This window comes from Lithobates pipiens, unplaced genomic scaffold, assembly GCF_037356315.1.
Source record: "Lithobates pipiens isolate NorthernLeopardFrog02 unplaced genomic scaffold, aLitPip1_a1.2 Scaffold_11, whole genome shotgun sequence".
NCBI classification, from domain to species: domain Eukaryota; kingdom Metazoa; phylum Chordata; class Amphibia; order Anura; family Ranidae; genus Lithobates; species Lithobates pipiens.
This window is the reverse complement of record NW_027507696.1, coordinates 2,740,748-2,812,836: the sequence shown is the minus strand read 5'-3', so window position 1 is coordinate 2,812,836 and position 72,089 is coordinate 2,740,748. Positions and strand designations below refer to the sequence as shown.

The 72,089-nt window shown below is 45.7% G+C and overlaps 1 protein-coding gene across 2 annotated transcripts; it reads right to left on the bottom strand.

The window, feature by feature from the left end:
* Positions 1-26,961: 26,961 nt before the first annotated feature.
* On the bottom strand, positions 26,962-65,211 carry LOC143959497 (uncharacterized). Of its 2 annotated transcripts, none has more exons than XR_013270240.1 (2): positions 65,082-65,211; positions 26,962-28,808 (listed from the first exon to the last, which is right to left on the bottom strand). XR_013270240.1 is itself a non-coding variant. In XM_077468177.1 (2 exons), exons 1-2 carry the CDS (start codon positions 31,169-31,171, stop codon positions 28,018-28,020), a joined length of 846 nt encoding a protein of 281 aa, XP_077324303.1. In that variant the 5' UTR covers positions 31,172-31,198; the 3' UTR covers positions 26,962-28,017. The 2 variants fall into 2 exon arrangements, 1 of the variants encoding a protein (XP_077324303.1); XM_077468177.1 differs by lacking the exon at positions 65,082-65,211 and adding an exon at positions 31,117-31,198.
* Between the last annotated feature and the right edge of the window lie 6,878 nt (positions 65,212-72,089).

Here is a 72,089-nt window from a genome sequence, read left to right as displayed (position 1 = left end):
GCCAATATTTGGCCAATCTTATTAGGGAGGCCCAGAAAAAGTGTCCAGTCTCAGGAATGGTAAGCTGATTTGCAGTTGGTGCTGCTGATGTCTAGGTAGGCCTAGGGGACATATACTGCAAATTTTCCATGAGCCAGAGCTAATGGTAGGGACCCTATCCCTCCCCCCCCCCCCACCTCTCTTCTATCCCCTGCCTTCCCCCCCACCTGGTACTTCGCCGTCACACTACACTTATACCGGCACCCGCTCAGCTGTCTGGATTTCTCTCCTCTACGTTGGTTTATTTTACTAAGGCCTTTCTTGGAAGCCCCGATGATGATGATGTTAACAGCACAAAGCCGTAATTGGGCCATATTAAATCGAGGAAGCGATATGTTTTCGTAAAACCGCAGGAAAAGGTGCCGGGGGAGGCTGAGGAACAGATCGGCATACAGAGAAGCTTTTCCAGCACTGCTCCAATCTAAAACCTGGAGAGTCTCTACCATCCCCGGGAGAGCCTGGCGTCCAAATCTCTTTAGCAGCTGGCGAGAGCCGCGAGGCAGCAGGTGACAGGAGCTGGGTGGAGGCCTCCCTTCCTAGTGGCACCTCCAGACTACCAGGCCTCCAAAGCTGGGCAGAAGTAAATTATTCTGTCCTTCACTTATTCTAAGTGGAAAAACAGAGCAGGTGGTAAAATTTTAACTTAGTTACCGTCAAATTATGCATCGCTGCAGAAAATCGTAGGATTGCATTTTTTTTTTTTTGCTTCCCAAACACTGGCAACTTCACTGTTTCAAGTTTTAGTGGATAGGAGACTGAATGTAAAATAAAATCTCATTGCATATTTTAAAAGGTGGTTAAAAAGCCAGTCCACCCAAAATTCATATTTTATTTATCGGTGGATGCTGGAGACCCAAAGTAACAAAAACCGGTAAATGCACATAAAAGTTAAATATTTAAAAAAAAGTTAAATAGTTTTTCCTTTCCATAAAATGTTTTCTATTCATATGCAATGTGTCTCTGAACTTGCTGTAAAATGTTACTACTTCAGTAGGAGTCTATTCTCTAGCACAGCCCCCTCTCTTTATAGCAAACGCTTCAGGGGATGCTGTCCAACTAGAGGTACAAGCCTTCTATTGAGAGAACATATACATATAATGATTACATCAACAATTCATTTATGACCATATATAATATACATACTTCTTCAATCTTTATTACATAACAACTTCAATCTATACATGTGCATGTCTATTATTGGGCCAACACTCCTTACCTTTATCTCTTGAAATATTGGTCAAATCACTAAAGAGTCACAGGTGTCTATCTGTGTCCAGAGAACCATGGGCTAAAGGCAGGGCTGGACTGGGACAGAAATTTGGCCCTGGACTTCATCCAGACTGGCCCACTTACATTTTGAGTGTCCCATCATCACCCCCTTACATCAGAGTGTCCCATCATCACCCCCTTACATCAGAGTGTCCCATCAGCACCCCCTTACATCAGAGTGTCCCATCAGCACCCCCTTACATCAGAGTGTCCCATCAGCAGCCCCCTTACATCAGAGTGTCCCATCAGCAGCCCCTTACATCAGAGTGTCCCATCAGCACCCCCTTACATCAGAGTGTCCCATCAGCACCCCCTTACATCAGAGTGTCCCATCAGCACCCCCTTACATCAGAGTGTCCCATCAGCAGCCCCCTTACATCAGAGTGTCCCATCAGCAGCCCCCTTACATCAGAGTGTCCCATCAGCAGCCCCCTTACATCAGAGTGTCCCATCATCACCCCCTTACATCAGAGTGTCCCATCATCACCCCCTTACATCAGAGTGTCCCATCAGCAGCCTCCTTACATCAGAGTGTCCCATCAGCAGCCTCCTTACATCAGAGTGGCCCACTGAGCCATCGGCCCACCGGGAAACTCCCTGTAGTCCCAATGGCCAGTACATGCCTGGCTAAAAGGTGATTATATGGGGCATTTAAGGACAGACTAAACATAGCCAAAGTTCAGTAACCGGAACTGATAGTCAGCCAAGCCAAAAGTCAGGGGTCAACGTAGTGGAACAGCAAGCAGGATCTGGAGCCAGACGGGATGTCAGCAAAGTAAGTCTTGAACAGAATTGTAGGAGATTGTTTCTGGGATGTTGATCAAGGCGAAGGCTGGACGGCTTAAGTAGGCAGGACTGATGAGCAAGATATCATCAACAGCTGAGGAACTGTTGAGAAATAGGAGCTGGCAATTAGCCGACAGCTGAGCGGCCAGCTCAGAGAAGGAAGGGCTGAGCCCAGCCTTGCCAGTGAGTTGGGATTGTCCACCACCAAATCTGCGGTGGAAGGGTCAGCTACTTCAAGAGTCGTTTGTACAATGAGAACGACCTACTCAGAGCTTTCACCCAAAGTATCATATGTTAGTCTTTTGGGCAGGTGAATAACCCTTCTCTCTCGCTGTTCTTTAGATTCTGGGGTTACAGGCACACTGGTCTCTTCTTCTTCCTGCATATCAGCTTCTGCTTCCTCAATGAAGGATGGAAAGTCTTAGGGGTCTGTTGTCAGCAGGGAAGATTGAGGGTCTTCCAACTCTTCAAAAGGAGGACTTTGAGGTACAAACTCAGGAGCCTCTGGCCTGAGAGTCACCTTGGGAGGAGAAAAAAAAAAAAAAGGGGGGGGGGGTGGCAGGCCCTGACATTTGAGACGGCCACAGACAATCTTTCTCTTCATCCTCTCTGTTTTCATCTTCAGGAAGGTGTACAAAATGAGATCTAGTCACTGGCTGGGATCTGTGAGAGGCCGTGGGTGTGGACTGTAAATCTGGCTGTGGTGGCACGTGAACTTCTTCTGACAGAGGCAATAGTTTTAATTCGATGCCAAGTCTTCAGCGGGCCTGTGCTTCCCTCTGGCCGGATTTGATATACTGTAATGCTTGCAAACGACATAGGGCTGTGACTTCCAGTGGTCAGTCAACTTGTGCTTTCCAGGGACATCCAGGTTTCTCAGCAGTACCTTGTTATCCGGCTGTAGGTCCTGCACTTGTACCCTGGGGTCAAAGTTTATTTGGTTTCTCTGTCCTCGGGCATATGAGGCAGCTTGAGCATTATCATAGGCGATCTTCAGACGTCTCTGCAGGCGATCCACATACCCTCTGTGGGAAGTTGCTGAGGGATGTGCCAAAGGCCAAGTCTACTGGCAGCCAGGCCTACGGTCCGAACATCAAACTATAGGGAGAGTAACCTGTGGCATCATTGGCAGTGCTGTTATAAGCATGCACAATAGCAACTATATGCTTGCTCCAGTACTGCTTTTGTTCTGAACTTAGAATTCCGAGCATATCCAAGAGGGTTTGGTTGAATCTCTCTGGTTGAGGATCTCCTTGAGAATGATACGGGGTGGTTTTAGACTTTATGATGCCCAACAGGTCTAAAAGTCTCTTGATGAGACTACTGTCAAAATCTCTCCCTTGATCAGAGTGGATGCATTGGGACAGACCATAGTGCACACAGAATTACTCAGCGAAGATCTTGGCCACCTTGGATGCTTGTTGGTCCCTCTTGGAAAACGCCTGGGCATACCCAGGGGAATGGTCAGTCACTACCAGGATATTTCCCTGCCTGCTCAGATCAGGCTCCAAGCACAGAATGTCAATGCACACCAGCTCCATGGGTCCATGACTCTGAAGATGGCCCGGCCCATTGGGGCAACTCGGTGAGGCAAAGTCTTCCTTTGGATACATCTGATGCAGGAGTGGCAATAGTCCTCAACTTCAGCCTGCATGCAGGGCCAGTAGAACTGGTCGCTCACCAGTTGAAAAGTCCTCTTGGGCCCTAGGTGGCCATGGTTGTCATGTAGGGCAGTTAATACTGTCTCCCTATGTTTTTCAGGTAGGAATAGCTGCCATTTTTCTTCAGAATCATCAGAGGGACCCCTTCGGTAGACCAACCCTCTGTGCACCTGAAACTGATCCCACTCTTAGTGCAGCAGATGGGTTTCCTTCGGGGAGTCAGTGAAGAGCAAGTCAGGGCATTGGCTCGCCAAGGCCTTCAATGCCAAGCTACAGGGAGGGTCCTCCAACTGGTCTTTCTTTGAAAGCTTGGGCAGACCTTCATAGGGTTGCCACATAATACCTTTAATCCAGGACACATATGAAATACACAGGTTCTGAGGCTGATTTAATGCACATAAGGCACCAAGTGAGTTTAATTGCCACATTAATCAGCCACAGAACCTGTGTAATTAATGTGTTTCCTGGATTAAAGGGATGATGTGGCAACCCCAGACCTTCATCCCGACTTGGGTGACATTGCAATAATATCTGGGGACACCAGCGGCTGACACTCCAACCTCTTCGGTCCTGGATCCTACTCCAGGTTGATGTTCTGCTCCTTGACATAAGGCTTGTACCCCTTCAGGTGTCAGCTGGGCCTATTCTTCTGGAGGGTCTCTGGAACAATGGGGCCTTCTTAACAAAGCATCCGCTTCTTGTTTCCAGACCCCGGTCGATACTTCAGGCTGAAAATAAACCCTGATAGAGCAGCCAACCATCTGTGACCCGTGGCGTCCTCCAACTTGGTGGTAGTGAGGATGTAGGTGAGAGGATTGCTGATCATGAACTCCGCTCCATACAGGTAATCCCTCAGCTTATCCACCACCGCCCACTTGAAGGCCAGGAACTCAAGTTTGTGCATGGGGTAGTTCTCGGCGGGGGCCAAGTTCCGACTCATGTAGGCAACAGGCCGTAGATGGCCGTCATGCTCTTGATATAGCACCCCACCCAACCCATCTCGACTGGCATCAAAGTGTAGCTCGTATGGCTTGGTTGGATCTGCATAGGTTGTTAGGCTTTACTTCAGCTGCCTAAAACCTCTTCACAATTCAGAGTCCATTGCTCCTGAATGGAGTCTCTGGGTTTTCTGGGCCCTCCATCTGGTCTGACAGGCTTCGCCAGATCAGGGTCAGCGTCTTAGCAAATCCCTCGACAAATCTTCTGTAATAAGAGCAGAATCCCAGAAATTACCTAAGCTCAGTCGCGTTGGTAGGCCTTGGCCAGTTGTTCGGTGGCCATTTCATCAGCAGACACAATCAGCAGGCTGATAAAACTGGCACTTTTCCAGAGACAGCTTCAACCCCCTCATCATGGAGTCTCTTCAGGACCTTCCGAAGACGCTCTTCGTGCTCTTCCAGGGTCTTGCAGAAAACGATGATGTCGTCTAAGTACACCAACACCTCGATCAGTTTCATATCACTCACGGTCTTCTCAATTAGCCTTTAGAAGGTAGCTGGGGCACCAGACAGGCCTTGATACATATGGTCAAGTCCAAAGATCCCCTTCGGGGTAATGAAAATGGTCTTCTCCTGATCCTCAGAGTGTATGGGGATTTGGTAATACCCAGTCTTCAAATCCAGCATGCTGAACCACTTCGCTCCTGACAGGCTCTTCAAGGCATCTTTTATCCTTGGGGTGGTATATTGGTCAGGCAGGGGCGGTCTGACCATTCGAGGGCCCCATGCTACTAAGGGGCCCCATCAGTGTTGCCAGCCTCAGTAAAACCAGGGACAGTATGTAAAAATCTGTGTTTTTTTAAAAATCCCAAGATTATAGCTGCCCCACCTCTTCAGTACCTTTTCAGTGTGTGTATGTGTATTCTGTGTGTGTATACTGTGTGTGTGTATACTGTCTGTGTGTGTATACTGTCTGTGTGTGTGTATACTGTCTGTGTGTGTGTATACTGTCTGTGTGTGTGTATACTGTCTGTGTGTGTGTATACTGTCTGTGTGTGTGTATACTGTCTGTGTGTGTGTATACTGTCTGTGTGTGTGTATACTGTGTGGCCCCATAATCTATTGCCTGGGGTTCCCATAATCTCCTATTGCCCAGGGGCCCCATGAGTTGTCAGTCTGCCCCTGTGGTCAGGAACCACTTCTTCCGTACCACCACTATTGGGGAAGCGCATAGACTCTGGGACTCTCGGATGATACCTGCCCTCTTCAACTCTGCCAGTTGTTCACACAGATCCTCCAAGAGCCCTAAAGGAATCTATCAAACTCTTTCCCTGAACGGCTAATGCACTCAAAGAGATGAATCCGGTATAGGGCACTTTTGCACACCCCACATCAAATTCACTCTTGAAGAATGCAGCCTGCCATCTCAGGAGCTGAGTCTTGGCCCTTTCTTTCCATTCAGGCAAAAGGGGAGTATTCTTCAGATAGAACTCCTCCACAGAGATTCTATCCTTTGCTCCCCCCACCAAATCAGACTGGGGTGGCCAGATTCACTTGTCCCAGCAACATCTGAGACGGCATCTTCACTGGCAAGGCTGTTATGTTGCGGACACTAACCAAGATCTTCCCGTGACTTCTTTGCAACCCTTTGGTTGAAATCACCTCGGGAATTATTTCCCCTCCCATGTCTTCTCTCTGTCCGTCCAATTCAAGGACAATGAAAGGGCCTGGTTGCTTTCAATTTAGCTTGACAGATGCTCATAAATAGGCCACTTTACTAGGCTGTAACACCTCTCACACTGGTCCAAGTGCCAGGTCTTTCCCACTGCTTCAGCTGGAGCCTTCTGTTTTTGTACCAGGTGCTGGTAGACTTGTCTCAGCATGGGGTGCACACTTGTAGTTGAAATGCCGGCTCCAGAGCAAGAGGTGTTAACAGCCTTCTGACTAGATCGGTATTGGTCCCTATGATGAGAGAACTCTTACTGGCCCCTGGTGGGCGAGGACAGACCACTGCCTGAGTGTCAAAAGTCTCGGCTTTCCCAGCCATGAAGGGATTGAAGGTCAGCTTGACCGGTAGATAGCCATCATAGGGGAAGTTCTGAGTCCCAATGCCCCATATCTGCACCTCTTCAAACTTCTGCAAAGACAGGTGCTTGAGGTACCTGTCATAGAAGTCTCTGTAGAGAAGGGTCACTTAACCTCCAGTATCCAGAAGGGCCTTGGTGTAGACTCCCTTTACTTGGATGGGAACAACAGGAGAAGGTCCCACCAGCTTGTCAGGGAGCATAGAGGAAGTGGTGGCCCTGGCTTGTTCGGTGGTTTGTATCCGTGCTCCTGTCTACAGGGATTCTGATCACGCTTAAGTCTGCAATAAGTTCTGGGAGTCTGGTGTGCATTGACTCTCCGACATCAGGCAGCATGTGTCAAAGGAAACGGGACACTGGGTTGCTTGGAGGCAACAACAGAGGGCCCTCTGCAAAGGTTTGGACTTTCACTGCTGTCTCTTCGTGTCATTGGTTTTGAGCCAGCTACTGTAGATGGGCTCCGAAGTTTCCCTCTGGCTTCTGGCATTCAGGCTTCACCGGGTTTGGACACGCCTGTCGATTAATGCCCCACATAATTTCAGCATACCTCGGTATGCTCAATGGCACTCCTCACTGGTACATGTAAAAATGCTCATTATCGGCTCCGATATAGACACTAAAATGGATATCCGTGCATCGCTACCAAATATCCATAATATCCCTGTAATTATGGGTAATCAAACATTAAAATCACTTGATCTTACTGGATCTAATGAATATCAATTAGCCGGGGTGATTTTTGGCCAGAAAATGTAATAAGAGGGGGTCCCCCCTCATTAATCATTTAATAAGTCTCCAATTATGTGAGATTTAACCTCATCCTTATGTACCACCACCTAATATCTCCAACGTTAAAATCACTTGATCATACTGGATTTAACGAATATCTATTAGCCTGAATGATTTTTGACCAGAAAATTGCATGTGGGGTGCCAGCCTGTCCTTATGTACCACCTAATATCTCTATTTTGATGTGGAATATCTCTGAAAGGATTTGAGATCTAACGTTAAAACCATTTGATCTTACTGGATCGAATGAATATCTATTAGCCTGAATGATTTTTGGCCAGAAAACTGCATGTGGGGGGGGGGGGGGGGGGGCATATGTCCATATGTACGTCCATATGTACCACCTAATATCTCTATTTTTATGTGGAATATCTCTGAAATGATGTGAGATCTAATGTCAAAACCAATAGATCTTACCGGATCTAATGAATATCTATTAGCTTGAATGATTTTTGGCCAGATAATTGCATGTGAGGGGGCCAACAGTCCATATGTACCACCTAATATCTCTATTTTTATGTGGAATATCTCTGAAATTATGCGAGATCTAATGTTAAAAGAGTGCAGCTGTGCATAGCAACCAATCAGCCTCCATGTATTTCTTTTTTCAAAGCCTAATTGAACAAACGGAAGTTAGAAGCTGATTGGCTACCATGCACTAGACATGGGCGCTGTCAATAAATTTGTTTCGTTCTGTTCCGTTACGGTTCGTATTAAAATTAATTCGTACTTCGTAAGGCAAAAATATACATCAATATGACAGTCGATGCTGATGGAAGTTTTTTTTTTTTTTCCGAAATACAAAATTCCGCTGAAGAATTTCCTATCCGAAATACGAATTTTCCTTAGATGAGGGGCTCCCACCATCCCTGTGCTGTGCTGACTTCCTCCTGGGGATTCAAAAGTTCGTATTTCGTACAAAATTCCGAACGTACGAATTTTGGGAAATTCGTACGAAACGAATCGCACATGTCTATCATGCACAACTGCACTCTCCAAATTTAGTAAACCAACCCCATTGTTTCTGTTGGCCAAGAGCATTGTGGCTGTTTCACATCATTAGAGAGACATAGAGTCTTTTTTTTTTCCATCAAACTGATTTCTTCTGGAAGATTTGAAATGGGAGGATCTATAATACACAATTAAAGGAGAAGTCCAGTCCGAGCTTGTTTGGCTGGGCTTTTCCAAAGGGTCATGGGAGTGCAATTTGTTTTGTACTCCTGTGACCCGTTTTCAGCAGAGAGTGGTCTGAAGTCCGCTCTCCGCTGACGTCACCAGGATCAGTCCAGGCACCGCGTGATCCCGACAATGAAGTCTGGATCCACCAGGAGCCTGGACTGATGCCTGTCTCAGGCTCTCAGCGAGCCGCTGAAAGGCTGAGATGGTGCTTCCCGTCCCACCACAGCTAGGGTGACCACATTTCCAAACTGCCATTCAGGGACACCACACCCCCGCCCACCCCCCCCCCCCCAAAGGGCGCACGCCCTCGCGCCAGCCAAAAAAAAGCTGATTTTTGATACTTTTTTTGCCAATTTTTGGAAAAACAGAAGCAAACAGTGGTCACCATTTTAGACAGGTGGTATACATTCTCTACATATATATTTTGTATTGCCCCCACTTGTCAGCCTCATTTTATTGCCCTCACTTGTCAGCTTCATTTTTTATTGCCCTTACTTGTCAGCCTCATTTTTTTTATTGCCCCCACACTTGTCAGCCTCATTTTTTATTGCCCCCCCCCCCAGGGCAGGGCTCCCCTTTGCCAGCCTCATTAAATTACTGTACTGTCCCCTGCCCCAGTGCCCCGACTTGTCATCTGACCTGCTCCAATCAGGTTCCATTTGCTCACCTTTTAAGGGCAGCACTGGGTAAAGGCCTCGCTCCCCTCGGCCTTGCTCTGAGACTCTGCGAATGTGACATCACTGGTTGCTAGACACCAGGCGGGGTGGCCCTAGCAACCAGATTAGCAATCTTCTATTAGGGTGGCTATGTGTCCTCATTTCATTCCGGGGACACTGTATTGTCCTGGAATGAAGGTGCCCGGGACACAAATGTGAATTGCGGGACAATCCTGGCCACCCTGGGACACGTGGGCACCCTAACCACAGCTCAGCACTCCAGTGAGCATGGAGGAGCAGAGAGAAGAGCTGCTAATTCTCAGTGTAGAGACGCCGAGGGACAGATGCAGCATCAGTCTGATGCTGTATCCACCTAGGTAATTATAAAAGGGGAACCCCCCCCCCCATACTTCTCTTTTAAGTAAGTGAGAACAAGCGCCAAACTTGTTGAAATCAGAGGGTCAGCATGACAGCCAGGCAACAAGTATTTTCAGATGTACAGCTCAGCAATGACAACCTCCACATTTCTTTGTCAGATTCCCTTTAGGATAAAGCGCGATGAATGTAGTTTGGAGACTGGTGTGTACACAAGAGACAAGGGCACGCGGGGGAAGTGTTCTGTGCCAATCACGGCCTGTGGCACTGTTCGGGAGCCAAAGAAGGGAGAGAGAGCAGAGACAGCGACAGAGTGAGGGGGCCAGGAAGGAGCGGCCGAGCAGATGAGCGCTTTCTGGCAGTGAAAATACATTTTCATTTCAAGAGGTTTTTTTCTTTACATTTTTTTTTTCCTTTTCTCTAAACAACCTGCGACGAGCGATGACGCAGGTTGGGAACAGCCCTGGGGGCACAGCTCACCCCCCACCCCGCTCAGCGCAGCGTAGCTTACGACTCAGGAAGAGGCCATGAGGGCTCAGCCTGATTCAGACTGCTGTTTAGACTGGTAATTTTATCTCCATCACGGCTACGAGCGGGTGGAATGACAGGGAGCAGCCAAGAGGGACTGCATGGCAGATTACTATCTATCCTGTACTCTGTAACCGTTTCATTCTTGGCTGCCCTGCCACAGACAAGTAGAGGCCATCCTTTACTTCAGACGCGTCCTGCTTTTTTTTTTTTTTAGAGGGAGTCTGTCCCCAGCAGAAAAAGAGCACTTAGGGCCCATTCACTGCACATAACTGCTCGTTTTTTGACTGCATGTTTACATGCATTTGAAGCACGACTGACACGTATTGTGCTCCGTTTAGCCCTGTATTTGCAGGGCAGTTTTCTATACGTTTTTGGGCTCGGCTTTCTTGGCTTAAAAGGAGTGTGGTGCATTTTAAGCATGTTTGTAGTGCATTACCTGCATTAGTGGTTTCAGAGAATTGCAGCATGCTGTGCTTTTTTTTTTTTAACCACTTGCCGCCCGCCCTATAGGCAATTGACGGCTGCAAAGTGGTTTCATAATCCTGACCGGACGTCATATGACGTGATCAGGATTATGAGCCGCTGCGCGGCCCCGTGGGCGCGCATCGCGGCAATCGTTGTTGCAGGGTGTCAGTCTGACACCCGGCAACTACGATCTCGGTAAAGAGTCTCCGACGGAGACTCTTTACCACGTGATCAGCCATGTCCAATCACGGCTGATCACAGTGTAAATGGGAAGAGCCGGTGATCGGCTTTCCCTTACTCGCGTCTGTCAGACGCGAGTAGAGGAGAGTCGATCGGCTGCTCCTCTGACAGGGGGGGTCTGTGCTGATCGATTATCAGCACAGCCCCCCCCCCCCCCCCCCCGGAGGATGCCCACACTGGACCACCAGGGACACCACCAGACCACCAGGGAAAAGGTAATCCTCCCTAGACCACCAGGGATGCCAGTCTGCACAATGGATGCCAATCAGTGCCCATAATGGATGCCAATAAGTGCCCACAATGGGCATCACTGATTGGCATGCATTATTGTTTGGCACTGATTGGCATCCATTACTATAGTATAACACCAATGCCGCCTATGAGTGCCCACCTGTGCCGCCTATGAGTGCCCACCCGTGCCCATCTGTGCCGCCTATCCATGCCCATCTGTGCCGCCTATCCATGCCCATCCGTGCCAGCTATCAGTGCCAATTTGTGCCACCTATCAGTGTCCGTCCGTGTCGCCCATCAGTGCCGCCTATCAGTGCCGCCTATCAGTGTCCATCAATGCCACCTCATCAGTGCCACTTCATTGGTGCCACATTGGTGCCCATCAGTGCCGCCTTATCAGTGCCCATCAGTGTAGCCCCATCAGTGCCCATCAGCGAAGGAGAAAACATACTTATTTACAAAGTTTTGAAACTGAAACAAAAAAAACATTTTTTTTAAAAAAAAATCGGTATTTTTTTATTTGTAGCGCAAAAAATAAAAACCGTAGAGGTGATCAAATACCACCAAAAGAAATCTCTATTTGTGGGGAAAAAAATGATAAAAAATTTCATTTGGGTACAGTGTAGCATGACCGCGCAATTGTCATTCAAAGTGTGACAGCGCTGAAAGCTCAAAATTGGTCTGGGCAGGAAGGTGTTTAAGCGCCCGGTATTGAAGTGGTTAAATGCGCTCAACTGCACTGCAATGATGTGAACTTTGCCCGTAGGATTACCTTGATTGTGGGCTGTCCATCAGGGCCAGTTAATCACAGCTTTTGTTACAGATAACACCCGCCCGTTAACTGAACAATACCAGGCGATTGCACTAAATAGCGTGCTTTTTATCTGGGGGCTGTGGAATGTTTTAATGATGCGTTTCTAAATAGCAGCTGTATTAAAAAAGGCTTTAAACTTAAAACCCCCACAGATATAAAACCATCTACAAAATGAATGAATATATCGTAAGATAAATCTATCCACCAATAGACAAAACAGCGCGTATTACTCCGCTTGCAATAAAAAAAATGTTGTTATAGTGCAGTCTTCTATTTTAGATTTAACATACATGTATACGATAGTCACAAATAAATCATTAGGGTGCAATTCATTCATAAGAACTGTCCTTGCATCCGATTTGTGGTTTCGCTACAATGTTCATCAGCTCTCTCTCTCAATGGTTAAGCCACACAAGTGCAAAAGTTCTCTGCCACAGTTCATCAGATGTGTACTATGTGGCCCTTTCTATCAAGAATACACCTCCACGCGTGCGACAACGTGCCCGCAAATCGCACCGGGGGATGTGTGCAAAACAGAAAACCCCCTTTGGTATCATTCTTACCGGACACAACTGGTTTCGCAGGCCTTTAGAGATCACTCTTGTCCGGTTCCTAAAGCCGGGTCCCATCCACATCATGGACTCCAGGTGTTCAAAACGGGTTCAATTAGATGAGTTCGGTATGTGGTGAAAATCGCCAGTCCTGGAGTCTCATAAATGTCTTCCCTTTGCAGCCTGGGGCACTGGTGTGATCTTACAGGGATCCAGAGAAAGCTGGGAACCAGGAGGCAGGAAACAAGAAGCAGCTGGTTGTGACTTCACAGGAACAGGAAATGACATATTTTGAACACCTGGAGTCTATGATGTGGATGGGACCCGGCTTTAGGAACCGACAAGAGTGATCTCCAAAGGCCTGTGAAACCAGTTGTATCCGGTAAGAACAATGCCAAAGGGGGTTTTCTGTTTTGCACATATCCCCCAGTGCGATTTGTGGGCACATTATCGCACGCGTGGAGGTGTATTCTCGATAGAAAGGGCTACATAGTACACATCTAATGAACTGTGGCAGAGAACTTTTGCACTTGTGTGGCTTAAAGCGGAGGTCCACCCTAAAGTGGACCTTCCGCTCATCGGAACCCTCCCCCCCTCCGGCGCCACAATTGGCACCTTTCAGGGGGGAGGGGGGTGCAGATACCTGTACAGTACAGGTATCTGCACCCACTTCCGGGATAGCTCTCTGCGGAAAGGGGCGTAGATTACGCCCCTTTCCGCAAGTGCCCGCCCCTTTCCGCAAGTGCCCCGCTGCCTGCTGGGAAACACACAGATCCCAGAGGCAGCGGGGACCGTCCTTATTGCGCAGCGCGAAAGGCTCCATTTCCTGATTCCCATACCCAAGATGGCGGCGGCAGCACCCGAGAGACGATCTAGAGATCGGCTTCGGGTGCCGACATCGCGGGCGCGCTGGACAGGTAAGTGTCACTATTTTAAAAGTCAGCAGCTGCAGTATTTGTCCCGGCGGACTCCCGCTTTAACCATTGAGAGAGAGCTGATGAACATTGTAGCGAAACCACAAATCGGATGCAAGGACAGTTCTTATGAATGAATTGCACGCTAATGATTTATTTGTGACTATCGTATACATATATGTTAAATCTAAAATAGAAGACTGCACCATAACAACATTTTTTTTATTGCAAGCGGAGTAATACGCGCTGTTTTGTCTATTGGTGGATAGATTTATCTTACGATATATTCATTCATTTTGTAGATGGTTTTATGTCTATCAGGGCCGCTGTTAGAAATCATGCGGCCCCATACAGCCTACCTGACGGGGCCCCCTTGACCCCGCCCACAACCCACCCTGGCTCCGCCCACAACCCCACCCCCTCATTCCGCCCCTGCCTCCACGCCTGTCAGGGTGGGGTGGTGTTTGGAGGCAGGAGCTGGAACATGTAACATTTATAGCGCTGCATCTGAATGGGAGAGATGTCAGTGTTGTGCCCTTTCAGTTTGTGTCTTCATACACCATCGACTTGTGTGCATTTACATCAGGCTACCTCTGATCTGTCACATTTAGGTCTGGAAATATAGAAAAGGATATTCTTTTCCAATTTATTTTTTTATTTTTTTTTCCCTACCTGAATGGACACGGAGGAAGGTGGATCTAAATGCACAAAAGTCAGTTCATACCTGTAAACCAACATGGAGCTTTCAATCAGGTCTGCATGAAAAAGGACCTAATTGCAAAGCTTGGGTGAAAGGTTATCAAAGGGGAGTGGTTTGGGGGTGGTAAAAATGCAGCTTGGCTGTGTGTTTTTACTGCCCCTCCCCCCCCCATCACATGTGTAAAAGTAGCATCTCACTATGTGCTCATGATGTATGGCTCTGTCAGTGTAACATGACTGTGTGGTGCTGACTTTGTTATGGCTGTACTGAGTTATAGTCTGTAACACACAGTGCAGCCATATATCAGGAAAGTCAGCACCACACAGCCATGTTACACTGACAGAGCCATACAGCACCTACTGTGCCCTGATCATCATAATGATAATAACCATGAGCACACAGAGTCTGGGGATTGCACATTCTACAATAGTGTGACCTGTCAGTGTGTCTGTGCAGGGGACTGCTTGCCTGTGCACCACTGCCGTTGTCCAGATTACTCCTGCTGCTCTGTCTGTCTCAGCCGTCCCAGTGATAAGTCCCTCAAGCTGCAGCACGTACTGAATGAAGGGAGCCGTATAACAGTAATATCCATCCGCCGGAGAAGCATTCAGTGAGCAGGAAGAACTTTAGTTTGTGCAGGTATACTAAGAACAGCATGCGATTGTATCCCTGCACCCGAAAATGGGAAAAAAAGTCCCTCTTCTGCTTTCACCTCCTGGGCCCCTCTGGTAACCTGATGGGGCCCAGGAAATGAATATATATTCCTTATATACCCTAGTAATCAAGTGGGTGCGGGTTAATATAGTTATTTAGCTTTTGTTTTTATTTTTTTTAGCTAGAGGTTAAAAGCTGCTCGGGCCCCCCTGCTGGCCAGGCCCGGTACAACAGGGCTGGTTGTACTGCCCTATCAGCGGCCCTGCTGTCTATGTAGTTGGAGTGCAGTTCAAAATGCATCCAACTGTGTTTGGTGGGAAAGGGCCCTTAGTCATGAAATAGCCTATTGTATATTCCTATTGTACACTATACTGGACTCAAGCTTGTCTCTTAGCCCTTGTACACACGATCAGACATTCCAACAACAAAATCCGTCGGATTTTGTCCAACGGATTTTGTCCGAAACCGGTGTTGCATACACACGGTCGGACAAAGTTGTCGGAAACTCCGATCGTACGCAACGTGATGACGTTATTTCGTTACGACTGGACTACGTTCAGGCTAGTAGCCAATAGCTTTGGTCTAGGAATTTGATCTGAGCATGCGTGGCACTTTGTCCGATCGGAAATTCTCTACACACAATCGGACAAAGTCCGATCGGATCATGTTGTCGGAGTGTTTTATAGCCCAGCTCTAAAACTTTGTCCGCCGGATATTCAGACGGAAACAGTCCGATGGAGCCCACACACTGTCGGATTATCTGACAACACGGTCCGATCGCACATTTTCCATCGGAATGTCCGACCGTGTGTACAAGGGCTTAGAGTACTGTAACAAACATAGTACAGAAAATTATTAGATATGTCTTCAGCAAACTTTGAATCTTGCGTTCAACCGCAGATCATATCATATACTGTATACAACATCTTGGGGGCTCGCAGGACCCCCTTATCAGGTATGTGTGGTAGGTGCAATAAAAGGTAAACATTTAAAGGTAGCATCCATCTTATTCTAAGGCAGTGTTTCTCAATTCCAGTCCTCATGGCCCACTAGCAGGTCATGTTTTCAGGCTTTCCATTATTTTGCACAGGTGATTTGATCAGTTTCACTGCCTTAGTAATTACCCCAGCTGTTTCATCTGAGGGAAATCCTGAAAACATGTCCTTTCGGGCGCCTTCAGCCGTTCTCGGCAGCTTTCGGCCGCGAGAACGGCCGAAGGCGGCTGAAAGCCGCCGATAGAGGCTGAAGGCAGCTGAAAGCCGCCTTGAAGAGCCGAAGGAGGCTGAAAGCCGCCCAGAGGCTCAGGATTGCGGGGGGATCGGACCGCAACCACCCCGGAGATGTGTAAATCGGCTCCATTGAGATCCAGTCACACTCTCCTGCCATGTAAATTGGATGAGGGGAAAGCTGCATCCAATTCGCATATGTGTGAACCCGGCCTTAAGCACGCACAAAAATAAATCCTGGAAATGTACCGTATTTATCGGCGTATAACACGCACTATTTTCCCCTTAGAAGCAGAGGAAAATCGCGGGTGCGTGTTATACGCCGATAAATACGGTACATTTCCAGGATTTATTTTTGTGTGTGCTTAAGGCCGGGTTCACACATACGCGAATTGGATGCGGCTTTCCCCCTCATCCAATTTACATGGCGGGATAGTGTGACTGGCTCTCAATTGAGCCGATTTACACATCTCCGGGGTGGCTGCGGTCTGCATTTAGAAAAGGTCCTGGGCGTCTTTGGTTTTGATTCAGGTGTGAATTCAGGCAAAAATTCGGACCCAATTCGCACCTGAATCAGTGAACAAGGACACCCCCAACCCAATGCTGTGAACCGCGGCCGCAGCATATATCAACCCAGCCTTAAAGAGGAAGTAAACCCTGATGAGTTTACTTCCTCTTTCATTCCCTGCAAAGGCAAAGCATAATGGACCACTATGCATCGCATCGCATCGCATCGCATAGTAGTCCATTATGTGTCACTTACCTGACACAGGAGAAAGCAAAGTCACCGCTGTCCCCTGTAGTCCGCCGCTTCCATCCTGCTTGTGGCGTCTCGCAGCTCCGCCGCTGTCATTCGGCGGAGCCGCGATGACGTCACTCCCGCGCATGCGCACGGGAGCCGACACACGCGGCAGATCCATTGTTGGAAATGCCACGCTCAGTGCGCATGCGCCGTAGACAGCGGTGCCTGTCTTCAGGCAAATATCTCCTAAACCGTATAGGTTTAGGAGATATTTCTTGGACCTACAGGTAAGCCTTAATCTAGGCTTACCTGTAGGTCAAAGTGGTTTGTAAGGGTTTACAACCACTTTAAACAGTAATGTATATGTTTTTATAACATAGTACTGTTTTTAATGTTCTGGGTGGTTTCAATTGACATACGACATGCATTTCACATTTTACAGGAACCAAATTGCTAAACAAATATTGGGATACTTTCTTTTGTGCACACTAGTACATTACTAGGGTGGGGGAGTCATGTGCAAAATATTGTTTTCTTTTTCTTTATTTTTTTTGCAGGAATTGTTCCTGCCTGTATTTTACCAAGCTATTAGTCACAAAAAAAAAAAAAATTATACGGATGACATGGAGGAAAAAAAGTTACCAACGTTTAATATGAGACTTCGAAAATGCCAAATTGACTTCAGCGTGACGCGGTTAAATAATATCAGGGTTTTTATTAGACCAGTTTTCTTAAATAGTGAAATGGCAAAGTATATTGTCGCTGACAGGTGACTGTGTGCTGTTATGTGTGATTATTTCCCAGAAAAATTGTGATTTATCATATAACCGTTCCTTGCGGGTCTGTCACGCACGGCACGTACTGCACCTGGCTGACTCACATTGCAGATTGCGAGCCTTGCCTGCTGCTCAGCTCTTTATTAGTCTGGATCTGGAAATGGGCTTTGGATTTCAAAATCTACACCAGCCTCATAAATTACTGGATAAATGGTACTAATGGGCAAGCAGACAGTCTGCTGGGTGGACTTGTAGAGATCTTTGATTTACTACAGTCAAGCCTCTTCTATAGCATTCTAACCAAGCTTTCCTTAGCGGGGCCACCTAGTGTTGAAGAAAATGTACTATCATATTTTTAAAGCAAATGCAACTTTTTTTTTTTTTTTTTAGTGCACGTCATGCTAAATAAACGAAAAAAAAAAAAAAATCATATGCAGCGCATCTCTGCAATACATGCATGTACCAAAGAGAAAAAAAAAATATATAAGTATTTGTTACACGAATATTAATAAAAGGCAGCATGTAAATCAGTCAGCTACTCTACATGGATGATCAATGAATTGCTGTGGCGATACAGAGGGTCTGGAGATGGGTAAAACCCATGGTGGAGAAGTCCAACGGTGTGACCCGAATTGTGAAGGCTCAGTATGCCAGAAAGACAAATACAGTTCTATATTCTACACTGCAAGACAGGGCCCATTCACACTATGCAGACATCATCGCTCGTGTGAACGAGGCTTTATTTCTGAAATGCCTTTTATAAATGTCACTGTACAACTCACCATTAATGGGCTCCTGTGCCCATTAAGGACAATTAAAGACACATGTACAGAGCTGAATTAACCTGCTCTGTACCATGTGATTGCTATAATGACCAATCAGTATAGTATTCACATTGGTAAGTCCACCTATTCCTCTTACAACCAAGGAAGGAGAAACTAATGAATGAATCATTAAATTAGTCCCCGTTGGGCAACAGCAGCAGCTATGGGTTTGTTTTAACCCTTTCACCCCTCTTCTCCTGTATATGTAATCTCTGTACTGTCTCTGCAGTGACCTTCCTTAGACACCTGGCACTTCCCTGAGACAGAGGCATGGTCATGACAAGTCTGCCTGCTCTTCTGCCACCAGGACAAGGCACCTGTACTGTGCTGAGGGGATGCTCCTGGAAATGGTGTAGGACTGATGTCTGCCAATGACGTCAGGGAGAAAGCAACAAGTACGCCCCACAGAAATATTTACTTTATGGGGGGGGGGGGACGGAGCATCGCCATCTCTCAGCATTTGACGCACCCACAAATTGGGCTTTGATATGGGAAGGAGCCTAGGAGCTGGAAGGTAGAACCTGCAGAAGGACATTTCTGTAGCATCAGTAGAGAATCATTGCAGAGGCAAATAGAGGTAATAATAGTTGAATGCACTGCAACGTACTTCGGTCAGGGGTCTGCAAACTACGGCCCCATAGCTAGACCACTATAGAATTTTATCTAGGCCGCAGCTAGGGGCTTCTCATTGTCAGCCCACTGTGCTCTCACACAGGTCTCACTTCAGGTCAGGCCTGATGTAAAGGGGGGACTCTGATTTATGGGACGGGGGAACTCTGATAGGGACTCGGATGTGAGGGAGGACTCGAATGGGGACGCTGATGTAAATGGAACACTGATGGGGACTGTTATGTAAGGGGAACTCTTAGCCCTTGTACACACGGTGGGACATTCGTACCGAAAATGTCCGATCGGACTGTATTGTTGGATAATCCGACCGTGTGTGGGCTCCATCGGACTGTTTCCGTCGGAATATCCGACCGACAAAGTTTTAGAGCTGGGCTATAAAATTTTCCGACAACATGATCCGATCGAGTTAGTAGAGAATTCCGATCGGACAAAGTGCCGCGCATGCTCAGATCAAATTACAAGACCAAAGCTATTGGCTACTAGCCTGAACGTAGTCCCGTCGTAACTAAATAACGCCATCGCGTTCTGAACGATCGGATTTTCCGACAACTTTGTCCGACCGTGTGTATGCAACACCAGTTTCGGACAAAATCCGTCGGACAAAATCCGACGAATTTTGTTGTCGGAATGTCCGGCCGTGTGTACAAGGGCTTATGGGATAAGGGAAGACTCTGATGTAAGTAGGGACTCTAATGTGGTAAGAGAGGTCTCCGATGGGGCACTGGATGTCAGGGACACACTGATCAGACAGGTGCCGACTACATTTTATTTTAATGCGCCTTTTTTTAATGACTGAAGTTTATTTGGAATTTCTTTACTTCTTTTTACTGAAATTCTTTTTCTGCGGTTCTGAATCATATCATGCTGATCACAAAAAAAATAATTTAAAAATGTAACGATTTTTTTTTTTTTTCCGCCTAATATTTCTAATATTTGTAAAATATACTACTGGACTCTCATACTGAAAAGTTTGAAGGACAGTTAGGACCATCATGAGAGTTTTTTTTTCTTTTAGATATGGTGTGGAGAAGGTTTGGTATCAAGAAAATAACAGCCAATTGAGGGAGAGACAGCTATATGAAATGAGTCGTGATACATCTTATGATTCTCCTACGTGAGTGTATACCATATAGTGGTGTTGAAAAATAACTGCAGGGGCTTTGGAACACCCGGACATGTTTTCATTGGGAATAGTGAAATTAGCAATGGTAATTTCCCTGAGGGTTTTCCGCAAAATGCATTGGAGTCAGTGGGACCTGGACCTGTTCTTGTGCAGCCTAGTCTACAGTTTATACTAATTTTACAGGTCCTCTGCCACTCATGTAGGTTTGTTGCCATCTAGTGGATGTCTTTATTACTACTCCCAGAGTGCAAGCACAGGACAATGTCTGCTGGCCCTAATGTTATGTATGAGTACTATTAGGCTGGATTCCCACCTATGGCAGTTTTAGTGCTTTATTCATTTTGCAGATTTGCACTACAGATCGTGTTCCATAGGAAACCATGTTAAATGGACTGTAGTGCAAATCTGCAAAATGCACTAAAAATGCCATAGGTGTGAATCAGGCGACAGCTTTACAAGTGTCACATCTCTGGTAAGGGTAAAATTCCTTTCAAATTCTCAAAAAAAAAAAGTTGTTCTCTCAGGATACTCCAATTCATTGGGAGCTATTATATATTTTAACCACTTGAGACCCGCGCTATAGCCGAATGACGGCTACAGCGCGGACCTCCTTTGCCGGGACTACGTCTATTGACGTCGTCCCGTGCACGAGCGGCCTGCGCGCCCCCTGTGGGACGCGCGCGGAGCGCCCTGTGATCGGTGAGTCTATGAGACTCGCCTGATCACGGATCCGAGCAAGGGGTCGATCCCGACCCCTTATCACGGGATCAGCTGTCAGCCAATGACAGCTGATCATGTGATACAACGGAGCCGGTAATCGGCTATTATTCCTCCTCGCGCTGACAGAGCAAGGAGAAAAAAAAAAGCCGATCACCGGCGGGCCGTGATCGGGACATCAGTCCCGATCACGGCCAGCCCTGCCAGTGCTCACCTGCCCCCTGCCAGTGCCACCACATTAAAAAATAAGTGCCCCCCGTCAGTGCCACCCAGCAGTGCCCACAGTGCCACCCAGCAGTGCCCACAATCTGCCTCAAAAACGGTGCTGCACCCAAGTGCCACATATCAGTGCCCATCAGTGTCATCTACCAGTGCCCAGCAGTGCCACCTATCAGTGCCACCTATCAGTGTCCATCAGTCCCATCTATCAGTGGTACCTATCAGTGCCCCTTAGTGCCACCCATCCGTGCCACCCATCCATGCCACCTTATCTGTACCCATCTTTGCCCATCAGTGCCGCCTTATCTGTGCCCATCAGTACTGCCTTATCTGTGCCTATCAGTGCCACCTTATCTGTGCCTATTAGTGCCGCCTTAACTATGCCTATCAGTGTCCACCAGTGCAGCCTATCAGTGCCGCCTCATCAGCGCACTTCAATGAAGGAGAAAAATGGCCTGTTTGCAAAATTTTATAACAAACTATTAAACATGATTTTTTTTTTTTTTTTGCATCTTTTTTTGTTTGTTTAGCAAAAAATAAAACTCCGAGCTGTAATTAAATACCACCAAAAGAAAGCTCTATTTGTGGGGAAAAAATGATAAAAATGTCATTTGGGTACAGTGTTGTATGACCGCGTAATTGTCATTCAAAGTGCATCAGCGCTGAAAGCTGAAAATTGGTCTGGGCAGGAGGGGGGTTTAAGTGCCCAGTAAGCAAGTAGTTAAAGATGAATTCTTCCTAAAAAGAACAGCGGGGTCTTCAGGGAGACAAGGTCCAAGGATTTTATACATTTTTTTAAAATGTTTATTAAAAACCTTTTTCATCGCCCTGAATCAGTCTGAGTAGGAAGTGAGGAATGACCAACCAAAATCATTCAGCCCAGGTTCACACCAGTGCGATCACAAACATTCCATGCTATTCGCACCCACACAGGGTTGCCACGTCATCCCTTTAATCGAGGACACATATGAATTACACGGGTTCTGAGGCTGAATTAATGCAGATAAGGCACCGAGTGAGTTTAATTACCACCTTAACCACTTTCAGCCCCGGACCATTTTACTGGCTTAAGCCCAGACCACTTTTTGCAATTCGGCACTGCGTCGCTTTAACTGACAATTGCGCGGTCGGGCTCCCAAAATAAATTGTCGTTCCTTTTTTCCCCACAAATAGAGCTTTCTTTTGATGGTATTTGATCACCCCTGCGGTTTTTATTTTTTGCGCTATAAACAAAAATAAAGGGACAATTTTGAAAAATGCATAATTTTTTACTTTTTGTTATAATAAATATCCACCAAAAATATATAAAAAAAAATTATTTTTCCCTCAGTTTAGGCCGATACGTATTCTACATATTTTTGGTAAAAAAAATCGCAATAAGCGATTATTGATTGGTTTGCGCAAAAGTTATAGCGTTTACAAAATAGGGATAGTTTTATAGCATTTTTATTAATATTTTTTTTTTTTTACTAGTAATGGCGGCGATCAGCGATTTTTTTTTTTTTTTTTTTTTTTTTTTATTGTGACTGCGGCATTATGGCGGACACATCGGACATTTTTGACACATTTTTGGGACCATTGTCATTTATACAGCAATCACTGCTATACAAATGCAGTGATTCCTGTGTAAATGACACTGGCAGTGAAGGGTTTAACCAGTGGGTGGCAGTGTAGGGGTTAAGTGTTCCTAGGGGCGTGTTACTAAGTGCGGGGGGCTTGGCTTTCATTTAGTGAACACTGATCTCTGCTCCAATCACATGGAGCAGAGATCAGCGTCACTTGTTGCTAAGCAGAATGGGGAAATGCTGTTTACAACAGCATTTCTCCGTTCAGCCGCCCTGTAAGACCATTGCAGGTATGCCCGCGGCGATCGAGTATGCGGGACCCGCGACCGGACTCACGGGGGTCGAGACTGGCACGCGGGCTCACCGGTTAACCGGTTAAAGTGATTGTAAAATCTTGTTTTTTTTTTTTTTCTATTAAAATAACAAAAAGTTATACTTACCTGCTCTGTGCAGTTGATTTTGCACAGAGCAGCCCAGATCTACCTCTTCTTGGGTCCCTGGCTGTAGCTCCAGGCTCCTCCCTCCTGTTGAGTGCCCCCACAGCAAGCAGCTTGCTATGGGAGGCACCCGAGCTCAGCTGCAGCTCCGTGTATCCATTCAGGCACGGAGCCGTGGCCCGGCCCTGCCCACTCTCTCTCCTGATTGGCTGAGATTAATTGACAGCAGCGGGAGCCATTGCACCGCTGCGGTGTCTCAGCCAATCAGGAGGGAGAGTCCTGGACAGCCAAGGGACTTCGACATCGCTGGATAGAAATGGGGCTCAGGTAAGTATTAGGGCAGCTGAGAGGGGCTGCTGCACACAAAAGGCTTTTTATCTATCTTAATGCATAGAACACATTAAGATAAATAATCTTCTGCCTTTTATAATAACTTTAAGTCCCAGTTGTCTTTTGCTAAACTTCCTAAAACCTCCTATTCCCCATCTCTGCAGCATAGACACTTATTATTCTCTAGTCCAAGATAAAAACTAGGTGGTCTAACTAGGCTACTTGAGATAACACAGGACAAGTGGAGAGGAGACAAGACAGCTCTGAATTTCTGACACGATCAACAGGTATTTTTATACGTAACCAATTCCCACCCAACCTATAGCTTAATGACACCCGAGTGGGACTTTTGCCAGTCTGGGTGGGCATCGTATAATGTCCTTCCAGATTGCGCTGTGGCACAATCTGTCACTAGATGTGTCCATCGGAACACAGCCAATGACTTATCAGTGTACTGGCTTGCTGCTGGTACCATGTGACCAATTCTTTCATACCATACATTGTGTATAGTTGCGTTGCTAGCTGTGATTGGCCCTGTCTGTACCATGTGATTGCATTAATGACCAATCACAGCTAGCAACACAATTGTATACAATAGTTGGCAAGAAAGGATTGGTCACATGGTACAGGCAGCTAGCCAGGGCACTGATCAGTTATTGGCTGTGTCCGATGGTCATAAATGTGATCGCATGGTACAGACAGGGCCAATCGCAGCCCATCTGTACCGTGTGATTAGCTCTGGTCAATCACAGCTAATCAAAAGAAACAGAATGAATCAGTTTCATTGCTATAAGCAAGCATTTTACTGAATGAAATTTTCTGCTATAAGCAATCAATGTGTAAAAAAAAAAAAAAAAAATCCTAACCACTTTCCCAGGGTAGTACAATGTTACTATGGTAACATTATATTGCTCTGATCACAGAAAAAAATAAAAAAGAGAAAAAAAAAATGTAATAAAATGTCACCAGGTAGTGTCCCTGATCACCACCACACTAGTTATATAACACCCGGGTACTGCACTGTGACAGTATGTAAAAAATTATAATAATAATAATACAATTGTGAACATTTTTTTTTAAACTTCTTTATTTTCCAAAAAATGATGACAAAAAAATTACAACTTCAAAAAACTTGCTATGCCTCTTACTAAATACCTTACCCCTTGTACACACGGTCGGACATTCTGACAACCAAATCTGTTGGATTTTGTCCGAAACTGTTGCATACACACGGTCGGACCAAGTTGTCGGAAAATCCGATCGTTCAGAACGTGATGACGTTATTTCGTTACGACGGGACTACGTTCAGGCTAGTAGCCAATAGCTTTGATGTAGGAATTTGATCTGAGCATGCGTGGCACTTTGTCCGATCGGAATTCTCTGCACATGATCGGAGTATGTCCGATCGGATCATGTTGTCGGAAAATTTTATAGCCCAGCTGGAAAACTTGGTCGGTTGGATATTCCGACAGAAACAGTCCGATGGAGCCCACACACTGTCGGATTATCCGACAACACGGTCCTATTGGACATCTTCCATCGGAATATCCGACCGTGTGTACAAGGGCTTAGACTGTCTACTTTCCAAAAAGCGGTCATTGGGGGGGGGGGGGGGGGGTGGTATTTTTACTGTCCTGGAATGTTTCAGCATCAAGAAATGAGATTCAGAATTGATTTTCAGCTACTGCATATACCATAGTTTGCGGCCTCTATAACTTTCGTACAGACTAAACAATATACACCGATTTTGGGTTATTTTCACCAAAGAAATCTAGCAGAATACATTTTGCCCTAAATTTATGAAGAACAATTATTTATTTGCAAAATTGTAGAACAGAAGCTAAAGAAAAACCTTTAAAAATGTTGTTTATTTGTTTATTAAGAAAAAAAAAACAGTGGTGATTACCGTATTTATCGGCGTATAACACGCACATTCATTTTAAGAGGGAAGTTTCAGGCAAAAACTTAAAATTTTGTATTGGCGTATAACACGCACACGCTATTTGCACCCGATTTTCATGGTGAAAAAGTGAGTGTTATACGCCAATAAATACTGTAAATACCACTAAAAGAAAGCTCTAATTGTGTGCACAAAATGATCATTTAGTTTGGTACAGTGTTGCATGACCACGCAATTGTCATTCAAAGTACCGTATTTATCAGCGTATAACACGCACCCCAAGTTTAGGAGGGAATTTTAAGGAAAAAAAAACTTTTAGGAGGGAAGTTTAAGGAAAAAAAAACTTACATTTAAATGCCCATCAATGCAGCCTTATCAGTGTCCATCATTGCACCCTTGTCAGTGTCATATGCAGCCTTGTCCACCATTGCAGCCTTGTCAGTTTTATTTGCCTATTTTTTTTTTTTTTTTTTTAATGCCGCCGCCGAAATACAGAGCTTTGGCTCTTCTCGGCAGCTTTCGGCCGCCTTCGGCCGTTCTCCCTCGGGCTTTCACACTGGAGTGCAGTGGCTGTTTCAGGGCGCTTTGCAGGCGCTATTTTTAGCGCTGAAGCGCCCCAATGTGAAAGGGCCCTGAGTAATTTGATCCCATCCCCACCACCACTGCTGCCACTGATCCCATGACCGTCACCACCATCGGTGGACCACACCCACCACCACCTCTGCCACTGATCCAGAGAGGAGGGGGGCCTTCATGGTTTCTTGCACCCGGGCCCTGAAAGTTCTAGGTGCGCCTCTGCTTTGTATTATGTAAACTCGTTCACTGAATATGCAGCAGAGGGGAGGGGCAGGCATAGCCGCTCTGTGTGCCTTTCTCTTCTCCTGAGTGTCTGTGTATGCCCTGGCAGAGCTATAAACTTGTCAAATATAAAATAATAGAGATAAATCCAGAAGATGTCATGCACCTCCTTGGACTTACTGTACACTCATAGTGTGCCTACACTTTTTACAAAGTGGCTGAATTCCTGGAATTCAGCTTTAAATGCCAAATCCACATTAACTGTTGAGATAAGATATCAGCAACAAAGAGAATGCATTGCTTTCAGCTGACATATTGGGTTGCTTTGTGAGAAGGAGCAGCAGAGCACAACCATTGTTCATAGTTCACAGTTAGTAAGGTTGAATAAAGACACCAGTCCATCCAGTGTGAGTGTCTACAATTGTCCCTATCCCTGTACATTGCACACTCACATTGGTCCCTGCCCTCAAGGAGCCCACAATCCAAGGTCCCCATTCATATACTAGGGGCCAATTTTGGACAGAAGCCAATTAACCTACCTGCATGTCTTTGGAGTGTGGGAGGAAACCGGAGTACCTGGAGGAAACCCACGCAGGCACATGGAGAACATGCAAACTCCAGGCAGGTAGTGTAATGGTTGGGATTTGAACCAGTGACGCTTCTTATTGCTAGGCGAGCGTGCTAACCACTACACCATTGTGCCACCCTAATTGTGTGGCACTGCACAGCAAGAAACAGGCCTGCATACATATTGAGCAAACATGGCTGCCATTATATATACAAACATACAAGTTGAACTTGTTAAATTAAAAATATTACCTCTTATTATTATTATTTTACACCAATCTGACATGTGAAGAAACATAGATAAGCATATACAGTATATTCCCTTTATTCTGCCAATGCACAGTAGACAAAATTATAAAATGCTTATTGGTTATTACAGTTGATTGAAGCGATTTCCTGACTCTTTTCAGACCATTATTGAAGATTCAACTAATAGAAACCTGGCATTAGATAAATATGAAGGCTGCCTGTCAATTCGTTTTGTGTCTTTCATGACAAAGATTTGCCTTCAATACTTTGAGTCACTTCCCCAGAACAAGTATGTAGACCAGGAGTTCTGACTTTACTGGCTGCATGCTTGCTCCAGATAATTGACAAGGAAGGTATAGAATCCAGAGATAGCTAGGAAACCAGCATTGTGGGAAGGTCAGCTTTTACTTTTTCCTCATTAGAGGTTTGTTTGGTGGTCTAAAGCCTTGTACACATGATCGGAGAATCCGTCGGAATGTGTCCTATCGGACTGTGTTGTCGGATAATCCGACTGTGTGTGGTATGCATTGGAATGTTTCCGTTGGAATATCCGTCGGACCCAAATTTCCAACTTGTTGGAAATATTTCCCGAACCAACTGGTTGGATCGGACATACTCCGATCATGTGTAGAGAATTTTGATCGGACCAAGTGCCACGCATGCTCAGATCAAATTCCTACATCAAAGCTATTGGCTACTAGCCTGAATGTAGTCCCATCGTAACGAAATTACGTCATCACGTTCTGAAAGATCGGATTTTTCGACAACTTAGTCCGACCGTGTGTATGCAACAGTTTCGGACAAAATCCGACGGGCAAAATCCGACGGATTTGGTTGTCGAAATCTCCGACCGTGTGTACAGGGGCTATATGGTTGTAAACAGCCAACCCCACATGAGCATGTAGTAGTAGTCTTTTCAGAGAACCACTTTAAAATCTCCCCATAAACTCCATTCCCAACTTGAAGAGACTACCACAGCTGTCCCATATTGACAATGCTTGAAATAGCTTGTAAAACATCTTTGAGAAAAGACAAAGGCTAACACACAAGCCCACTTTCCAAGTAAGGGTCTCCTTTAATTTTGATGACCCCCAACTCTTGTCGTGTAGAGTTTCTGACCTCAAAAGTGTCTGGGATGGGTTTGGATTTGTAGAGATGATGTAGTAGCTCAATGGCTATGTCCAAAGACTCTCCTAATACAGTTGACTGCTCACCCGAATCCTGAAGCTTTATCTCCATTACATAAAGATGTCCTGTCACCGGGCTTGGAGGACCCAAAATAACTCCATGGGGAATTTTCCCCTTTGTCCGAGTTATGACTGCTACAGAGAAGGCTTTTGGAATTCTGGCGAAGTGATGATTCCAGGTGGCTCCGGGAGGCTTGTGTTCCCCAACCTGTTTGATGAAAGGTTGAACTGGATTTGAAAGAATTGCCATGATGTTGATGGAAAAGCACTCCAGTGTCCGGGTAGCATCTTCAGCTGCTGCTAATACCGTTGTTCCCTCATCCCAGTTTTTGATTAATCTTCCCACCATCAGCTGAGTCAACAGTGGCTGTCTGTAGAGCAGAGGATGGAATTGGACAGCTCTGCCATTAACATCGGAGAGTTTTTTTATGGCAATGTAACCTGTGTTTCGTTGGAACAAAACCGAAAGGACAGAAATGAAAATGAGAAACAGGAGCACGGCCAAGCTGACGGATGGGAAGAAGTCTGAGTTTTCTGCCCTCCTCGCATCTTCTGGAGTAGGGCCAGAGTGCCTGGTATGACCTACAATTCTACGAGATGGGATGCAAATAAACTGGCGGCTGTGTGCCATCTTGCCCGGGTCTAGAGAAGGGAAAAACAAAATAAAACACAGGTTTATATTCTAGTTATATTATATTATATGTTATGTTATGTTATGTTATATTATATTATAGTTCTGTGTGAATATATTGGAAAATAAGATCGGTGCGACAGCCAGGCAGTTTAGTTAGCATTTACACAATAAGAGCAGCTTTTCTCAACCTTTTCAACACAGAGGAACCCTTGAAATAGTTCTCCGGTCTCGAGGAACCCCCTGCTAAAAATTTGAAATCTACAACTCATGATACATTAGTGTGATGGTCAGTGGGGAGAATGGTCCTTACACTCAGGGCCGTCTTTATTATTGACTGGACCCTGGGCAAACAATTTTTTGGGCCCCCTCTTCCATGCAATTTCGCTCTCCACATGTTCAGTTTACTGAATCAGATCAGGCAGCAATTGCGATTGGTTGCCAGAGGTTACAGTGTATCATTACCGCTCACTGACTGGTTGCAAGAAGTTACAGCACACATTACAGCTCATTACAGCTCACTGATTAGTTGCTAGATGTTACAGCACATGATTTCTGCTTGTTGATTGGTTGCTAGAGATTACTTTACAATAATACCGCTCACTGACTGGCTGCTAGAGGTTACAGCACACATTATGGATCACTGTCTATTTTCTAGAGGTTACAGCACATGACTTCTGCTTGTTGATTGCATGCTAGAGGTTACTGGACATCTATACCACTCACTAATTGCTTGCTAGAGGTTACTGCACATTATTATTGCTCACTGATTGGTTCCTAGAGGTTACTGCATATCCTTACACAGCACGGGACTAAAACTTCAAGGGATAAGGGAATTTAAACTGGGATAGTTGGCAAGTAGGAGGCAGCTGCTTTGGGCCCCACAACAATGATGGGGCCCAGGGCAGCTGCCCCTTTTGCCCTGCCTTAAAAACGGTCCTGCTTACACTTGTGGTCATTGGGAAGAATTACCTCCTTATGCCCCGTACACACGAGCGGACTTTTCAACATCCAAAGTCCGAAGGACCGAGTCCGTCAGACTATCCGATCGTGTGTGGGCTGCAACGGACTTTTGATTCGCCAAAGTCTGACGGACTTTAGAAATGAAGCATGCTTCAAATTTTCCCGAAGGAACTCCGCCGGACCCGGTCCCCTTCGAAAACTCCGCTCGTGTGTATGCTACTCCGACGGACTAAAACCGACGCTAGGGCAGCTATTGGCTACTGGCTATGAACTTCCTTATTCGAGTCGGGTCGTACGTCATCACGTTCGAATCCGTCGGAGTTTAGTGTGATCGTGTGTGGCCAAGTCCGTTCGGCCGAAAAGTCTGTCAGAACTCCGTCGGAACTCCGGCGGAACTCCTTTGGAAGTCTGTCGGACATAAGTCCTCTCGTGTGTACGGGGCATTACAGAGAGCTAAAAAGATCAAAGGTGTGAGTGGGAACTTATCTAAGAGGCAGAAATTTCCCAATGCTGAAGGAACCCCTACAACCTCTGAAGGAACCCTGGAGTTCCACGGAACCCTGGTTGGGAATCGCTGCAATAGAGCATAGGCAGTCGTTGTAATGTTTACATCTCCTTTGAAAGCTTCTTGTCCATTTAGATTTGATTAAGGTCACCATACCTGTTACAATCAAACCATACAATCAACTTTAGATTTACCAAAGCTATGTGATAAGAAGACCTAACTAATCTATCCAATCAATTTGCATTCAATCTATGCACTACATAGAGGTTGAGAGATCTAAATAGTATTAAACAATTACACTGTAAAGCCCTTGTACACACAGTCGGACATTCCGACGGAAGATGTCCGATCGGACCATGTTGTCGGATAATCCGACCGTGTGTGGGCTCCATCGGACTGTTTCCGTCGGAATATCCGACAGACAAGGTTTTAGAGCTGGGCTATAAAACTTTCCGACAACATGATCCGATCGGACTTTGTCCGATTGTGTGTAGAGAATTCCGATCAGACAAAGTGCCACGCATGCTCAGATCAAATTCCTACACCAAAGCTATTGGCTACTAGCCTGAACGTAGTCCCGTCGTAATCAAATAACGTCATCACGTTACGTACGATCGGATTTTCCGACAACTTTGTCAGACCGTGTGTATGCAACACCAGTTTCGGACAAAATCTGTCGGACAAAATCAGACGGCTTTTGTTGTCGGAATGTCCGACCCGTGTGTACAAGGGCTTACATGCATTGCGAGCTTAAAGCAGATTATTATTATGTTTAATATCTTTCTAGAAGTTGTTAAAGTTAGTACAGAGACAATAGTGGAGCGGTTTCCATGATGCAATCTTATCCTTACCCTGTGCTTGTTTCCTCTGCGGAGGACTGAAGTAGAATCCTATCTGTCTTTGCATTAGCAGCAACCTATAGAGATGGATCAGTGGAGAACTTGACAGACAACTGCAGCACAAACTCTTAATGGCCTCGAGGAGAGGCAAATTGATCAACGCTCCACCCCGAGACGCTTCGCTGTGCAGCTACTCGTTGTACCCTGCAGCCTAAACTTAAATGTTCTCAGAAAGAACTTCAGTCTAATTAAAAAACAGGATATTGATCTAGAATCAAGAGGTGTAAAAAAATGGGAGAGCACTGGAGCCAACTTAAAAAAAAAAAGCTCTGAGTAACCATGTCTGTATTTAGAAATATTAAAGCGGAACAACGCTGCATCTGAGCACCGCAAACCAGAAACGCTAGTTAATTCATTTTTAATATTCAAAGCAAACTCTCCCATCCATCCGTGCCTCCCTGCTTTATTTTCCTGAGAAATCACTTTGAAACCCCCCCTAGCATCTCTGGCCGTGGTAATCTTGAGTAAGGGCAAATGGTTTATGTAGCATTTACATCCTGAAATCCATCTGCCCTTAGCTCAGGCACGCAGGCAGGAGAGTGCACTTAGCTAAGAGAAACCCCTCCTCCTCTCCTAAAGACTCCTAGGATCTATGGCATAATTTGCCTAGGTATAGAAACCAGGTCATAACTAAAGAAGTATACAAATAGTGAATGTTGATAGAGTGAAGTTCTTCTGTAACTCAATTCATTCTTCCATTACTCACTAAGAATCAGATTTAGAAAGCTGCAAGGAGAGCTAGAAAAACACTTAAACAAGAAGTAAACCCTGATTGGCTTTTACTTTCTCTTTTTTCTCTTGCAAAAAAAAAGCATAATGGGCACTAGCCTGCATCCTAAGCCCGCCCTGTCCCCGCATCCATCTTCACCCCTCTTCCTTTCCGGGGGCCGCGGACACCGGCTCTGTGACCTGGCCGGAGCCACATGATGTCACTTCCACGAGGGAGCCATCAGTCACGGCACTTGCGAGTCAAAAAAACAGCACGGAGGTCCGTTTCTTCACAGCGCATGCACCGATGACATCATCGGCGCACTACAAGGTATATATCTCCTAAACGGCGCACGATTAAGAGATAATTCCACTACCTATAGGTAAGCCTTATTCTAGGCTTACCTATAGGTAAAAGTGACAATCGGGGGTTTACAACCACTTTAATATTGGTTGAGAAGCCACTTCCATTTTGACACTCCCAAAGACAAAAGGCGGTATCGGTTTTCAAGACCCACTAAAATACCACGAGGCCGTGTACTTACCTAGACTTCAACTGGTGTGCCCAAGGAGATAAAAAAAAACTGTGGGTACACTTAGAACAGGCGAGGGTGGGTATAATGTTAGCTAGACTCCCCTGGATTTCAGATGAAGCCATCCCGATAGAGGTCACCCAACAACCCCTGGCTGCAGCTACTATTAAAGTTGTTAGATTCGTCTTCAAACATACAGATACTTTCACCTTTCCCTAGTCCAATAATCCCAAATCCTTCATCCTGGACTTAACGATCATCAATTTTGATGAACTTATTTGTGAGGAGTCCCATTGCTTGTTGCATTTCTTTCAAGAAAAAGCGCTTATGACGAGTCATGAAATTTAAATGAATTTCTCCCACACTTTGGACTTCCTTCACCGACTGTTCCCAGTTGGTTGCATATCTTCGCACTTTACTGGAGAGGTTTTCTATAAAAGAGACCTTTCTAAGTTTGAGCAGTCCTGCCTTGCAGGGAAACCAATGAGACATTTATTGTGCCCCTTCGCCTGACTTCTCTGTCAAGATCAATGGCACATCTATCAGTCCGTCCCCACATGCCAGGGTGCTAGGGGTAACCTTAGACTCCGAACTGTCCTTTCAGGCCCACATACAAGCCCTGTCCAAATCGTAGTTTCATAGTTAGTAAGGTTGAATAAAGACACCAGTCCATCCAGTTCAACCTGAGTGAGTGTCTACAATTGTCCCTATCCCTGTACATTGCACACTCTCATTGGTCCCTACCCTCAAGGAGCCCACAATCCAAGGTCTCCATTCATATAATAGGGACAATTTTGGACAGAAGCCAATTAACCTACCAGCATGTTTTTGGATTGTGGGAGGAAACCGGAGTACCCGGAGGAAACCCACGCAGGCACAGGGAGAACATGCAAACTCCAGGCAGGTAGTGTCAGTGGTTGGGATTTGAAGCAGCGACCCTTCTTACTGCTAGGACAAGAGTGCTAACCACGACACCATCATGCCGCCTCTGCAACATTTCCACAATACGCCCCTTTTTAACTAAAGACACCACCAAGCTTCTAATTCACTCCCTGGTCATCTCTCGCCTCGACTACTGCCACTCCCTCCTCGTTGGATTACCTTTACACAGACTATCCCCCCTTCAGTCCATAATGAATGCCGCTGCCAGACTCATCCACCTTACCAACCATTCAGTGTCCTCCACCCCTCTCTGCCAATCCCTGCACTGGCTTCCACTCACCCAACGAATACAATTCAAAGTACTAAAAATAATTTACAAAGCCGCCCATAACTCTGCCCCCAGCTACATCACTGACCTAGTCCCAAAATACCAACCAAGCCGCTCTCTTCGGTCATCCCAAGACCTCCTGCTCTCTAGCTCCCTTGTCCCCTCCTCCCCCCATGCTCGCCTCCAGGATTTCTCCAGAGCTTCTCCCATCCTTTGGAACTCCCTACCCCAATCTGTCCGACTGTCCCCCTAATCTATCCATCTTAGATGATCCCTGAAAACCCTTCTCTTCAAAGAAGCCTATCCTGCTTCTAACGAACACTGTTTTACTTCCTTCATCAGCTCCTTCCCCACAGCTATTACCTTTTGTATCAATTGCCCCTTCCTTTTTAGATTGTAAGCTCTAACGAACCGGGCCCTCTGATTCCTCTTGTACCAAATTATAATGTAACTGTAATGTCTGCCCTCATGTTGTAAAGCGCTGAGCAAACTGTTGGCGCTATATAAAACCTGTATAATAATAATTGTCTCATTTGTACTCAGTCCTGATAACGGCCAGTGCCCCACAGAATCTTTCCCTTCAACAATGGAAAAGAGATTTACAAATTACTAGGCTTGTGCAAATTGTTTCGTAACGAATCAACATTTGGCCGAATTTCGCATCTTTCGGACATTCGGATGCATCCGAATAAAAAAATAACGAATTACTTATGCGAAAGCAAGGATCTCCTATATACCCATTTGTTTTAATATGTCTTGTTCATTGCATTTTTTGAGTGGTTACTCTCTCTCGGTACCACATTGCTTTCTGTATTTATGGCTCTAATTGTTTTTGTCTTTTTCCTGCCTGTATTATGGGGTCTTTCCCTACCGGAGATAAATAAATAAAATATATATTTGAAAAAAAAATAACGAATTACAACGAATACGAAAGAAATATAACAAATGAATTTGAATGAATTCAACATGATTCGGTAATTCTTTAAAGATCTAATGACAAAAGGTCAGCTCAAAGTAAATCTTATAGTCCAATCAGCTAATTAATTTTGTGCCTGAGGTTGGATTACTGGCAAAGTGCATTCCTGAGAACTGAGTGAGAAGGGTGTTGTGTTGTATTTGAGCCGAGGAGAAGAGACGTTGTCATTGTGTGTGTTAAAAGATTCAATAAACAAACGACTTTCCAAACTACGAATCATTATCACGAATGTCTATACATCAGTGCTTGACAAAACCCGGTCGCCAGGTCGCATTGGCGACTAGAATCAGCGACCTTGCGCCTGGGGCAGCATAGCTGGGGGTATCCCGTCTCCGTGGACCCCCCCCCCGCGCGATCGCGTCGGGCCGAGCGAACGCGTCGGGCCGCGCCGCAGGCGGCCGGTAATTGAGCCCCCGGCTTTGAGGCCTTCTGTAATCCTATGGTTCCTTCTGGAATCTGGCGCCCTCTTGTGGTGGCCGTTGGAATTACAACCAACAATGCTAATCGGATTGCCTGCCAGTCTTTCTCCATCCCTTTACTTAGAACCCCTAAACAAAAAAAAAACAAAAAAAAATATATATATAGTATATTATATATATATATATATATATATATATATATATATATATATATATATATATATATATTTTTTTTTTTTTTAATTATTTATTCTAACACCCTAGAGAGTAAAATGGTGGTCGTTGCAATACTGTCTGTCACACCGTATTTGCACAGCGGACTTACAAGCGCACTTTTTTTTGGGGAAAAAAAATGTATTTAATAAAAAAAAAAGACAACAGTAAAGTTAGCCTAATTTTTTTTTTTTATATTGTGAAAGATAATGTTACGCCGAGTAAATCGATACCCAACATGTCACGCTTCAAAATTGCGCCCGCTCATGGAATGGCGACAAACTTTTACCCTTTAAAATCTCCATAGGCGACGTTTAAAAAATTCTATAGGTTGCACGTTTTGAGTTACAGAGGAGGTCTGGGGCTAGAATTATTGCTCTTACTCTACCGATCACAGCGATACCTCACATGTGTGGTTTGAACACCGCTTTCATATATGCGTTCGCTTCTGCACGCAAGCTTGGCGAGACAGGGCGCATTTAAAACATTTTTTTTTCTTATTTTAACTTTTATTTTAATTTTTTTCACTGTTCTTTTAAAAAAAAAAAATGTGTGTCACTTTTATTCCTATTACAAGGAATGTAAAAATCCCTTGTAATAGAAAAAAGCGTGACAGGTCCTCTTTTATATATGAGATCTGGGGTCAGAGAGACCTCACATCTCATATTTACACTAAAATGCAATTTAAAAATGTCCCTCTAAGAGCTATGGGCAATGACTTGGAGACAGGTGGGGGGCTGGGGGCTATCTTCCCCTCACTCGTCTCCATGTCAGGCCAGGGACAGGTCCAGATCGCCGTCACGGACCTGGCTCCTAACTTTTTTAGCTGGCTCCTAGATTCCAAGCAAATTTGTCAACCCCTGCTATACATACATAAATAGCGAATTTCAACGATTACGAACGAATGAATTCGACACTCTACGAATAATAACGAATTATCCGAAAACGTATTAACGTAACATAACGAATATAACAGAACGAAATGATGTATTTTGGGAATGTCTGAAACAACGACTTCTGGGATATGGTTGAACAAATGGTTAAATAACCAACTGGTGTGTCTCTTGAGAAGAAACCCACAGCATACTTACTTCATGACATACCCTTATTCAATAAAGGCTACAAAAATTCATTGTTGAGACACCTTCCAACGGCTGCAAAAGCATGTATACCAACACTTTGAAAAAGCCAAGTCGCTCCAAATAAATCTCTCTCACTGGCTGGCTGGAACTACAGAAAATTCAGGAAATGGCAAATGGAGGACCTCGCAATGGCTATGAAAAAACAGAGAGAGAAATACTGGAGAATATGGACTCTGTATCTCCTATATAAAGATCAGTCTCCCTTAGTATTAAAGGATTTCTTCTTTTTGATGAAATGGTGTATTGTTATCTGCAAATTTCTTGGTTGATTTGTAACCTTCTGGTTATAATTCCAAGATATCTTATATATAAATAAGGAGTTTGGAGAAGGGCAGGAGAAAGGAAAGGAAAGAGAGAAAGGTATATTTAAAACTAGGAGGGAAAAAGGAAAAAAAATACTGCAGTTTGTCAGTCCAGAATGTTGCGGCTGCATTATTTTAGAATGTTTGTTTGTTTTGTTTTTTTTTCTACTTTTTTTTTTCTGTTTTTTTTTCCTGGTGTTCTGGCTAGTAATACAGCTCCATTCCACAGGGAGGCGCAATAGAGACACCTTTGGTCAGCAGTATTGTCAATCCACGGAGCATGATTTTATACTGTACCTGTAATTCTTGTATGTGTGTTTTGTTTTATTATTCTATTTTCCTGCATTGTGGGTGTATTGTATTCAAAATGTATAAATAAAACAATAAAAATAAAGAAGAAGCCACTTTAGCATACCCCTCAGTGTTCATTGAGATACCTTAAAGAAAGCCTAACTGGGAAGAGACATGAAGGCGCCCATTGCTAGTTTTCATTCTGCAATGCTGTCGTATTTACCCTTTTCAATATTTGTGAGCCTAACCTGGAACAAGCATGCAAATAAGGATGTCGGATTTGACACATACATGTAGGCGCTCATCTGAAAATGTATATTTTTTGCATATATCTGACAGTTCACCATGAAACTATAAACAGTTTATTTGTCCCTAAAATGATCACATGGTAATTTAGCCAGTTCCAATTTTTTTTCCAGTCTTGATGTAAAGTGTTGGTGGTAGGAAGCAAATGATTGAATTTGCCCACACAATTGGCATAAGCAGGGGCGGACTGACCATTCGGGCACTGCCCCATGCTACTAAGGGGCCCCATCAGGGTTGCCAGCCTCAATAAAACCAGGGACAGTATGTAAAAATCTGTTAGTTTTTTTTTTTAAATCCCAAGATTATAGCTGCCCCACCTCTCCAGTACCTTTGTGTGTATGTGTATACTGTGTGTGTATATTGTATGTCTGTGTGTGTGTGTATACTGTGTGGCCCCATAATCTATTACCTGGGGGCCCCATAATCTCCTATTGCCCGGGGGCCCCATAATCTCCTATTGCCCAGGGGCCCCATAATCTTCTCCTATTGCCCGGGGGCCCCATAATCTCCTATTGCCCAGGGGCCCCATAATCTCCTATTGCCCGGGGGCCCCATAATCTCCTATTGCCCGGGGGCCCCATAATCTCCTATTGCCCGGGGGCCCCATAATCTCCTATTGCCCAGGGGCCCCATAATCTTCTCCTATTGCCCGGGGGCCCCATAATCTTCTCCTATTGCCCGGGGGCCCCATGAGTTGTCAGTCCACCCCTGTGCATATGCCTGCAAAATATTCATTGGAAAAACAGATTAGAGATCCAACTTGAAATTGATGGCTTCCTACTAGGGCTGCAACTAACGATTATTTTCACAATCGATTAGTTTGCCGATTATTGTTTCGATTAATCGGTTAATACCCTTAATAAAAGGGTGGTGTATAATTTAGTTAATAGTTAACTTAAAAGTTTAAAAAAAAAGGCAATTTATTCTTAAATATCTCTATTCAACTATATGGTTGGGGAGCAAAATATCTAATCCACTCTGAGAATAACAGACAGAAGAGATATATTGTATATGCTATTAGAGGAGATATACTAATCCACTCTGAGAATAACAGACAGAAGATATATATTGTATATGCTATTAGAGGAGATATACTGTATATACTATTAGAGGATATATATACTGTATATACTATTAAAGGGTGAATCTGGTAAATGTCATCAGACTCAGACATCAAATTTTTTTATTTAAAAAAAAAAAAAAAAAAGTAATTTTAAGAACGTTCGTTTGATTTTCTAATCGTTAGTGGTGTCAAAACGACGTACATTTTCAACCACAGTGACGGGAAAACTTGGAAATAATAGAAATCTTCTTGGTCAAGGGAATTTTCAGACAGTGTATGTGGTTTTCGTTCAGAAAGTACATTCATTTTAATAATCGATTAGTTTGCCGATTATTGTTTCGATTAATCGGTTAATACTCTTAAAAAAAAAAAAAGGGTGGTGTATAATTTAGTTAATATGTAAAGTTTAAAAAAAAGGCAATTTATTCTTAAATATCTCTATTCAACTATATGGTTGGGGAGCAAAATATCTAATCCACTCTGAGAATAACAGACAGCAGAGATATATTGTATATGCTATTAAAGGAGATATACTAATCCACTCTGAGAATAACAGACAGAAGATATATATTGTATATGCTATTAAAAAAAAAAAAAAAGTAATTTTAAGAACGTTCGTTCGATTTTCTAATCGTTAGTGGTGTCAAAACGACGTACATTTTCAACCACAGTGACGGGAAAACTTGGAAATAATAGAAAACTTCTTGGTCAAGGGAATTTTCAGACAGTGGATGTGGTTTTCGTTCAGAAAGTACATTCATTTTAAAAACAGAATTTTAAAAACAAGTGAAAAATTTCAAACCACTTTCTTTCATTCAGCGAATGTACAAAGATTTTTCGTCTGAAAATTGATCCGTGTGGCCGGCTTAAGTCTCGGTACACACCTATGCAGTTTGCCTTTGATCTGTTTCTGCCGTGCTTTTTGCTCTGCGTTTTGATTTTTTGCACCTGTGATTTTTCGTTTTTGCATTTTTTTTTTTGGGCCAATTTGTTGGGCCGATTAAAAAAACACAAATTGCTGAAAAAAACGCATGACATGCTTTTCTGCAGCTTCTCCATTGAAGTATATTGAACCAAAAAAAGCACCGTTTTGCGTTTAAAAAAAATAGTCCCCGACCCTTTCCAAATACGCAGCGGCTGAAAAAAAGCATAGATGTGAACGTGTCCCATAGGAAACCGTGTAAATGAACTGTACTGCGTTTTCTGCAAAAAGCACCAAAAAAAAAAAAAATACATAGCTGTGTTAAAAGCTGGGTTAAAAAAACAAAAATGAGCCCTTTATAATACAAAAAAAGCAAATAATCACTACTGTAAGGGGTTCATTTTTTTTACTGTAGAACTGTGAAAGTAATATTTACAGTAGCGATTTGCTCTTTTTGTACTATAAAGCGCTATTTTTTTTTTTTAACCCCATTATATTACTGGCCGATTAATCGATTATGAAAATAGTAATCGATTCATTTCATAATCGAATTATTTGTTTCGTCCCTACTTCTCACCCATTTGTAAAAAATTTTTACCCTGGTCCTGGGAACTCGCATCTTTGCAGAGCTGCATTAGGCACAGTTGGCTTATGCCTAGAGGCATCAGAGATCAAGAAAAAAAAGCTTTACCTTGTATAATTATTGGTCACATATTTATCTCCACAATAAAATAGAAATAAATGTATCTCTTATAAGCCTGGTTATAAACCTTCACACCATGGCTGAGACACCGCAGCAGTGCAATGGATCCTGCTGCTGTCAATTAAACTCAGCCAATCAGGAGAGAGAGTGGGCAGGGCCGGGCCACGGCTCCGTGTCTGAATGGATACACGGAGCTGCAGCTGAGCTCGGGTGCCCCCCATAGCAAGCTGCTTGCTGTGGGGGGCACTCTACAGGAGGGAGGAGCCAGGAGCTACAGCCAGGGACCCGAGAAGAGGTAGATCCGGGCTGCTCTGTGCAAAATCAACTGCGCACAGCAGGTAAGTATAACATTTTGTTATTTCAATAGAAAAAAAAAAAACAAGATTTTACAATCATTTTAAGCTGCCCATGAACGGCCATAGATGATTCGAAATTCAGCTGGTCCCTGCTGAACCGGACAAATTTCCATATGTCTATGGCTAGCTTTATGAGCTGAGTGCGTACCTGGCATATCCACAGGTATTTTTCTGTACTTGCCACCCCATTAAAGCGGAGGTCCACCCTAAAGTGGACCTTCCGTTCATCTGAACCCTCCCCCCCTCCGGCGCCACAATTGGCACCTTTCAGGGGGGAGGGGGTGCAGATACCTGTACAGTACAGGTATCTGCACCCACTTCCGGGATAGCTCTCTGCGGAAAGGGGTGTCGATTACGCCCCTTTCCGAAAGTCCCCCGCTGCCTGCTGGGAAACACACAGATCCCAGAGACAGCGGGGACCATCCTTATTGCGCAGCGCGACTCGCGCATGCGCAGTAGGGAACCGGGAAATGAAGCCGAAAGGCTCCACTTCCTGATTCCCATACCCAAGATGGCGGCGGCAGCACCCGAGAGACGATCGAGAGATCGGCTTTGGGTGCCGACATCGCGGGCGCACTGGGCGGGTAAGTGTCCTTAGTTTAAAAGTCAGCAGCTGCAGTATTTGTAGCTGCTGGCTTTTAAAAAAAAAAAAAAAAAACGCGGAGTCCCGGCGGACTCCCTCTTTAAGGAAAGGTTGATAATGACGATAAAGAAGAGACCGGCCTGTAGTAAATCAGCAGCCTGACTGCCCTTTAGTGCCATTTATCTGACAATTTACGAGGAGGTGTAGATTTGAACCCCAAAGCCCAGTTTCAAAACATGTGCTCAAAAAAAAAACAAAGACAAAGGCTCAGGGGCGGACTGACAACTCATGGGGCCCCCGGGCAATAGGAGATTAGGGGGGCCCCTGGGCAATAGGAGATTATGGGCCCCCCAGGCCAGGGCCGTCTTTAATTTGGATTGGACCCTGGGCAAACATTTTCTTGGGGCCCCCCCCTCCATTCTGAGGCTTACAAAAAATAGCAGGTAGACTCAAAATCAGTTTACTGCAGCAGATCACGTAGTGATTGCAATTGTTTGCCAGAGGTTACAGCCTATCCTTACTGCTCGCTGGCTGGTTGCTAGAGGTTACAACACATAATTTCTGCCCCGTTTGCCCTGCGCTAAAGACGGCCCTGCCCCAGGCAATCAGAGATTATGGGGCCGCACAGTATACACACACACACAGTATACAATTACATAGTATACACATACATGTACACACAGTATACACAGACATGTTTCTATTGGCTGAGAAGGTACTGGAGAGGTGGGGCAGCTATAATCTCAGGATTTTTAGACCAAAAGGATGTCGGTAAGGGACATTTCAGAGACGGATGTAACAAAAAACACAGATTTTTACATACTGTCCCTGGTTTTACTGAGGCTGGCAACCCTGATGGGGCCCCCTAGTGGCCCGGGGGCCCTCGGGCAGTGCCCGAGTGGCCGAATGGTCAGTCCGCCCCTGGCTGTAGATACATGCTCCTGGTTGGTTACTATGAGGCACTATACAGTACAGTTCTCTCCAAACTATATTGCCTGTATGCACGTATTTCTCCCACAGCTACAAATCAGATTGAGATCTGCACTGGAAATTGATAGTATCTAAGGCCTCTTTCACACGGGGCGGATCAGTAATGATCCACCCCGTGATGATCCGCTCGCTCAGCGGGGATCGCTCCGTTGTCCCCGCTGAGCCGGCTGCGGACAGGGCGGTCTCCGCACACTGTGCAGGGACCGCCCTGTCAGCTCTCCGCTCTCCTCTATGGGGATAGGACGAGCACAGACCGTGTGTCCGTGTTCATCCGATCCGCTCTGCAGACGGATAGAAAAATAGGATTTTCCTCCGTCTGCAGAATCGGACTGTTGCGGAGGCGGACGAAATCGGGTGTCTGCGGATGCTCATCCGCAGACACCCGCTATCCCATAGGGATGAATGTATGGCACGTATTTCATCCGCAAACGGATGGATGAAATACGGACATATCGTCCGCATGTGTGAAAGGGGCCTAAAAATGATTTTTCTGATTGATGAGGTGGCCATAGACAAACAGATACGACTCACCAAATATTGGACATGACGCACACCCGGCACAGCACCCCGTGGCTTTTTTTTTTTATTGAGAAAAGGGAACCGGTGGTTTAATTTCACTTCTGTAACCCTGATAAGTATAGATGGGGCCCCTGATGATGGAGATCTAAAGCAAACTTCAGTCAGTCTGGGTGACAGGCGTTCAAGTCACCCACGTATTTGTCAGGTTACATTGTCAGCAACAGGCAGGAATGCGGATCAATAGAATGCCAGTCGCTTGCTGGAACTGGCTCTCCCTATTGGCTTTCACAGCTAAATATTATGTAAAATGGAAGTTCACTTTATAAAGAAGAAGAGGAAAAAGAAGGTGTTAACCCTGTATGTGCTGCTACAGAAGAGTTACAGACGCCACCCCCACTCTATGGCTATATAGATAATATATCGCATTTCCTGTGGACTTCACTGAGAAGATCCCTTTGCTGAATTCCCAGGTTACACACCTGCTGTGCCTATTATGAGGGGATCTCACCTTTCCTGCTGGATTAAGAATACAGTAGAAGAAAGATCACCCCTAAAGCAGGCTATCCCCCCCCCCCCCCTTCAGTCTATTATGAATGCTGCTGGTAGACTAAGCCCTTGTACACACGGTCAGACATTCCGACCGAAAATGTCCGATCGGACCGTGTTATCGGATAATCCGACCGTCTGTGGGCTTCATCGGACTGTTTCCGTCGGAATATCCGACCGATAAAGTTTTAGAGCTGGGCTATAAAATTTTCCGACAACATGATCCGATCGGACTTTATCCGGTCGTTTGTAGAGAATTCCGATCGGACAAAGTGCCACGCATGCTCAGATCAAATTCCTAGACCAAAGCTATTGGCTACTAGCCTGAACGTAGTCCCGTCGTAACGAAATTACGTCTTCATGTCCCGAACGATCGGATCTTTTCCGACAACTGTGTCCGACCGTGTGTATGCAACACCAGTTTTGGACAAAATCCGTCAGAAAAAAATCCAACGGATTTGGTTGTCGGAATGTCCGACCCGTGTGTACAAGGGCTAATACACCTCACTAATCGTTCCGTGACTGTCGCCCCTCTCTGCCAATCCCTTCACTGGCTTCCCCTACCCCACCGTGTAAAAAATTCAAAATGCTAACAATAACATACAAAGCCATCCACAACATCGCCTCCCATCTACATCACCAACCTCATCTGCAGATATCGCCCAAATCGTCCCCTCCTCTCCTCCCAGGACCTCCTGCTCTCTAGCTCCCTTGTTACCTCCTCTCGTGCTCGCCTTCAGGACTTCTCCAGAGCCTCTCCCATCCTCTGGAACTCCCTGCCCCAGTCTGCCCGATCAGCTCCTACCCTGTCCATTTTTAGGAGTTCCTTGAGAACTCATTTATTCAGGGAAGCCTATCCCACACCCACCTAACTGTCCCCGAGCCACCCCCCCCCCCATCCAATCATTCTCTACAGCTATTACCTTTTGTACCACCACCCCCTCCCTTTAGAATGTAAGCTCTATGAGCCGGGCCCTCCTGTACCTTTTGTATTGTACTGTAATTGTGTTTTTCCCCCTATACATTGTAAAGCGCTGCGCAAACTGTTGGCGCTATATAAATCGTGTATTATAATAATAAAGCTGAAATATGAATTTTCAGTGGTTTGACTTTTTGACAAGGCAGATGAATAGTAACCTGTGGACAGCACTTGGATCCTGGGTTCAACTGTCACTTCAAACAACCTCGGAGGATGCCAGGGGCTCATCTCTAAGGGAACTGTTCAGAATTTGTATGTTCCTGATGTGTTTCTCTGGATTTCTCCTACAACAACCCAAAGGCCACACTGGTAGGAAAATTAGCATCCACTCAAAAATCACCCATGTACATGTGTATAACTGGGGCATTAACCTCCCTGGCGGTACGATTATTTCAGATTTTAGGTGCTGAAAGCGGTACAATTATTTTGCATGGAAATTTGGCATTTTATATTGTAGTCCTGTAATTCTAAAGCCTTGTACACACGGTCGGAGAATCCGTCGGAATGTGTCCTATCGGACCGTGTTGTCGGATAATCCGACTGTGTGTGGTCTGCATCGGACTGATTCCGTCTGAATATCCGTCGGACCCAATTTTCCAACTTGTTGGAAATATTTCCCGACCAACTGGTTTGATCGGACATACTCCGATCATGTGTAGAGAATTTTGATCGGACAAAGTGCCACGCATGCTCAGATCAAATTCCTACATCAAAGCTATTGGCTACTAGCCTGAACATAGTCCCGTCGTAACAAAATTACATCATCACGTTCTGAAAGATCAGATTTTTTGACAACTTAAGCCTCATACACACGATCGGACTTTGTACAAACTTTCCCTTGGATTTTTGTACAAAGGGCGTCGGCTGTGAACTTGTATTGCATACACACAGCAGGACTTTTTCAGCCAACTTTCACCAAATCATGTGGTTTTTCTGCTCTTTACCGCCACCTTTGGTCAACTTCTGTATTGTTGTCTGATCTTTTGCATTGGTTCTGAGCATGCCTGTGTGTACTTTGTACAAAAGTCCGATGGTTTTCTGTACACACGATCAGACTTTGCTCCATCGGACTTTTGTTGCCAGAAAGTTTGTCCGTTCGCACAGCCAACAAAAGTCTGATGAAAACCAAAAAAGTTTGTCCGATGGAGCGTACACACGGTCGGATGTTGCTCCAAAACAGCTAATTTGCATGTTTGTTGTCAAAAAGTCCAATCGTGTGTATGGGCCCTTAGTCCGACCGTGTGTATGCAACAGTTTCGGACAAAATCCGACGGAGAAGAGTCTAGCAGACATCCCAGGTATGATAAAGTTTGAAAAATTAAATCATAAATTATAATATAATAAATAACTATAAAGGGACAGTTTTGGTTGCTATGGACAATCTCCAGTTTCCAGGCATAAAGAACAGTTTTTATAATATAAAACTGCATGCAGGACACTGGGCAGACCACTAGGGACAAAGGGGGTGTGAAATAATTACATACAGCAATGTAATCTGTAAGATTACATTATACTGTATGTAATGTGTGTGTTTCACTTTTTGAATTTGGCGCCGATCTCCGTCCCCGTGCGTCGCAACGCTCGCAGGGAACGGAGATCGGCTCCGTGATAGATCGAGCGGAGCGCGGCTCGCTCGCACAGCGGGGGGACATTGCTGGATCCAGGGGAGAAGGTAAGTAAACTCTCCCTGGATTTAGCGATGCGGTCCCAAGTCTGGCTCAGGGTTACCGATTTTGGTATAAAATCTCCACCCCGAGCCAGACTCGGGAATACCCCCAGGGGGGTTAAGGTGTGAGCTTCAGGGTTCATGCACACTGGCTGAAAGAACGCTGCTTCTACAGGAGTTTTGCATTTGGCCTGTAGAAGTAGCTCACATTAGGATGTTTAGAGGCATATTTTAAGCTCAGAGTTTAGAGACAAGAAAAAAATAAATCTTTGGTTTGCGTTTTTTGATTGGAGCTTTCTGGCAGAAAAAAAAATGCTAAACACCTCTAAGCCCTTGTACACACGGGTCGGAGATTTCCACAACCAAATCCGTCGGATCTTGTCCGAAACTGTTGCACACACACGGTCGGACAAAGTTGGCAAAAAATCCGATCATTCAGAACGTGATGACGTAATTTCGTTACGATGGGACTACGTTCAGGCTAGTAGCCAATAGCTTTGATGTAGGAATTTGATCTGAGCATGCGTGGCACTTTGTCCGATCAAAATTCTCTACACATGATCGGAGTATGTCCGATCGGCCCAGTTGGTCGGGAAATATTTCCAACATGTTGGAAAATTGGGTCGGACGGATATTCCGACGGAACCAGTCCGATGCAGACCACACACAGTCGGATTATCCGACGACACGGTCCGATAGGACACATTCCGACGGATTCTCCGACCATGTGTACAAGGGCTTAGCTCTCCTAAACTGTAGAAAAATGCTCTATATCAGCGGGGTTTTTTCTGCCAGGGAAACTGGCGATGTTTTAAGCCCGGTGTTCATGGAGCCTCGTTGTGCAACTGATGGACACGGTTAAAAGTTCTTTGTAAAGACCTCTATAAAAAAAAATGCCACTGCTGTGTTAAATGAGATAAAGATCAGCCAATAAGAATTTATTTTCCAGGTGAAGATTGCTTGATTAATGTTGTTGCAGACCATTGCTCTCACTTGACTCTTTTCACCCAATTATAAGCTGAGCCAATGCAAACAGTCTTATCTGATATGATGTAGATTAGTATAATTAAAGCCAGTAAGTCAGAAGGGCCTGGGCACAGGGCCAACATGCAGTTTATCATTTATGTTAATTGCTTCTGGAATAATCATGGGTAAATTCAAATACATTCGCCAAGGGTGGGCTTGTTCTTTGTAAGTTTAATGTTACTCAGACTAAAATAGTTATTTTTTTTTCACACAGGCTAGATTTCACAGATTTAAAACTACCCATACATGGATTGAAATCCATTTGGTTCAGCAAGGACTGCCCGAATACCAATCCATGCATGGGCAAGGAGGTCGTACAGAAATCTATTCACCAGTTGACCTCTGTGCAACCTCCCTGTTTGATTTTCCCTGCCATGCTGGTCAGTGTATTCAGATGGTGGTGAAGTATCCCCACTGTCGAAATAGAATAGTTCTGCGGAGTGATTCCCCCATCCATCTCGAATGTGTAAATGGGGTAATCGGGTCAGTTTTTTTTTTTTTTTTTCATTCAACTCACTGGTTGAACAAAAAAAAAAAACCCAAAAACTGACTAATGTATGGGCTGCCTTACTCTTTTAGGCCTGATTCACACCTATGGCATTTTTAGTGCTTTTTGCATTTTGCAGCTTCACACAACAGAACGTGTTCCATAGGAAACCATGTTGAATGGACTGTAGTGCAAATCTGCAAAATGCAAAAAGCACTAAAAATGCCATAAGTGTGAATCCAGCCTTATGTCATTTGGGATAGGGCAGTGAAAGAATAAAATCCATGTTTTTAATGCGGATTGTGTTCCCACTGTGGAGATTTCTCTTGACTTCTTGTCCTGAAGACACAACAGGAAGTTAGCGGAAATGATCTCCAAAGTGAGGGGGAAATCCCTTTCTTAGACAGTTGTCCCAACTGTTCCCCCTGACCTATTGTTTCTGTAACAACTGTACATTTTTTGGACAACTGATGTTCTAACCCTTTACAATTCCATCTTGGCCGACATGTGAATAAGCTTCTGCTCAAGGCAGTCCCGCTAACTAAATCAGTGTGGTTGCAATTATCCTCCTCTTCTGAAGAGTCCTGGATCTGAGCCTGTTGAAAAGCAATGTTCCTTGGTGCTACTTGTGTGTTCTTTGGTTCCAGCCAGGGGCGGACTGAAAACTCATGGGGCCCCTGGGCAATAGGAGATTATGAGGGGGGGCCCAGGCAATAGGAGATTATGGGGACCCCCAGGCAATAGATTATGGGGCCACACAGTATACACACACACGGACACACAATATACTCACACAGTATACACACACACACACGGACACACAATATACTCACACAGTATACACACACAGAATACACATAAACACACTAAAAAGGTACTAGAGAGGCAGGGAAGATATAATCTTGGGATTTTTTTTACAAAAACACAGATTTCTACATACTGTCCCTGGTTTTATTGAGGCTGGCAACCCTGATGGGGCCCCTTAGTGGCATGGGGCCCTCAAGCAGTGCCCGAGTGCCTGAATGGTCAGTCCGCCCCTGGTTCCAGCCCTCTCTCTGAGCCTACCCACAAAAGGCTTAGGGCCGGTTCACACAGCGAGCCGCGGCGAGGCGTCTCCGACTTCCTCGCCGCGACTTGCAGGGGGGGTCAGCGGCGACTTGCAGAGGACTTCTGCATAGAAGTCAATGCAAGTCGCCCCCGAAGTCGCCCCGAAGTAGTACAGGAACCTTTTTTCTGAGTCGGAGCGACTCGAGTCGCTCCTCTCAGAACGGTTCCATAGTACTGAATGGGGGCGACTTGCGGGAGCGAGGCGAGGCGAGCCGTGTCGCCTCGCCTCGCCTCGCAGTGTGAACCGGCCCTTACCAATCCAAAAACGCGTTCTCTTATTTTTGTGGACAGTAGCCCAAACAAAAATTTAGAAGAAACTCAGATATTTTATTGTGCTGATACCATTATATTTCTTGGCAATACCAAACTGGTAATATTTTAACAATATTATTGAATGAGAACACAAAAATGGCAGTTCCTGCTTGGTTGTGTCTAAAATTAATACTACTGAGCCATCGGCCCTGAGGCACCCATGTTGTAATTAGGCTTCAGAGAATTGTAGAATTCTCTATTTATGTGCTTATTCTGGCATGGACTCATTGTATTAAAGTGGTTGTAAACCCACCCCCACAACTTTGTCCCATGTAAATCAGCATAAAAAACCCCTAATGAACACTGCTTGTAGATATCTCCTTACTTGCTTAGTATTGTTGTAATCCTTTTTGTTCTTTAGAATGAAGTCACTGAGCATGCCCAGATCTCCCCTGATTTACGGCACACTCTCTATGTCTTATCTATCTGTTATCAGGACTTCCTACGGCACAACACTGAACTCTGCTAATCACTCGGAGCTTCCTACTACACACCATGTGACCTCACATACAGTCTAAACTTGGCCATTACTGCAGTCTTATCAGCTGAAGCTGATAAGTCTGACAAAGGGAAACATTAGACATCGGCACAAGTAAATACTATGAAATAAACAAGTCAGCTATGAACAGGGAAGCAGGGTTGCCATAGAAATGTTGTATTGAGAAGGAGGCTTGGTTAACAGTACAGGAAGTGCTCAATGTAAGGGCGGAAATACACTCCACTGTGGACTCAGAAAACAAAACTTAAGATGGCGCTGCCTAACCCCTGGAAACAAGTTTTTTAAAGTGGAAGTAAACCCATCGTTTTAAACAGTTAAAAAAAAAAGACATGCCGGGAATGCTAACTGCACATTGGTTGTGCTCTCAGCCAAACTTTCAAACCATCCAATGGCTGGTGTCATAACAAATCACATGTGCAGCACCATAGCAGTTGAAGATTAAACAGAGGCAAAGATGGCAGCTTCCTTGGCTGAAAAACGATAGGGGAGTTTACTTTCACTTTAAAGTTTCTTTAAACAGTAAGTAATATGCGATTTGGGTTGGATTGCAGTGGCTATAGTCTGATAATTACTTATTATAATGGACTAAATGAAAAGAAGTGTCAGGAAGATCCTTCTCACCGGCATCCGAGCGGCGTAAGACGCAGAATATCATCTGTGCGGTAAGAAGATCGTTATCGCGGTCGGCGGTGCGCTCGTGCGCACGCGGGAGCGCGCGCGGCCGTTTGACGCAATTGGCGCCAATAGCGATATTTAAAGTGGATCCTTGCTTTACTGCCTTGCTGCCCGATCAACAGCGTTCCCGTGTACTCTGGTATCCTGTATCTGAATTCACCTGATCCATATCCTGATCCGTATTGAACCCGGCCTGTTCCTGACTTCGCTGTTTGCTGCCTGCCCCCGACTTTTGGCTTCCTACCCGACTACTCTTCTGGATTTCGTTTCTGTATCTGCTCGCCTGTGCCTGACCTGGACCGTTGTACTTCTCTGTTACCTGCCAGTTTCCTGTTTACCGTTGCTGGACTACAGAACACCTCCCAGTCCGCCACCGTACCCAGCTGTTGTCTTCCACTGTGACCTGTTGCCTCTTATCTCTTGCTGCGGACTACTGGACTCCTTCCACTTCCCGCTATATCCTGTTTGCACCTGCACTCCGCTGTTGGACTACAGAACTCCTCCCGTTGTCCGCTCTACCCAGCAGCCACTTGCACTCTGCTGTTGGACTACAGGATTCTTCCCGCAGTCTGCTGTACCTTGCCATCACCTGCACTCCGCTGCTGGACTACAGGACACCTGCCATTACCAACGGTCTGCTGCTTCCTACATCAACCATCCAGTCAGGCACTTGTGCTCCTCTGTGCTCCCGAGCCCCTGTCATCTCTACCAGGGCCTCCCGAGTCAGAGGTCTACGAGAGGCCACTCCCTGCATTCCGGGCTCTGCCTTAAGGTACGTGACAAGAAGCATCAGAGTGGGAGAGTTTACTTCCTCTTTAAAGGCCAAAGCATGTCAACCAGGGAACAAGCATTCTTAAAATTGCCAATGTCAGTATACAAATTTTCTCGTGACAGGTGTGCTAGATTAAATCTTTCCTTGAAGACAAGCGGGAACAGGCATTCACAATCACCATCTGAAGATACCAGTTGTTTGGCCGGTTACACATACCAACTGGATTCAATAAGGTTTCAGCCACTGACCCTAAGCAAATATGCATATCATAAGCCTGTCATCCCTAATTGTATGCTTGTTCCAGGTAAGAGTCAAACCTTGTTGAAGCAAGAGGATAAGCATGACAGACAACATGAAAACTAGCATTTTCAGTAGAAGAGGTAGCAATGGCAGCCACCATGCAGGGGCGGACTGACCATTGGGCCACTCGGGCACTGCCCGAGGGCCCCATGCCACTAGGGGGCTCCATCAGGATTGCCAGCCTCGGTAAAACTAGGGAAAGTATGTAAAACTCTGTTTTTTTTTTTTTTTGTTTTTTTTTTTTTTACATCTGTCTCTGAAATGTCCCTTACCGACATCCTTTTGCTCTAAAAATCCTGAGATTATAGCTGCCCCACCCCTCCAGTATCTTTTCAGCCAATAGAAACATGTCTGTGTATACTGTGTGTGTGTGTTTGTGTATACTGTGTGGCCCCATAATCTCCTATTGCCCAGGGGCAGGCATGTACTGGCCATAGGGACTATAGGGAGTTTCCCGGTGGGCCGATGGCTCAGTGGGCCGGCTTCAGTGACAGCCAGTGACCTCATTGGGAGGGACTTCTGGGGCTATAGCCCCGAATCTGGGGCCCTAACCCCCCGAGTCCGTGCAGGAGTCCCCAACCACAGGGTCCGGCCCACTACCTGCCCTCTTTCTGGTGACCCTGATATTAGGAGGGGCTCTCTGTGGACCTGGATTTAAGGGGGGGTTCTGTGGGGACCCAGATGTAAGGGGCTGGCTCTCTAGGGACCCTGATGTAAGGCGGGTGATCTCTGGGGACTCTGATGTAAGAGGGGCTCTCTGGGGACCCTGATGTAAGGGGAAGGCTTTCTGGGGACCCTGATGTAAGGGGAGGCTCTCTGGGGACCCTGATGTAAGTGGGGGGCTCTCTGGGAACCCAGATGTAAGGAGGGGCTCTCTGGGAACCCAGATGTAAGGAGGGGCTCTCTAGGGGCTTTTTTGTGCAATTGCATACAGTTTATATACTGTTTTTTGCGTGTTTGCAAAATTAAAGTGGGCCGGTCTGGATGAAGTCCAGGGCCAAATTTTAGTCCCAGTCCAGCCTTGCCCAGGGGCCCCATAATCTTCTATTGCCCAGGGGCCCCATGAATTGTCAGTCCGCCCCTGCCTCCATGTCTTTCACAGGAAAGGTTTCTTTTAACTTTAGTGGAGAGGTGCAGGTCGTGGCTGTGCTGCATGGTAGGGAAGCATGCATAACAAGACTAGCTAAACGGGGCCAGAAATCTTTTGTTATGTTAGCTGCATGTCTGGAATTCAGCTTTGGCTCAGTTTTTATGGATTGTCCATACGCTTCTGGAAAGGTGACGGTGTTGGTGTGCGTGTATTAGAAGGCAGATGTTCAGAACAGGATCCCCGGAGTCTAGTGAATCAGTGGCTCTTGGTAAGACATTCATTTTCTGGGGGGGGGGGGGGGGGGGCATTTCACCACTTTTATTTCTTCAGCAGTTGCAAACAGAGATAAATAAACTGTTGGCACCCAGAGTCTTTATGACCAAACGACAGTTGAAGTAGAGGTTAGCAACTGCAAAGGGATGCCATATAGATAAAGCTAGTGCATAGTCAATCAAAATCCTGCCAAGTCTTGCTGGGTGCGGCTTTTGGAGTAAATTACCTAAAGGTGAAAATCACATTTTATTGGAGTAAATAAAGTTTTATACCATACAGAAAGGCGCAGCTTCTGTGTCTTCCTGGTCACATAGACCCTTGTATCCGAAGTCTGACAGTAACTATCTTGCCAAATGCCCCCCAGCTCATGAGCGCGCAAAAGAGCATCAGATTTTTTTAATGCGATGAGCAACCTAGAAAGCTTGGGGCTGGTCTACTAAAATAGGCTGTATACTTAAAGAGGAAGTAAACCCTGATGGGTTTACTTCTTCTTTGTCTCCCTGCAAAGGTAAAGCATAATGGGCTACTATGCATCGCATCGCATAGTAGCCCATTATGTGTCACTTACCTGACACAGGAGCCAGCGATGCCACCGCTGTCCCCTGTAGTCCGGAGCGTCCATCTTCTTCCGGGTATCGCTGCTCCGGCCACTCACAGCGCCGGAACAGCGATGACGTCACTCCCGCGCATGCACACGGGAGCCGCCACTGACGGCATATCGCCATTAGCAGTGGCATGCTGCTAACGGCGATAGTGCGCCAGCGCGCTGCTGTCTACAGCACATGCGCCGTAGACAGTGGTGACTGTCTTCTAGTAAATATCTCCTAAACCGTGTAGGTTTAGGAGCAGGGGCGTAACTATAGGGGGTGCAGCAGTTGCGACCGAAACTGGGCCCTGTGATGCAGGGGGCCCATGCAGCCCCCTCTACATATGGCCGGCAGCAGCATAGGCAGCTAGGGGTACCAGTGCACCATGCACACGGGTGGCTGGAGGTGGAGAGTGACTAGCAAAGCTCCATGCTCGACTATCGCACAGGCTGCTCTTTAGTTGTGCATTCTCCGCATGACCTGTGTCCTCGGCCGGCTCCTCAGAGTACCCCTCTCCTGCTCCATGCATTGCCGCTCAGTCCGATGTCTGTTCTCCCCAGCCAGATGGGGCACCTAAAAATAAAAAACTACTGATGCCAGTGGTGGAACTACAGGGCTCACAAAGGTCATACCTGTGACCACGCCATGGAGTTCCGCCGCCGGACTCGGAGGGAGGGGCCCTGGCTGGGGTTCAGGGGGGCCCTTCATGGTTTCTTGCATCGGGGACCTGAAGGTTCTAGTTACGCCACTGTTTAGGAGATATTTCTTGGACCTACAGGTAAACCTTAATCTAGGCTTACCTGTAGGTCAAAGTGGTTTGTAAGGGTTTACAACCACTTTAAGCCTAGTACACATGGGCTGAATGTTGGTGGCCTGTTCAATAGACACCGGCTGACATTTGGCCTGTATGCATACATGCCAACATTTTGAGATGGGAATGAATGACACCAACTATCAAATGTATGTAGGCATAGGGCACGCCCCCTGCCACACCCCGTTAAAGGAGAATTAACCCCAAAAAAGGTTAATTAAATCCACAAGTGCTTTTTTTTTTTTTTATATTGTGTTTTAAAATGTTCACATGCAGCAATTTAGAAATTGGATGAAAGGTTTAGCACTGGGAAACATTTTCTGAAATAGTAAAAAGTGCATTTTATATACAACTATATAGATCAGACCCAAATGAGGAGGAATGAGGGACAGAGGGACATTTCTCAAAATCAGGGACAGTTGAGAGGTATGTGTATGTACAACCGGCTTCTGTTGAAGGGTCATGACGAAGAAATGTCTGCAGACCGGCTCCCGATCAGCGCTCTCAGCCCGATTGTTATTACCGCGGCTCTGACCTGCTGGGTTGAATGAAAAAAAAAAAACTAGTGGGCCACTTTTACACCGAGGCTCTTTTCAGGCGTTTAAGTGCTAAAAATAGTCTGTAAAGCGCCTCTCAAGCCACCCCAGTGTAAAAGTCCAAGTGCTTTCACACAGGGACGGTGTGCTTGTAAGAGTCCTGCAAGCAGCATCTTTGGGGGGGGGGGGTGTACACCGCTCCTAAACCGCCCATGCCATTGAAATGAATGAGCAGCGCTTTATCGTCAAAGCGGCGAGCGCCTCAGTGTGAAAGTGACCGTTGTGTGTACGAGGCTTTAATAAATGCTGCAGGAGTGTAGCCTCAATGACCATTTGTGTATAGAGAAAATTCCTAGTTTTTTTTTTACATTTCCTTGGTTTGTGATGGATATTTGACAAAAAAGAACCTTCACTGGGTTAATTGTCTATTCCTAGAGTAAATGTCATGAAGGGAGAGAGGAACAGGAAAGCACCATCACTGAGAAGGAATAAACACCTACATATGCAAAAAGTAAATGTAGCTGTAATATTTTATATTCACAAGAAGAACCCAAGAAAACATGAACTTTAAAGGGTCTGTCCATCTAAAAGTGAAAATTTTAGTAACAGATGTAGCCTGGAGGGCCGAGTCAGACCCGGGCTTTCTGATACTCCAATAAACTCAATCTGTCATCTGGACGCCCCTGCCTGCCTTTGTGTGTTCCAGATCTGCCATATTCTCCATTATTTTTATATATATATATATCACAGGGGCGGGTTGACCATTGGGCCACTCGGGCACTGCCCGAGGGCCCCATGCAACTAGGGGGCCCCATCAGGGTTGTCAGCCTTCCGTAATTTTTTTTATTTTTTTTTACATCTGTCTCTGAAATGTACCTTACCGACATCCTTTTGCTCTAAAAATCCAGAGATTATAGCTGCCCCACCTCTCCAGTACCTTCTCAGCTAATAGAAACATGTCTGTGTATACTGTGTGATTGTATACTGTGTGTGTGTGTGTGTGTTTGTGTATACTGTGTGGCCCCATAATCTCTGATTGCCTGGGGGCCCTATAATCTTATTGCCCGGGGGCCCCATAATCTTATTGCCCGGGGGCCCCATAATCTACTATTGCCCTGGGGCCCCATGAGTCGTCAGTCCACCCCTGTATGTATATGTGTGTGTGTGTGTATATATATATATATATATATATATATATATATATATATATATATATATATATATATATATATATATATATATATATATATATATATATATATATATATATATATATATATACACACACTTGCTTTTTTTGTTTTTGTTTTATATATATTAAATAAAAGTCCAGTTGGGATGGTGAGGACCCCTTCATAATGGCATCTCTAGCATCCACCAAGCGCTGAAATTTCAGTTTTGGCTGGACTGACCTTTTTAAAGCTTTTAAAAATATATTCCCTTATTTACTTTTTTTTTTTTATTTTTTTTTTTTATAGTTTTAGATTCTCGTCAAGTTTTTTTTTATTGCCGTCTGAATCCTCATTGAGAAGATTTACCACTCTGCTTGTACTAGTGACCTTTATCAACCAGAATGTTAGGAGAATTCCAAAATGATCTGAACATTGAAATGATGTGAAAGATTTGCAATGGTTAGGGATGAGCTGAAGGCTGTCCGGACATTCTGACAGATGCCCCTACATTTACCTGCTTGGGGGGGAGCCATATGTTATGTACAATTGCAGTATTACTTCTGCTATTATACATGACAGCTTCCTGTTGTTAAGGACACTGACGGTAGAAGAGGTTCTTGTCCTCACTAATATGGGGGCTAGGTTTTTAGCCATTGAAGGCATGTAGCCTGGCAAGTTTCAGGGAACTACATACTCACCCCCCCCCCCTCCCCTTAAAATAAAAAGAACTTTGGGGGACCTCACATGTTTTTTTTTTTTTTTGCATGAGGTCCCCCTTAAAATTCATACCAGACCGGAATTTCTTGGTATAAATTAGGGGGGGGCATGATGTTTTTTTGTGCATGGGGTCCCCCATTAACATGTATACCAGACCCTCCCAGACCCAAACCCTATTGAGCATCTGTGGGGCATCCTCAAATGGAAGGTGGAGGAGCGCAAAGTCTCTAACATCCACCAGCTCCATGATGTCATCATGGAGGAGGGGAAGAGGACTCCAGTGACAACCTGTGAAGCTCTGGGGAACTCCATGCCCAAGAGGGTGAAGGCAGTGCTGGAAAATAATGGTGGCCACACAAAATATTGACAATTTGGGCCTTATTTGGACATTTTCACTTAGGGGTGTACTCACTTTTGTTGCCAGTGGTTTTAGACATGAATGGCTGTGTGTTGAGTTATTTTGAGGGGACAGCAAATTTACACTGTTATACAAGCTGTACACTCACTACTTTACATTGTAGCAAAGTGTCATTTCTTCAGTGTTGTCACATGAAAAGATAGAATAAAATATTTACAAAAATGTGAGGGGTGTACTCACTTTTGTGAGATACTGTACTTGAGTGTATATAGAAGTCCCAACCAAGTTTGCACTAAATATTCCTGGGCATCCCATAATTCCCAATTTCCCATCCAATTTAATCCCCTCAAATGAAAAAAAAAAAAAAAACAAAGCTATGGACTGTTCTGTGTCTGAGTAATTGAGAGATGAATGTCTGGCTTGCCAGGGTGACAGGTGAATCACTACATTCAGCAACCCCTATGGGGGGGCTTGGCTACACCCTTATCTTAGAGGAGGGTCTGGTATACATGTTAATGGGGGACCCCATGCACAAAAAAAATCATGCCCCCCCCCCTAATTTAGGGGTGTACTCACTTTTGTGAGATACTCTATATACACTCCAGTCCAGCACAAACACCTTTTGCAGACTGTTACTCCACCAGCACGTGCCTTGCTGCAGACGGTTACTCCACCAGACTAGCTAGCACCGCATGGGTAGGCCTGACACTACTTCAATCAGACCTCAATGAACTGCCTTTTGCAGGCAGGGACCCTGTGGTGTAGAAATAGTTCAGGTGCTAGCTGTCCTCGATTCAGCTACCACTCCCAGATAGCTCTCTTTCAGGCCCTGCCAACCAACCTGGCTGCAATGCCCTTCTGTAGTCCGCACTGAGCCAGCGTTACTGAGCACAGCCCTCTCTTCTGTTTCTGCACCCATCTCAAACTGCAATCTCCCAGTCCTCCCAGCTGTGCTCATTCACCACCCCTCCCGGCTGCGACCACTGGAAATGCTTAGAAGCATTCTCTCCCACTGTCCTCTCCTTGCTCTCTCATGTGTCTCTCCTTCCAGAATCTCGTCACTCCTCCTGGATGCACCTGAGCCCCAGAGTCACCCCCCCGACCCCCCCCCCCCCAGACTTGGGAGCTCCCCGTGGGCCCTGACAGCCTCCACACTCTCTCACTCCAGCTTTTCCTCCTGACAAATCCCCCCCAGCCAGGTCTTTAAGGAGATCTGCCCCCTGCCAATCCAGGTTGTGGATTGGTCGGGGCTTCCTAAAACACCCCAGGCAGCTCCACCTCTCCTCTCTTTCCAGATCTTTCTCACAAGCTCTAGAAAGAAGAGGGCGGTCTCAGTGATGCCGCCTGTTAGTCACCAGCTGCTACCCTGAGCCACTCCCATCCCAGAATGAAAACAAACAGGCCTAGCCACTAGCTAGGCCTGCCTAAATTTACCTACTCTGCTAGAAAAACCTCCCCAACTAGAGGGTGCTACAAGGGTCTAGCATAGTTTGTGGTGTTCATCGCACAGATGGGCAGAGCAGAGCCATCCCTAGGAATGTTAATTATTAGTTTTGCATTTTTAAGGTTTCACTTTAAGCATTACTTTTTTTTGCTTTGGTATGTTACCCATAGCAAGGCCCAGTCCTGCATACCATTTGTTTGGCCATTTTTAGGCTAATGGGCAATGGATTGTCAAACAGTTTAACATTCGTCTCCCATTGACTTTAATGGAGTTCAGATTCAAGGCATGAATTTGTCATGTTCACCAGATCCTGCTTCAACTGAACCCAGGTGTGTTTGGCTCATCACTAGCTGTGATGTGCTGCAAATCTGATTTTAGTGCAACATTAGGCTTTGGTAACTTACTGTAACCCATGTTATGCACAATAATTCACATTAAGACCCCATACACACTACTAGATTTTCTGCAGATTTTTGTCTTCAGATTTACCAAAACCATATAATATGAGGTCAAACCTTTAGCCCTTGTACACACGTGTGGGCTCCATCGGACTGTTTCCGTCGGAATATCCGACCGACAAAGTTTTAGAACTGGGCTGTAAAAATTTTCTGGCAACATGATCCGATCGGACTTTGTCCGATTGGTTGTAGAGAATTCCGATCAGACAAAGTGCCACGCATGCTCAGATCAAATTCCTATACCAAAGCTATTGGCTACTAGCCTGAACGTAGTCCCGTCATAACGAAATAACGTCATCGCGTTCTGAACGATCAGATTTTCCCGACAACTTAGACCGACCGTGTGTATGCAACACAAGTTTCGGACAAAATGGATTTGGTTGTCAGAAATGTCCGACCGTGTCTACAAGGGCTAAGCCAGTCGGAGAATCCGTCGGAATGTGTCCTATCGGACCGTGTTGTCGGATATTCCGACTGTGTGTGGTCTGCATCGGACTGATTCCGTCGGACCCAATTTTCCAACATGTTGGAAATATTTTCCGACCAACTGGTTCGATCGGACATACTCCGATCATGTGTAGAGAATTTTGATCGGACCAAGTGCCACACATGCTCAGATCAAATTCCTACATCAAAGCTATTGGCTACTAGCCTGAACGTAGTCCCATTGTAACTAAATAACGTCATCACGTTCTGAATGATTGGATTTTCCGACAACTTGGTCCGACTGTGTGCAAGCAACAGTTTCGGACACAATCCGACGGATTTGGTTGGCAGAATGTCCGACCGTGTGTACAAGGGCTAAGAGTTTCACTTTGTATGCAATCAGGCAGACCCTTGCACTACATGTTTTGGAAAATCTGAAGACAAAAATCTGCAGAAAATCTAATAGTGTGTATCGGGGCTTAGCATGCATTACTGCAATGTACTGGTGACAACAAACCCTATTGCACAGCCATAAGATTAAACTGAGGTATGCAAAGATAAAAAAAAAAGGCAAAGACATTAGTTACCATTCCAAAACATCGAAACAAAAGATTTATCAGTTACTTTTTTGACAGTTGTAGAGTCAGCACGCTGTCCCTATGTATTTATGTGTTGTGTACACTGAACCTGCACTGCGCTCAGCCGGTCGGAGAGACTCCCTCTGGTTGTAAAACTGGCCTGGCAAGTTTATCCTCCCTGTTCAGCTCATATTTCCCATAGATGACCCATAGTAACTCGCTGCCAGTGCCCGCTAAAAGACCTGGAGGAAGGAGGGGCAGACCCTGGAAGAGGCACTCTGAGAATGTGACTCTTTATAGTCACTGTTTGAGTACAGCATTGGGCCTCCACATCCTGTTGTCAAATAACAGCAATTATGGACAACTAGTATCATGGACGTCCGCAGGTAGGGGCAAGTGGGGTCAAGTACCCCCCCCCCCCCCGGAATCAGGGATCGGATCCTAAATTCAGCACAGTTGCGTTGCTATTGGGGTGCGGGCAGCCCGCACCCAGGTGCCATCCACCAATGGGGTGTGCCCATTAAGGTGCTGTCAAGCCCCTCCATCAGTGTAGTGTGACTTTGGCCTCTTTTCCCTGCTCAGTCCAGCAGAGAACTCGGCGGCACTGTGACAGGAGAAAGGCGAACTGCGGGCTATCAGAAGTTTCCCCCGTTCACCCACCTTTTCTCCTGTCAGGGAAAAGAGATGGTGGCTCTTACCAGGTTCCCTGCCGAGCTTCCTGCCTGCTCCATTCCTTTCCTATTGGCCATAACTGAGGGCCAATCAAAGGAGACTAGAAGAGGAGAGCATCATGGGACATGTAGTCCCAAAGCTTGGCGGCCCCACTTTCCACAGGGAGGAGGCTACAGCTCGATCAAGAGAGAGATTGAGAGACTGCAGCCTGGAAAAAAGCTGAGGGAGAGAGCAATACAGGGCAAAGAATAAGGAGTATGGTGGGCGGAAGTCAGCGAGAGAGAGCTACGCTGCCCAGCACCACCAGAGAGAGCCACGCTGCCCAGCACCACCAGAGAGAGCCACGCTGCCCAGCACCACCAGAGAGAGCCACGCTGCCCAGCACCACCAGAGAGAGCCACGCTGCCCAGCACCACCAGAGAGAGCCACGCTGCCCAGCACCACCAGAGAGAGCCACGCTGCCCAGCACCACCAGAGAGAGCCACGCTGCCCAGCACCACCAGAGAGAGCCACGCTGCCCAGCACCACCAGAGAGAGCCACGCTGCCCAGCACCACCAGAGAGAGCCACGCTGCCCAGCACCACCAGAGAGAGCCACGCTGCCCAGCACCACCAGAGAGAGCCACGCTGCCCAGCACCACCAGAGAGAGCCACGCTGCCCAGCACCACCAGAGAGAGCCACGCTGCCCAGCACCACCAGAGAGAGCCACGCTGCCCAGCACCACCAGAGAGAGCCACGCTGCCCAGCACCACCAGAGAGAGCCACGCTGCCCAGCACCACCAGAGAGAGCCACGCTGCCCAGCACCACCAGAGAGAGTCACGCTGCCCAGCACCACCAGAGAGAGTCACGCTGCCCAGCACCACCAGAGAGAGTCACGCTGCCCAGCACCACCAGAGAGAGTCACGCTGCCCAGCACCACCAGAGAGAGTCACGCTGCCCAGCACCACCAGAGAGAGTCACGCTGCCCAGCACCACCAGAGAGAGCCACGCTGCCCAGCACCACCAGAGAGAGCCACGCTGCCCAGCACCACCAGAGGGAGAAAGACTGAGCCACTACCAGGTACAGACACGCTACACTACCAGGCATGTACTGGCCATTGGGACTACTGGGAGTTTCCCGGTGGGCCGATGGCTCAGTGGGCCGGTTTCAGTGGCAAAGTAATGGCTGCGCGGCTCGCCCTGAACTTCACGCAGTGATGTGAGAAAGATGAGAAAAATACAGAGAAGAATAAGTGAAATAATAAAAGAGGTTAGTGAGGACTCCTTATGTTATGCTACTTATGTTTTTTTGCACAATTGCGTATAGTTTTATATACTGTTTTTGTGCTTGTTTGCAAAATTAAAGTGGGCCGGTCTGGATGAAGTCCAGGGCCAAATTTTTGTCCCAGTCCAGCCCTGTATACTACTGACCAGAGTCGCCCCGGGGAACCCAGAGTGCCCAATTGTCCAGCCGGAGGGATCACTGCTGTAGTTTCGCTGGGTCTGGTAAGAGGGTCTGTTGGCCATTATCCATTACTTATCCTAGGGACTTTACTACGTCTGCAGTCTCTGACCGTGATAATTACATTGTCAAAAAGGAACGGTGCATGGGGGACCTTAAAATGATGCCCCCCCCTGAAAAAAGTTCTGCGGACGCCCATGACTAGTATGAATACTACTGTCCTCTTGTCCAGTTATCTTATCCTAACATTCTCATTGGACAGTGGATTGGCAGTTGGCAAGTGATTTTAGGGGCCCATTCACACCATATGTGTTGAGTTGCCCAAATGCATAGATAAAGCTATTTGCCTTTCTGTCCTCTTGTTTTAAGCCTAGTACACATGGGCCAAATATTGGGCAGCATCAGCCGGTTCAATAGAAACCGGCAGACATTCAGCCCATGTGTACGGCAGTCAGCCCGGCCGAATGGGCCTCATGACCAAGAAAGGTCTGCCGACCGGTTTCTGGCCGGCGCTCTCAGCCTAAGACTAGTAGTGTGTACAAAGTTTTCTACCCGGGTACATAGCCTGCAGGCGAGATCTTCCAAGCTTCTAAACGACAGTCTTGTTGTTGTTGTTTTTTCTTTTTTGTATCCCTCTTCACTGTGGGCTTGTGCATGTATTTTTATTGATTTTATTATTTATTATTTTTGTTTTAATAAAAGTATTTTTTACCGGATTAATCTGCTCTATGAGGAGGCCTTCTGTTCTGTTTTTTTTCCCTCTATTTTTGATACACCTAATTTGGTGCGAATACTTCTCACTTATTTGGAATTTACGGTAAGCGGATGATATTCCACATTGGACATCCTGATTGCAGAGAGTACGGAGGACGGTTTGGGGGAGCGGAGGCCTACATCACCCCCATGGGAGGATTGCTGTCGGTCGCAGCTTGATGCCTGAATGACTCACCACTAATGTGTGTGGGTCCACACCTTCGGGTACCCATTACCTTTTTTCTATTTACTCAGCACGCTGTCGTACCTGTATGAAGAGATTCTGAGGGATGTCGCTATGATGGTGTCTTCAGTGTACCATTTTTTAAATACTGGAAGTTGGGCATTTCTGTGGGTTCCGGTGTTCTTGTCATATAACGTCCCCCATCCGATAGTGTCCGCTGTGTACTGCGCATGCGCAGTACACAGCAACACAGATTCCGAAAATTGCCGAGGATGAGCTGCGCCTGCGCCGTGAGTCCAGGTTCCATCCCCACCATCCAAGTGGACACAGAGTAGGAATATAAAAGAGCCGAGCGCAGCGAGGCCGAGCCCGAAGCATGGCGAGCGAAGCTCACCCGCGAGGGGCCCTCTAATATTCACAACCCTATGTCCGCTTGGATGGTGGGGCTACCACCTCCACTCACGGCGCAGGCGCCGTTCAACTTCTGAGATTTTCCGAAGCTTCGTCTGCTCCGTACAGCGCATGCGCAGTACGGGGCGGACGCTAGGTGATGGCCGGACACTATATGGCACAACACCGGCTACTCCTTATAGAGAAGGAATCATCTATTGTTAAAGGGACGATTGTTTCTCCATCTATACATTTTTTGATTTTAAGCCATGGTCTTTTTAAGCCATGGTCTGTTTTTATTTAGGCCTAGCCTATGCTACGCCATTCATTTGTATTTTCATTTCACTTTTTTTCGCTACTGGCTGTTTTTTTTCACTTTGAGCGCTGGATTGTTTATTTATTTTTCTTTATGCAATTGTATCATTGTTGATGCTGGCTGCTATATTTATGTTTTTTTTTCTTGGTAGTGCAATTAGAATTATATTGGGCATCAGTATAAATACACTGATCAGTGATTAAATTTGAAATAAGTCCAAAAAGTGTCCATCCAGATACTTGATGGATCCGCCACAAACAAAACGGTTCATAAAGGGGAACAGCCAACAGTTGAATGAACATCTGAAGGTAATGACAGAGGAGGAGGAGGAGGAGGAGGAGGAGCTCCTCCGCTAGTAAAAAAGCTAGTAGGAGATAGCGGAGATGTCCGGCGAGAAGACCCCCAAGATGGAAGAAGACCCCTGGAGCTGTGCAATAAATTATTTTAAAACCTTGTGTTTTATTTAAATTTTTTTCACCAGGTGAATGGGTAGGGGTACATTGTACCCCATACTCATTCACATAGGGTTGGGGGCCGGTATCTGGGGGGCCCCCTTATTAAAGGTGGCTCCTGGATTCCTATAAGTCCCCCGCCCGCAGACCCCGACAACCAACAGCCAGGGTTGTCGGGAAGAGGCCCTTGTCCTCATCAACATGGGGACAAGGTGCTTTGGGGTGGGTGGGCCGCAGGGCCCCCCTTCCCCAAAGCACCCCCCTATGTTGAGGGCACGTGGCCTGGTACGGCTCAGGAGGGGGGGGACGCTCACTCGTCCCCACCCCCTTTCCTGACCGGCTGGGCTGCGTGCTCGGATAAGGGTCTGATATGGACCTTAGTGGGAACCCCCACGCCGTTTTTTCAGCGTAGGGCTTCCCCTTTAAGTCCATACCAGGTGACGGGGCCAGCGAGGTCTCAATCTCGCCACCGAAGCCAGTGACATTGACCTCCTTGGCTAGTTACGGCTAACTGGAGCCGCGTTCAAAATTAACAGACTTTCCTCAGTGTGTGGGCAAGTCGGTTCATTTCAAAAGTCCAGCAGTTTGTCCGCCGCACCTAGTCCGCCGGAAAAGTCCGGTCGTGTGTGGGCAGATCCGCTTGTATGAAAAGTAATTTCGGACCTAAGAAATTAATATAATATACAACAACAGTCATTTTACAGATACCTAAAGCTCAGACATGCCCTGGCAGCTCAGTTTGGACCACATATACCAGAATGGGATGAAACCCCCTTGTTCCAAAAGATATTTAAAATAGATAAGACTAGAGGGTTTATATCCGTGATATATGGACAGATATCTTTGGGTCCTCCCTCTCCCCCCTTTGCATCTTTTATGTCTGGGAGAGTGGGGCGGACACCCCTCCTCGCATTGGCGCCACGCTCGTCATGCTATCAGCATGGCGGCGGGTATGCCGTGCGTGTGACGCCTAGGATGACGTCATGACGCCGGCGCCCAGCTGCAACATTCTTGTGTTCCCACGGAGGAGTCCCATTGCCGGTCACTGAGTGGTTACTCAGCCTAGGTGCGGTCTCGTCCTCCCCATTGGTTCACTGTGTGGCGTTGGCGGCATATATATACATCCCCCACTCAGAGCTGGCTGTCTATTTGACCGGTCTTCCTCTGGGGGTTACCCGTACACCTGGTGTATCCATCTGCCGGTGGTGCTTTGGTGCAAAACTATGGTATGTTTCTCTTTCTTTTCGGTGATTCTGTGTTTGTTTTCTGTTTTGGGGTTTATCTTTTGACTCTCTTGTTTTTCTCTTTAAATGGTGAGCCTTTTTCATGTCTTTAGATTCACACACCTTCATTTCTCACTATTTTACTACACCAATCTACTCACACAAACGTAATCTTCATTTATTTATTCAATTATCCATTATCATCATTCATATTGTTTCTTTGGTATTTTTTATATCACGGTAATTACTTTCTGTGAAGCTACACTGGGTTTACTATTCAAATTAATTTATTAATATACTTCTGTTATGAATTATACACACACTTAATATAATATTTTGTTTCTCAGATACTCATGCTCCACTGATCACTTATCATCAATCTTGGCTATATGGAAATTGTCTGTATACACTTTACACATCTCCTGCTTACCTGATGTTGCACCTCCTATATTATGCCGCCTCAGCTCCCGCGGTGGGGTCCATATCCGTGGCCTACCCTGCGCTGGTCACCATGCACCGCATGCGCTGTCTGGGTTGGTGAGTGTGTTCGGTGAGCCGTCTATTGACATACAACACCATGTATAATTTTATTTCATTTTAAACATTGACATATTTTATATACCCTATAGGAATCTTTGGTGCATCTGCTCCTGACGAGTGGAAAAAATCCACGAAACGCGTCGAGCAACACTTGATTACACAGTTGTATTCCATATGGATTGATCCCTATCCAGTTACTACTAATACTGTACAATACTCTTTTTATACCAGTCAATAGACCTACATACACTTTGTGGGTGCACGTGCTAGTCTTGGGTCTATCGTTGTGGCACGTGTGTGCCATAGTAATTATATTCATTTTTTTTAGTTATCTATTTATTTATTTTTCTTTGATCATGTGTCGTTATGATTGTATCATGACTGTCTGCTGTTGGGGCATTTATGTGCTATGGTAATTATATTAATTCCGTATAGTTATTTATTCTATTTTTATTTCTGATCATGTGCACTATGTATATATATGAATTAAATGAATATTCTTTGTGTTTTTAGAATAATGTCATACATTTAAATATTATTCATTTACAACTTATCTCCACTATACAATTGCTTCATTTAAAGTCCCAACTATCCTTTATCTTTTAATTTTATTACCGGGATGGAAGCACCATGATGTGCTTCATTTAAAAACCCAAATCCCCCTCTTGTTTACATATGGACAGATATGTAATGCCGCGTTCACACGATCGGACTATCCAGTGGACTTAGTCCAGCGGACAAACCTCCGGACTTTGAAGCGGAACAAGGGGGTTTCATCCCATTCTGGTATATGTGGTCCAAACTGATCTGCCAGGGCATGTCTGAGCTGTAGGTATCTGTAAAATGACTGTTGTTGTATATTATATTCATTTCTTAGGTCCGAAAATGCTTTCAGAGTTCTCCCATCATACAATTGAATCAGCCTGGTTATACCCTGCCTTTCCCATGTTTTAATCTTTCATTTGGTAATAATTCATTGTGTTTGTACGTCTCCACCGGGAGACCATCTGGTCCTGGGGATTTTTGATTGGCCATCCCGGCCACTGCCTGTTGCAATTCTCTTAGCCCCTGTACACACGGTCGGAGATTTCGACAACCAAATCCGTCGGATTTTGTCCGTCGGATCTTGTCTGAAACTGTTGCATACACACGGTCGGACTAAGTTGTCGAAAAATCCGATCATTCAGAACGTGATGACCTTATTTCGTTACGATGGGACTACGTTCAGGCTAGTAGCCAATAGCTTTGATGTAGGAATTTGATCTTCGCATGCGTGGCACTTGGTCCGATCAAAATTCTCTACACATTATCGGAGTATGTCCGATTGAACCAGTTGGTCGGGAAATATTTCCAACATGTTGGAAAATTGGGTCCGACGGATATTCCGACGGAATCAGTCCGATGCATACCACACACAGTCGGATTATCCGACGACACGGTCCGATAGGACACATTCCGACGGATTCTCCGACCGTGTGTACAAGGGCTTAGAGTTATTGGGGCTTCCAGATCTTCCCTCTCCTCTTGGGTAATAGTTACCATCTCCACACTCTCCAAAATTGTACCTATTTCTCCTTCCTCACCCAGCCCTTGAGAACTATATAGTTCCCTACAGAAGGCCCCAAATGTTTCTACTATCTCCATCCCACGTGAAGAGACCACCCCATTCATGGTCCTAATCATAGGAATAGCAGATGGAGGGGAGTTGGTTTTCACCAACTGGGCCAGCATTCTACCCACACCTTCCCCTTCTCCGAAGGAACGCTGCTTCTGAAATAATCGCCTATTCTCTTCCCTTTTTATAATTGCTATTTTGTATCCCTGCTGTTTATTTAGCCGTGTTTTTTGTTTCTCTGGAGTTGGGTCTTTTACATACCGTATTTATCGGCGTATAACACGCACTTTTTTCCCCTTAAAAGCAGGGGAAAATTGTGGGTGCGTGTTATACGCTGATCTCCCGAACTTCTGAGCCTCTGGGCGGCTTTCAGCCGCCTTCGGCTCTTCTTGGCAGCTTTCGGCCGTTCTCAGAAGCTTCCGGCCGCCTTCGGCTCTCCTCGGCGGCCGAAAGCTCCCGCAGAGAACTACCGCACGCCGCCGAGATACACATCTGGCTCTGTATCTCGGTGGCGGCATTTTTAAAAAATAAAATAGACACGGCTGCAATGGGGGACAAGACTGCAAAAAGGGGACAAGACTGCACTGGTGGACAAGACTGCATAAGGCTGCAATGGGGGACAAGACTGCAATGGGGGACAAGGCTGCATAAGGCTGCAATGGGGGACAAGACTGCATAAGGCTGCAATGGGGGACAAGACTGCAATGGGGGACAAGACTGCATAAGGCTGCAATGGGGGACAAGACTGCATAAGGCTGCAATGGGGGACAAGACTGCAATGGGGGACAAGACTGCATAAGGCTGCAATGGGGGACAAGACTGCACTGGTGGACAAGGCTGCATAAGGCTGCAATGGTGGACAAGGCTGCACTGGTGGACAAGGCTGCATAAGACTGCACTAGTGGACAAGGCTGCATAAGACTGCACTGGTGGACAAGGCTGAATAAGACTGCACTGGTGGACAAGGCTGCATAAGACTACAATGGTGGACAAGGCTGCAATGGTGGACAAGGCTGCAATGGTGGACAAGGCTGCAGATGACACTGATGGGCATATAAATGTAAGGTTTTTTTTTTTTTTTCCCTTAAACTTCCCTCCTAAAAGTTTTTTACCTTTAAAATTCCCTCCTAAACTTGGGGTGCGTGTTATACGCCGGCGCGTGTTATACGCCAATAAATACGGTAGTTATTTTCTGCTTCTATCAGTTCCCTCCTAAGACTCCGCACACTGAAGCTCAAAAAAGCTTTTTCTGGATGCCAGATTGCTAGCAGAAAATGCTGGTTGAAAAACGTGCTTTTAACAGCGTTTTGTACTAGCGTTTATGAGCGCTTGTTAGCGTTTATGAGCGTTTTCAATAAAAAATACACAGAGAACACTCCAACACTCCCACAATGCATTGAAAAAATAGAATGCCGAACACTAATGAACGCGTGTTTATGAGCGTTTATCGGCGTTTGTCGTTTTTTGGCGATGAAAAACGCCACTTTGAACACGAATTTCTGCCTTTCACAAAAGAGCCCATAAACTCCACTGCTCATTAAAGCTAAAAAACGTCCATGTGTGCATGGACACATAGGCTAACATAGAGTGGAGCTTATGGGCTTTAAAAAAAAAAAACGCCCAAACTCCAATAAACTGCCGTTTATGAGCTCCAGTGTGCATGGAGCCTAATACTTTCCTCCCAGCTCCTAGATTTCTGCTTAATTTTTACCACCTGCTGGATGAAGATGCCTCTAAGGAAAGCCTTGAGGGTATCCCATGTTACACGAGTTGGAGCAGAACCTATATTAAACTCTATGAACTCTTTTAACTTCGGTGAAACCTCCTCTGCATCCTTCATTAATTCAAGCCAAAATTGACTTATTTTCCAACTCCCCGTGTTCTTTCCCACCCAGGCTTGAGGACACCATCAAAAGTGAATGGTCAGAGACCCGCCTAAGCAAATATACTATATTCTTTACATTTTGTAGCGCTTCCCCATTGCCCAGGGCCATGTCTATTCTGGAGAGTGTGGAATAAGATCCTGAAAAACAGGAATATTGCTTAGTATTCGGATTCCTCTCTCTCTACATATCCATTAGCCCTACTTCCTCCAAGAAGTAGCTCAACCTGGTTGCCCCCGGGCCCTCAAGTCGAGGCCTTGGGGGGAGCCTGTCAGCTCTTCCATCAAGAACTTCATTGAACTATCCCATTATTATAACCGGCGTATCTTCCTTATTCACCATAAATTCCATAAATCTTTACATAACCTCCATCTTAAATGGAGGTGGTATATGTACATTTGCCAAAACATAACACCTATCCTCCAGAACACAATACAGAAAAATATTGCGGCCTATCTCATCAATACTGACCTGTCTGCAGGAGAAACTCACCCCTGTTCTAATCATCATACTCACCCCCCTGGAATAGGAGGTATGAGTTGAGCGATATTGGTTCTGATATTTCCTATTTTTTTAATTGGGATATAGTTAATTTTATAATTTTGTTATATGTTTATAAAAACATATATAAAAAGAAAAAGGAACTCTACTTTAATTGCATTCCCTACATTAACCGCTTGCCGCCCGCCCACTGTCAAATGACGGAGGGGTGGTGTGGCTCTCGTTCTGGCATGACTTCATGTTACGTCATCTGAGAACGGGTGCGCAGCGATTGTGGCCGCTCCATGTTGCTAGTATAGGGCAGGACCCAGGTCTCTGTAAAGAGCCGCAGCTTTTTAACCATGTGATCAGCTGTGTCCAATCACAGCCAGTCACATGTAAACACGGAAATGCCGGTAATCGTCTCTCCTCGCCTCACACTGACAGAGTGTGTGGCGAGGAGAGCCATTCAGCGGCATCTCTTCGCAGGTGACATCCAGACATGTAATCAGGGCACTGATCATCAGTGCCCTGATTACAATACAGTGCCATCAATCAGTGCCCACCAGTACCAGCAATCAGTGCCCATTAGTGATGCCAGTCAGTGCTTGCTATCAGTGCGCACCAGTGCCACCTATCAGTGCTCATCAGTGGCACCTATTAGTGCCCATAAGTGTGGCATATTGGTGCCTCATCAATGCCACCTAATCAGCCCATAAGTAGCGCCTCATCAGCGCACATCAGTGAAGGAGAAAAATTACATACTTAAAAAATGTACTGACAGAAACTACAATTTATTTTATTTTTTCAAAATGATCGTTCTTTTTTTTTTTTTCTCCTTTTGTAAAAAATAAAAAACCCAGCAGTGAATAAATATCACCATGTGTGAAGAAAATGATACAAATTTCATATGGTTACAGTGCAGCATGACCGCGCAATTGTCATGAAAAGTGTGACAGCGCTGATAGCTGAAAGTTGGCCTGGGCAGGAAGGGGGTAAAAGTGCCCTGTAGGCAAGTGGTTAAGGTCAGGCATGTACTGGCCATCGGGACTACCGGGAGTTTCCCGGTTGGCCGATGGCTCAGTGGGCCACTCTGATGTAAGGGGGCTGGTGATGGGACACTCTGATGTAAGGGGGTGCTGATGGGACACTCTGATGTAAGGGGGTGCTGATGGGACACTCTGATGTAAGGGGCTGGTGATGGGACACTCTGTTGTAAGGGGACTGCTGATGGGACACTCTGATGTAAGGGGGGCTGGTGATGGGACACTCTGATGTAAGGGGTGCTGATGGGACACTCAAAATGTAAGTGGGCCGGTCTGGATAAAGTCCAGGGCCAAATTTCTGTCCCAGTCCAGCCCTGGTTAAGGTAATAAATATTTTACTAGTTGTGCCTTCTTCCTCCCAACCCCACCCACTTCCCAAATACTTACCCGAGTCCTGCACCTTTATATAAAACTGCAGCCACAAGGAAACCGCACGGTGCTATGCGTTTCTGTGCACAAGAAAACATGCAGCTGTGGGGGGAGCCATTATGAAACGGAAGCTTTCGTGCTGACAGGAGGATAGAGCAGAGTGAGCAGAAATGGTGGTCTCTTGTGTTGCTGCTTCTTCACTGTCCGATCAGTTGGGCTTCAGCAGCAACAACAGAATAATCTTTTCTGGCTAATAAAGGGTAATATCTCGTGGTGTCTGTCTACTCTTACGTCAGGACTTTTCTCATTAAAAAATGGTTTACAGATTCACTTTATATTTGTTCTGTAACAGAGGGTTACATGATTTCTGCTGCCGCAAATAGATATAAATTATAATGGGATATACAGCATCTGGCCTACCACTTTGTTGAACACAGCTCAACATTGGTGACATTTTTTTTTTTTCTTTTTTCTTTTATTTTTTTTTTTTTTATATGCAACAGTAAGAAAAAAAAAAAACCCCACAAAACAGGTTTGTTCAGTCTTGGAGAAAAAGACAAAATTGCTCGGATTTTTCTAAGATACTTTCACTTGGTTTATGAAATAAAGCAAAACAACGGGGAGGCAGACACATTTTTCAGCCTGATTTTATTTATTTTTTCCTTTTCCTCATTTTCAATCTCCGGTCCTTATAGCTGTAGTCTTTGGTAACCCATTTGGTTTCCTGTCTATGGGAAGTCTCTCTTTGTATTTTATTCTTGTCTTTAGTTTTCCCCGATATGTAGCAGTTTTAGTAGCTTTATTATCCAAGATTTGTTTTATTTCTCACATAATATTTACTAAAACTTTAATTTGTTACTTTAACCACTTCCCGACCGGCGAACGCCGATGTATGTCGGCAGAATGGCACGGGCAGGCATATTGGCGTACAGGTACGTCCAATTTTAAATGCCGCCCTGCCATCGCGTGAGCAACCGCCGGCGGCGCGCTCACGTGCTGGTCGGGACACCCCCATGAGTCTGGTCGCAGGTCCCGCGGACTTGATCGCCGTGGGGATACCCGCGATCGTCTCACGGGGCGGCTGAATGAGGAGATGCCGTTGTAAACAGCATCTCCCCGTTCTGCCTAGCAACAAGTGACGCTGATCTCTGCTCCATGTGATTGGAGCAGAGATCAGTGTTCACTAAAACAAAGCCCAGCCCCCCACAGTTAGTAACACGCCCCTAGGAACACTTAAACCGGGAGTTCCGCCGTTTTTTTTTTTTTTTTTTTTTAAAGTCAGCAGCTACAAATACTGCAGCTGCTGACTTTTAAAATAGTGACACTTACCTGTCCAGCGCGCCCGCGATGTCGGCACCCGAAGCCGATCTCTCGATCGTCTCTCGGGTGCTGCCGCCGCCATCTTGGGTATGGGAATCAGGAAGTGGAGCCTTGTGGCTTCATTTCCCGGGTTCCCTACTGCGCATGCGCGAGTCGCGCTGCACAATAAGGATGGTCCCCGCTGT

What these genes read in the sequence shown, in the direction of transcription:
- LOC143959497 (XM_077468177.1), bottom strand. Translation starts at nt 31,171, where the DNA reads ATGCAAAGACAGATAGGATTCTACTTCAGTCCTCCGCAGAGGAAACAA. An exon ending in GCAGAGGAAACAAGCACAGG is followed by an intron (nt 28,809 to 31,116) that starts GTAAGGATAAGA and finishes TCCCTTCTCTAG; the next exon opens with ACCCGGGCAAGATGGCACAC.